This window comes from Theobroma cacao, chromosome 4 (assembly GCF_000208745.1).
Source record: "Theobroma cacao cultivar B97-61/B2 chromosome 4, Criollo_cocoa_genome_V2, whole genome shotgun sequence".
NCBI lineage: Eukaryota > Viridiplantae > Streptophyta > Magnoliopsida > Malvales > Malvaceae > Theobroma > Theobroma cacao.
Genome location: NC_030853.1, coordinates 18,925,912 through 18,998,000, shown reverse-complemented (window position 1 = coordinate 18,998,000; position 72,089 = coordinate 18,925,912). Strand labels below are relative to the sequence as shown.

Sequence of the window (72,089 nt, the reverse complement as noted above, 5' to 3'; positions counted from 1 at the left end):
CAAAATTGCCTATTGGCAAGTTTAGATGTTCTAGAAGGTGCACACGTCCTCCGTTGATGGTTTGCAAGGTGGATAACGAACTACGAGCGTGAGGTTAATTGGTGAGCTTATTTTCCCTAGGTTGCAAAGAAATAATGTAACCCTATTGAGACCTAAGGAAATAATGGAAGGATGAATCGCAAGTGGGGATTGCAATACCTATATAGAAAGGCCTGGCAAGTAAAGGAGTATGCGGAGAGTCTTGTTTTCGGTCCCCAAAAGGAGTCGTTCCAACTCTTCCCCTTATATTTCTTTATGTTAGAACGTGAAAATCCCCGATACTATCACAGTTCTTGCTATGGATGGGGAAAAAGGATTCAAATTTTTTTTCAGGTTATGGTTTGATATTGTCCATCATAATTGCCTTACCTTGCTTCAACGAACATGACACACAATAAGTGAGTCACGTAATGTCATGCCTGAAGCCCACAATACTATATCAAATAGTCATGTGATTCCATATTAGCTAGTCACCTGATTCCATATCAAATAGTCACGCGATTCCATATCAACTAGTCATGCGATTCCATATCAAATAATCATGTGATTCATACACACCATTCACACAATGCATATGTCATGCTATGACTATACCCCATTCATGCAATGCCATATCAACCTGTGATGCCCACGTAGTATCGACTAGTGTCGGCATTGCGTTAATGCCTATGTCACACAATTCATATCAACATGTCACACAGTCCATAAAGTCACGGGAGTTGGCATATGCAAACTTATGAACTTTGGCATCTAAATTGTGTAAAATAGTAACACAATTTAAGATATGAATAAGAAAAAAACAATGTTGTTATTGGACCCATCTACTTATCGCATCAATAAATACTGAACTATTCTTATTACCTTTCTTTTTGTTAAATGATACAAAAAAGAATAATTTGTAAATGATACAACAAAGAATAATTTGGAGATAATACACAACAATGTTACTTTACATATTAGCAAAAAGAATAAACAAATTAAAAAAAATTAACAAGTCAAGTTATTTGCAAAAATCTCTAGGGAAAAACTTTTTTGAAAGTTGTCTATGGAGTTTGCTTTCAACGTATGATTTTTCGAACCGATCAACCACTGCAATGAAGTGATAACCCAATCCCCACAACTGTGCAAATCTTGCTGTATCGGGGTTTTTACATTTAACTTATTCCTCATCCGTGTACAAGGTCGCTTTTGACGATGTGAGCTAACAAAGTACTTGGCCCTGTGGCATATAATGGGAAACATTGTTGTTAGTAGACCCATCTGCTTATCACACAAGTCGAACTTCATTGCATCTATCTGATTGTACGATAAGTCAACTAACATCATACTCCATTTTAGCAAGTTGATGTGCACTACCACTTAGTGGCTGTCGAAAAAGCATGGTACTAGATTTGAGTCAACCTCATGCCATAGCAAACCTTACGGAGGACTCCCACCCCTCGCATTTTCAAGCACATGTTTTGGCAAAACTGCCTCAGTAGGCTTGAATGTCTTATCAGTCGGGGGAGGTCGCATTTCTTTGCCCAAACTCAGCAAAATAAGTTGTTAATTAAGTTACATCCAATAGTTAGATGCCATGAACTAATACATGCCTTATACATTTTAATAATTACAACTCATTAAAATACACTTACTTAGAAGTAGTTGTCGACAATGCATATTCTCTACTTGTAGAGTTGTGGATGGTGCTTGCATGCCTACTTACATATGACGGCGATGCATGCATCAATGTGTTGGTTGTCCAACAACTCCCTTGGCATCTCCAATAGTGGAAAAAAATTAGGGTCCTCATACTTTTCAATGCCCAAAATGTTAACCTTACATATATATAATACCCACGTCAAAAGGTCTATGGAATTAATAATCTAGAACCGTTAACCCTAATATCATGTGTTGTTATCAATTTACCTAGCTTACTCGTTTTTCATGAAGAACTCATATCTATCTTTCAAATTATCTTTCTCTCTACGCTAGACTAATAACGGGTTAATGTATAGGCTTCAAAGATATTTGCTGGCTATGCTCACACATGTATCTTCGACTTGAGGTGGAGGTGGAGCCTCAAGAGAAGGTGTGATTTGACCATGCTAGAGGGCCTCTAGTGGAGTTAGGACACAAGCAGGACGCAAGGAAGTTGTAGTTGGACTACTCGTAAGATGAGGTACCTCTTCGACCTGAAGTGGAGGTAAAGCCTCAGGAAAACGGGTGCTCTGACCATGTTGGGGAGACTTTGGTGGAGTTGGGATAGGAGCAAGATGTGGGAAAGTTGTAGTTGGACTACTAGCAGGATGATCTTCAATCGGGGTAGTGGGAAGTGAGCTTGGAGTCGATCCAATTGCCTGATTTATGCCACTTGCCTTGTCAAGATCAACTTTAGTACCACTGCCTTCTTCGTTGCACGCACCATTCTCTTCACCTACGACCGACTCTATACAGTGAAACAAATCAAGCATACTAAAACAGTGTATACATCATACATGTTATAACTCACGCAATGAAAATAGATAGGTTAAGTCAAGAGTATGAGTACTTGGATCCAAAGAAAGTTGAAATATGAGCATTTGTTACCCTTTGTCATCCTAATAAGGATTAAAATCACTGTGTAGCTTTACGGTATTAAAAAGTTAGAGTACAGCATGAGTTTGCAAATCATTCATGTCAAAGTTCAAGTTCTTGATGGTTATAAGTTGTTGAATAATTTTCTTTTATTCATTGCACGGTTTTTATTTATTTTACTGAGTCAAGTTTGTTTTAGTTTCTAGGGAATTGGCTATTATTGTTCTACAGAACATGGTCATGTAGTCTAGTTTTTAGCAGTTGGTTTTTGAATGTTCAAGCTATTTTCTGTTAGATATAAGCCTATAAAAGGGCTGTAAGTTTTCTGAATAAAATGTGTAGCTTAAAATTAACCTTATCTTTTCTTTCTTTTATGCTTTAGCTTTTGTTTGTCTATTATAGCTATTAGTGGTATCAGAACAAGGTTGAAAAGAGTGAAACACATGAGGTTAGAGAGAAAAATAAATAGTAAGAGTGCTCAAATAAACCCAAAGTAAGCATTAGCTTTATTTTTTTTTTATTTTCTTCCCCTACAATCATGGCTTTAGATAACAATTTTGTGCAGGTGGCTATCCCATGTTTCGATGGTCACTATGAACACTAGAGCATGCTAATGCAGAACTTTCTACAATCTAAAGAGTATTGGCAGCTTGTTGAATTTGGAATTGGAGAACCTATAGAAGGCATAGTCTTGATGAATGCCTAGAAAATATAGTTGAAAGGGATAAAGTTAAAAATTTAAAAGCAAAAAATTACTTTTTCTAGGCAATTGATCGTCCCATCTTGGAAACAATTCTTAGTAAAAAAACTTCCAAGGATCTTTTAGATTCTATGAAGAAAAAATATTAAGGCTTTTTTAGAGTGAAATGTGCATAGCTTCATGTCTTGAGAAGGGATTTTGAGACTCTACAAATGAAGGATGTTATATCTGTCATCAACTATTATGCCAGAACTATGGAAATAAATAACAAAATGCGATTCCATGGTGTGAAGATGGAAGATGTCACCATTGTGGAGAAGATATTACGTTCTTTGACACCAAAGTTTGATTATGTCATCTGCTCAATTGAACAATCAAAAGATATAGATGTAGTCTCTCTTAATGAACTCAAAGCTGTTTCTTTGTCCACAAAAAGAAGATGAACCGAAGTTCAACTATAGAGGAATAAGCTTTAAAGGCTTTTACTTTTACTCATTTCTCAAATTCTAGAGGAAGGGTAAATGTAGAGGTAAAAAAAGGGGAGATCGAGTCAATAAAGATGGCAGTAGGCACTTCAAAGCCAATATTCAAGGCAAAGGTAGAGGACAGGATCAACATTTCAACAAACTCAAAGTAGAGTGATTTAGAAGTCATAAATTTAGTCATTATCGTTTTGAATGTTATACTAAGTTGCCTAATGACAAAGAAATGGGAGAAAAGTCAAATTTTACAGAAAAGAAGGAAGTTGAAACTTTGTTGATGACGGTTCAAGTTAACAAGGAATTTGAGTCAGATGTTTGCTATGTGGATACAAGTTGCAATAACCATATGAGTGGAAAAAAGTCTTATTTTTCTTATTTATATGAAGGTTTTCACTCTATTGTAAGTTTCGGTGATAGTTCTATTGTGAATGTTACTGGAAAAAGTGATATTAAGATAAGACCTAAGAATGTTTTTGTAGATACAATTTCTAATGTCCTCTATATTCCCAACTTGAAAAGCAATCTGTTAAGCGCTGGTCAATTGCAAGAAAAAAGTCATGTAATCATTATTCAGAAGGGTGTTTGTGAGATATATTACCATACTAGAAGAGTTATAGCTGTTGTTCAAATGAGTTCAAATAGGTTATTTCCATTGAAGATCGAAAGTGTTCGATTTTGCTTAATGGCTAAAGTGAAAGTCCTTTGATTGATGGTTGAAGTAAAGGGCCCTTCAAGATTGTGGCATTTTTGCTATGGCCATTTAAGTTTTGGAGGATAAAGACCCTCCAATAGAAAATTATGGTGACAAGTTTTCCTCAAATTATTATTCTTTCCTAAATTTGTGAAGAATATGTTGTTGGCAAAAAACATCGTGGTCAATTCCTTCAAGGAAAGTCATGGAGAGCAAAAACTATCCTGGAGCTAGTTCATTTTGACATTTATGGGCTGATAAATCCATCTTCTAATGGAGGTAAAAGATACTTAATTACTTTCATTGACGATTATACTTGAAAAACTTGGGTTTATTTTTCATAGGAAAAATTAGAATCCATAGTGCATTTAAAAGCTTCAAGGCACATGTTGAAAATGAAACAACAAAAAAACAATTAAAACCCTCCATACTGATCATGGTGGTGAATATTGCTCAAAAGAATTTAAAGATTTTTGTGATGATCATGGCATTCGAAGAGAGCTCACAATTGCCTATACATTGTAACAAAATGGTGTATCAATGAGAAAAAGTAGAATTTTCGTCAATATGGTGAGAAACTATTTGGCAAGAAGGATAATTCCAAAGAATTTTTGGCCAAAAGCAGTAAATTGGAGCATTCATGTCTTGAACATAAGTCATACTTTTGCTATTCAAAACATGACACTAGAAGAAACTTAGAGTAAGTAGAGGCCATCTGTAGATCACTTCAAAATTTTTGATTGCATCGCTTATGCACATGTCCCAAATGAAAAAAGAAAGAAACTTGATGATAAGGGTGAAATATGTGTCTTTTTGTTGAATAATGGTAAAAAATCTATTGAAGTGGAGTAATTGATCATGTAACGAGAAGTAACTGTATTTGAAAGCTTTAAGAAAGGTTCGTTATGTCCAAGACTGTCAAGCCCAGCTCTACAATATGTTTATTATGCCATTCTTACATAAGAATGCATGTTTGCTTACTTGAGTACCTCAGAAATCGTTAAAGGACGGTAACGTACCAAATGGTACAATTAAGTTGAATTAAGTCTCGAACTAGTCTAAATAGGGATTTTAAGATGAAATTGAGAATTTTAAAACTCCAGAATGAGTTAAAATGGTGATTCGGTATTCGAAGACTGATTTGGAGCTAAATTGGAATTTTCATGATCCAAGGGTAAAATGGTCATTTTGCCACCCGAGGTTAAGATGTGAGTGTTGGATGAAATTTTTGACTAAGATTGATCATTTGGAGTATAATTTGAGTTTGAGAAGTGAAAAATTTTAATTTCGACATTTTTTTGAGGATAAGGGCAAAATAGTCATTTGCCACCCTAGGGGTAAAATTGTAATTTTACACCACCTAACACTTGTCCAGCACATGAATTTCACCCATTATTATTATGGATAATTGAGAAATTTTAAATGGTGGAGAGAGATTGCTTAATGGGTAAGTATGACACATGGACCAATGGAATGGTGACACATGACAAAATTTTGCCCATTTAATATTTTCCTTTATAAAGCCAATTTGAACTCTTCCACATTCATTCTTATGGCTGGCCAAAGCAAGAACAAAAGAAGAAAAGAAAGAACAAAAACCCTAGAGTGAAAATTCAAGAGAAAATTAATGGATTTCAATAATCAAGCAATCAAAGGTAAAATTTCATGATTTTGACTTGTGATCTACCTTTCCCATACATTCTTTTGCATTTTCCATGGTTGAATCACATGATTTCATGATGGGTCTCTTGCTAGACGAACACTTAGAGAGAGATTTTGATGGTTTTTTTGGTTAGATTTTAAGATATTATAATGTTATTAGTTGATTGGTGATGTGTAGCATGAAAATCAAGCAAGAAAAATTCATGTTCTTCCATAACCCTCATTGGCCGAATTCTCCATGTGGAATATTGATGATGATTTTGATTTTATTTTAAGTGATTTGGTTAGGAAATGATGAATTACGGTGAGAAAATGAAATAGGAAAAATTATAGCATTAATGCACCAACCATGGCCGAAATCCCCAAGAGAAAATGTGAAGATGATTTTGCTAAATTTTATGCTATTTGACTTGTGTTTGATGGTTTGGAGAATTGGAAGAAAAATGGAGTTAATTGGAGTTGAATTGGAAATATTGGCCAATTAATCGAATGATAGATAGAATTAGGCCAATACCATTTTATTTAGGTACACAATTGAATTTGTGTTGAACACCGTGTTTAGACGATAATCCGAACAATTTGCATTCCATTTCATACATCCATATAGTTTTATAACGGTTTAGCACCAATGTTGTAAATTGCTTGATTGTGCATTATGTCTAAGTGGTGAGCTTTCTGGCAAAAGTAAAGAGATAGTACCCGAGGATCAAGAATCGGAGTACTCAAAACTCGATTTCCATTACAGTGAGCAACCTTATCATTATCTTGATTATCTAAAGTGAATTTTAATTCGTTTTTCTGATTTTATGGAAAATGAGTTTAAATGGTAAATCTTTATGTTTTATAAGCAAAATGTGATTAAATGAAATGATTTTATAAAATTGTTTTGAAATTGAATGATGGTTTTGAAAATGGAGTAATTGGAGACTAATTGCTGTGTTATAAATCATGGTTTGAATTGAATGGCTTATGATAATATTGGCATGAATGGTTGAATTGGTAAATGTGTTGAAAATGTATAAACTGTTGATTTGCCTTGAGAGGCTGTAAAATAAAATAATTGCCATGTTATGCTATTCCAATTTTTATTGTATGGTGGGTTTAGCTTGCTGCAGTGGGCGGGTTCTGTGGACCACCCTTTTTGAGAGGCACGAAATCCTGTTATATTCTTTCCTCGATTGGGGAGGCGTGTAGGGTAACTCCAGAGAACAACTTTAGAGTTCACTTCACGCTAAACCACCACGTGAGGGTGAACTCAGCCAACACTAAGGAACGACTATGTTTTCAAAATAAAAACATGATTTATGCGTACATGACTTTTTAACAGCCTTGGCGGACTCGGTTGGGATAGCCCCAACCCAAGGTATCCCTGATAACTGAGTATGAGAATGATTTTAGCACAAGCCAAGCTTTTCAGAAAATCATAAGCCTCGTTGTTTATTTGGGTGAAATGAATCTATTTTATCTTATTAAAATGAGTTCGAAATGCTGTGAATCATTTTTATGCTAATCTATTTTATCTGTCTCCATTTACTCGGCTTTAGATATTTTAGATGATATTTGTTTACTCATTGGGATTATATAATCTCACCACCCTCCTTTCCATCCCTTTCAGGCTCAGGATAGTCGGTAGATAGCTCATTTTGTTGACGGCTACAGTTGGACTTGCATCTTCAAAAACTGTAGGTTTACCGCTTTTGATACTTTTGGTCGTTCGTGGGTTCACGTGTCACTGTAAATTAAATCTTATACTTTGGTTATCTGTATTACAGTATGTATAAATTTATTTGACTTTTACGCTACAAAAATTATTTACCGGTAACTCTATAAATATTGTTTTATAACAAAATAAAATATTTTATTGAATATTTTTATTATATTCAAATAGGTATAGTTTCACTTTAAATGAATGTTTTAGACATCTAAACTTACTTTTGATTATGAAATATGTGTTTTCCACTCGCATACTACATTTTTAGCTAGTTTCGAGATTTTTGAAGAAAAATGACCANCAAAATGCCCCTGTGAGGAAAAATTTATTTTTTTATTGTTTTGATTTGAAAATAGTTTATAATCTCTCCAAACATGATACTTAACAACTGTTGCTCATAGGGGAGATGCGAAAAACTAATATTAAAGCCTTGTGAGGTTTCGGTTGACATTCCGGGCTATGAATGTCTATCAGAACTTTACGACGATTATCACGGGCTTGAGGAGAGTACCAGGTCGTGACAAAGACGGCGGCGTACCAACTTCACCAAATTCAAGTGTCAATACACGTGTCTCCTATCGTTTAAGTTTCTTTTTTGTTCTTTAATGTTAGTTGTAATCAAAATGCAGTTATGCTATGTCATTTTTTCTTTTAATAAGTTTTGTACTTTTCAAAATGCTAACACTTGCTTGCCATTTTGTTCTTCTTTGTTATCAGTTTGTTAGCTGTTGGAAAGCACAGTGCTCAATGCATAGCTTTTAATGCATCTCCAATGTTTTAAGAGTTTTTCATTTTTTTTGAGGCTACATGTATGCATTATATGGTTTAAATATAAAAAATACGATGGATGAGTAGTTAGCTTATTCTTTTTCCCAAATTTGATTTTTCAATTTCTCCTCTATTCTTGTTTATTCTCTCTTTTTTTTTCAAAAAATCCATTTCTGATATTTTTAAAAACTCAACATGGTATAAGAGCCCTTATTTTTAAAGGACCTGTGAATTGTTTTCTAGTTCTTAGTTTTCAAAATTATTGAGTGTGAGTAAGCTGAATATGGCTATTGTCGGCTTTAGTGTTTCAACCGCTTCGGTCTTTAATGGTGTCAATTATCAATTCTGGGCTATGAAAAATGAGGTTGTATTTGAAAGCCTTTGACCTTTGGATGTTGTTGAGACTAGGGAGATTCTAGTGTAGAGGCATGCCAACCCCATGTTGGCTCAAATTTAACAACTATCTGAAAAAGTAATAAAACGTTATAATGCTTTTATATGTCTGCAGTCAGCGGTGTCTGAGTCTATATTTGTAAAGATTATGAATTATGAAGATCCCAAAAAGGTTTGGGATAGCTTGAAGGGAGAATATCAAGGGAGTGATCGCACCAAGGTGATGCAAGCATTAAATCTTTCTAGACAATTTGAATTGTTGAGAATGAGAGAAGAAGAGAATATTCAAGAGTTTATTGATAAGTAGGTTAAACTTGTGACTTAACTTAGAATGTTGGGGGAAAAAGTATCTGAGAAAAAAATAGTGAATAAAATCTTAGTCAATATTTCAAAAACGTTTAAAGCCAAAATATCCTCTTTGGAAGATACATAAAATCTGACTAAGATCTTTGCAAATGAGTTGGTTAGTGCTTTGATTGCTCAAGAGCAAAGGAGGGCTCTCAAAGTTGAATATTTGATTGAAAATGCTTTGGTTGTTCAAACCAAAGGCTTAATCGTCAAAGGTGAGGGTTTAAAAAGCTCAGCTACAAAAGCAATAAAGCAGGTGATGGTAAGCAAGGAAAAATGAAGGATAAATGTCTTATATGTACTCATTGTCAGAAGACTAATCACATTCCTAAGTACTGTCTGAAATACCCCATACTTTGATATGGTGATAAATAAAGTTGATCGAATGCAAATTGAGGTCAATTAAAATATTTAGAAGTGATAAAAGACGAAAGGAGTAGTTTAGGATAAAATATTTCGCAAGTGAGAAACTAATAATAAAATAATAATAATTTCATCGGAGGAGAATTTGTGAGATAAAAGGCGATTTGGAAGTCAAGTGAGGTATAATAAGGTATTTTGGGTACCAAGGAGACAAGATAAAAGTTTTAGAATAAAATAATATTTTATTAATAAAATAATATTTTATTAATAAAATAATATTAAAATATTAATATTTAGTCGGATATCGAAATCAGTCAAGAAGAAGGATCATATGGTTGATCCAAGTGGGGGAGAAGATGACAAGCCCGACTCTACAGAAATATTTGTCATGAGATACATGTGGTGGATAGCATGTTTGCATGCTAAGAGAGTCTTGAAAAATTTACAAAAGTCGGTATTGTACCTAGAGGTACAACAAAGTTGATTTAAGCCTTGAACTAGATCAAATAGAGAATTCACGATGAAATTAAGAATTTTAAAGTCCCAAAATGGTTTAATATGGTGATTCGGAGCTCGAGGATCAATTTGGAGTCAAACCGAAATTTTCGCTATCTAGGGGCAAAATGGTCATTTGCCACTTGAGACAAAATGGGAATTTTAGAAAATATTTTTTTGGCCCCATTTGACTTATTGGAGTATAATTTGACTTATTGGAGTAAGATTTGAGGTTTAGAAGTGAAAAATTTTAATTTCGGTATAATTTTAAGTAAAAGGGTAAAATGGTAATTTTACCACCCCAGGGGCAAAATTGTAATTTTCCACCACCAGGACATTTTTCCAGCACATGGTCTTCCTTTATCCTCATTTTGACCATTGACTAATTGTGTGGTGGAGATAAAAAGGATTAAAATTTTAAAATTTTAAAAACGGACCAATGACATGATGCCACGTGTCATGCCTTTATTAATTTATTATTTCCCTTTTTAAAAGGCACAAAAATCAGCTCATCTTCCACCCCATGGCCGGCCAAACCAGCAGGAAGAGAGAGAAAACAAAAACAAAAACAAAACCCTAGAGAGAGAAAATTAAAGAAAAAGTGTGAATTTTCAAGAAAATTAAGTGAAAAAGGTGAGATTTTTTCTATTAAGCTTGAGTTTTCTTATTCCCAAGCATTTCTCTTTATTTTTCATGATTAAATTACATGTTTTCATGATGAATTCAATTCTGAAAAAATGGGTTAGGAGAGAGAAACTTGTTAGATTAATTTGATTTTAAGTTATATTAGTGTTTTAAGTTAGTTTAGCATATTTAGAAACAAAACAACAAGAAAAGAATTTATTTTCTCCCACAATCATTAATGGCTGAATTTATCATGTGTTGAGTGAGGATAAATTTGATTTTCATTTTAGGAGAATTGGTTAAGAAATGATGAATTATGAGCCTAGAAAAATAATAAAAATTTTCGAAGCAAAAATACGATTTTTACCCACTAGGGGTATTTTCGTAATTTGCTGTTGGGACTGATAATTTGCATCACACTGAGGGACATTAAGTTAATTTGGGTGCAATTGAGGTATAGAAACTGAAAAGAATTAAATTGGAGTTTAAACGAACCCGTTAGGAATTTAATCGGGTGATAAGACGAATTAGGCTAATACCGGATTTAGATAGTTACCAGTGCATTTTTGCATTCCATATCATGCATTGGTAGTCCAAATTAGTTTAATTTTGATTTAGTACCAACTTAGTGAAATTCTCGATTTTGTACTGTGTCAAGGTGGTGAGTCCTCCAATAAAGGCAAGGAAATTGCATCCGAGGACCAGTAGACAGAGTGCTTCGAAAGTCTGCATTCTAGACATTGTGAGTAAACTTATTATCGTCTTAATTATCTAGAGTAGTTTTATACAACTATGTGATTTTATGAAAAATGGGTTTAAATGGTAAATTGTTATGTTTTAAGGGAAATTGTGATTTTATAAAATGATTTTATAAATTTTCTGAAAAATCGAATATTGGTTTTGAAAATAGAGTAATTGGAGACTGCTAGTTTGTGTTGCAAATTTATGGTTTTGAATTGAATGGCTTATGACAATAAATGAGCATGAATGGCTAAACTGATTTTGGTGTTATAATTATTTATACTGTGTATTCAGCCTTGAGAGGCTAGGTTGCGATAAATTGCCATGACATGCTAGAATGAATTTTATTGATTGGTGGATTATATATTAATTATTTACTGCAGAGGGGGTTCCGTGGACCAGCCTATTAGAGGGGCACGGTAAACTCCATTATATTATTACCTCGAACGGAGAGGCGCGTAGGGTATCTCCTGGGGTATAGCTTAGGGTTCACTTCACGCCAAACCACCACGTGAAGGGGAACTCAGCCAACGCCAAGGAACGGCTGTATTTTTCTCAAACAAAAATATATTTTAAGTGTATACAAAATTTTAACAGCCTTGGCGGACTCGGTTAGATGCCCTGCGCAAGGTATCACCGAGTATGAGTTTTGGCACGAGCCAAAGTTTTAAGAAATTCATAAGCCAAGTTGATTACTCGATTTTTATGGATTGATTTTATTTGGTTGAAATGAGTTGAATGGTAATGAAATTACAGTATGATGATTTATTTTAATTGTCTCCATTTACTCGACTTTAGATAGTTTAGATGGTATCTGTTTACTCACTGGGATTTTATAATCTCACCACCCTCATTTCCTCACATTTCAGGCTCAGGAAATTTCGTAGTTAGCTGACTTGAACAAGGACCTTCATTTGGACTCGAATCGGTAAAAGCTGTAGGTTTCCAGCTTCCGATGCATTTTGGATAGATATGGGCCCACGTGTCACTGTAAAAGAAATTTTATGCTTTGGTTATTTGCTTTATAGTATATATGAATATAATTATCTTTTACGCTATAAGAATTATGTACCGATAGTTTTATGAAAATTATTTTACAAGAAAATAATTTATTTTATTGAATATTTTTATTATATTCAAATGGTCAAATTTTCACTTCAAATAAACGTTTTAGATACTTAATTTTTTTTAAATTATTAAATATATATATTTTCGGCTTACCTACTACATTTTTAGCAAGTTTCGAGGTTTTCGACAAAAATAACGAAAATGCCCCTGTGAGAAAAAATATATATATATTATGTTATGATTTGAAAATAATTTGTATTCTTTCGTATTTTGATTATTTGATAACTATTGCTCACCGGGGAAGTGCGAAAGCTGATACGAGAGCCTTGCGAGATTTCGATAGACATTCGGGGTGAAGAATGTTTGTCGAGGCTTCGCGACGGTTGTCACGGGCTCGATGGGGAGTTCCGGGTCGTGACACTGTCAGTACATGCCCCATGTTAAGTGTAGAGCTTGTGATCAACTTGGACATGTGGAAAAAGTTTGCAAATCCAAGAAAAAGGGTGAGGACAGCAAGGTTGCAATGGTTTAGAAGACTGAAAAAGATTAAGAATGTTATTCATAGCCAGATTAGGGGTTATTCAAAAAGAAGAAATATGTGGTTGCTAGATAGTGATTATTCTAACCATCTTACAACTAAAGAGGAGTTGTTTACAGATCTTGATAGAAGTTTCATAGCTTGAATCAAGATTGGATATGGAGTATATCGAAAGGTTCTAGGCAAAAAAAACTATCTATCAACACTGTATTAGGTATTAAAAATATTTTTGATGTGTTTTTAGTTCTTAAAGTTGATCAAAATTTACATAGTGTTAGTTAACTAGCTAAGAAAAATTATGCACTATTGTTCAAGGGTGAATTATGCACTATATTTGATCTTACTAGAGTTAAGATTTTTACTGTTGAATTGAAGAATAGGTGGTACCCTTTGAACTTAATGAATATTGAGCAGAAAGCTTTTATTAGTGAAGAAGATATGACTGAAGTGTGGCATGGAAGGCTTGGTCATATTAACTTCAAGTCATTGAATAAAATGTTTATTGATGAACTAGTTACAGGGATAATATGTCAAGCCTAGCTCTATTATATACTTGTCATGTCATTCATGTACTTGATAACACGTCTGCATACTTGGATACCTCAAAATATCGTTAAAAGTCGATATCGTACCTAGTGGTACAATTAAGTCGATTAAAACTTTGAACTAGTCCAAATAGAGACTTTAGAATGTATTTGAGAGTTATTGAACCTTAGAATGTCTTAAAATGGTGATTCGGAGTTCAAGGATTAATTTGGAATCCAATCAAAACTTTTTATAACGTTAGGGCAAAATGATCATTTTGCCACTCGAGGTCAAAAATTGGAATGTTGGACGAGATTTTTGACCAAGTTTGACTAATTGGAGCATAATTTGAATTTGAGAAGTGAAAAATTTCAATTTTGACATTTTTCTGAGCATAAGGGCTAACCAGTCATTCCACATGTCCACATGAAATTTTTAAAATTTTCCACCACCGTGACATTTGTCAAGCCCATGAATTTCACCTATTATCATTTTTATACTTTGGATAATTAAGGTATTATATGTGGTGGTAAGAAATGCTTAATAGTTAAGTTTTAACTCATGAACCATTCACACGTTGACACGTGTCAAGCTTTAATTCTTTTATAATTTTCTTTATAAAACAACATAAACCTCTCCCAATTCTTCTTTCATTGTTGTGCAAGCCAAAGAAAAAGGGGGAAAGAATAGAAACAACCATTGAAGAAGAAAATTCAAGAGAAATTCATCGATTATCGAAAAACGAAGCGATCTGAGGTAAGATTTCGCGATTTTAACTTAAGATTAACCTCTCCCATGCTTTCTTTTTCATTTTGTATGGTTGAAACCTAAACTTTCATAAAGGAAGTCATGTTGGCCAAACTAAGGAGGGGAAGTTTTGATGATGGGTTTTGTTAGATTTCAAGTTATCTAGGTGTTTTTAGTTGTTTTGTGATATTCGGTATGAAAAACAAGCAAGAAAACCACATGTCCTTCACTAAACCCTCCTTGGCCGAATTTAATAGGGGAAATATTGATGATGAATTTTGTTATATTTCATATTATTTATCTCATATTTGATGATTTATGGTGTCGGATATCAACAATGATTATCGAAAAGTATAGTTGCTTTAGTAAATGACTTGATCGACAACGAGAAAATCATGGTAAATGGACTTGGATTTGATTTCTAATGATATATACGAACTTATTGGTCTATGTTGACATTGATTAGCACGTTAGTTCGGAATCAGAATGAGTTTCGGATGTGATAATTTAAGTCACAATCAAGTTTATTGAGGTGCTTTAGGTGTATTTAAAGTACCGAAAGTGCAATGAATCTATTTAGAGTTGAATTGAATGTTTTGGCTAATTAAACAGTGTAAAGTGCGAGTTAGGTCGAATACCGTTTCAGTCCAATAACAACTGAACCTACGTAGAACATCATCTTTAAGTGATTATTCGAACATTCCTCATTCAATTTCACGGATTCATATAGAGCTTAGAATAGTTTTGTAACAGCTTGGCACAAATGTATTGAATTACTTGTTGCGTATTAGGTATAGGTGGTGAGCCCTCCGGTAAGAGTAAGGATATCGTATTCGAGGACCAAGAGTAAGAGTACTCCCGTTATTGTGAGCAATCAGAGTATCATCTTAACTATCTAAAGTAGTTTATACTCGTTTTTATGATTTTATAGAATAATGAACTTAAATTGTAAATTATTATGTTTTATAACTGATGTGTTGGTTAAATGAAATGAGATTCATAATTTGTTTTGAAATTGAATCCTAATTTTGGAAATTGAGTAAGTGGAGACTATATACTTGTGTTATATATATGTTTTGATTATTGTTAGTTATGCCAACCCTGCTTTGTAATAAATGTATCGGCATAACGGGATTTGTAATTGACATATGGTTTGAATTGATGGCTTATGACAATGTGATGGCATGAATGGTTGGATTTGTGTTTGTGTGGAATATATGAATTGTTTTGTTTTACCTTGACATGATGGGTAATATCATATTAGCCATGTCATACTGTCGAAATTTTTATTAATTTGGTGGGGTAATTGATTAGCTTACTGCAGTGGGCGGGTTTCAGTGGACTAGCCTATTAGAGGGGCATGATAAATCCCGTCATATTTTACCTTAGTATGAGAGGCGTGGTGGGTATCTCTTAAGATAGTTTAAAGTTCACTTCATGCCGAACCACCACGTAAGGGTGAAACTCAGCCAACGCCAAGGAATGGCTATGTTTTTAAAAGTAAAAGCATGTTTTAAGTGTATATGTTATTTTAACAACCTTGGCGGACTCGGTTGGATGCCCTGCGCAAGGTACCACCGAGCACAAGTTTTGGCACGAGCCAAGTTTTTAAGAGAGTCATAAGCCTTGTTGATTTTTTTTATGAAATGTAACTGTTTTGTATGGGTTGAAATGAGTTTTAATGTTATGAATCATATTATGATGAGATGTTTTAATTGTCTCCATTTACTCGGCTTTAGATGTTATAGATGATTTTTGCTTACTCACTGGGTTTATAAAAACTCACCACCCTTCTTTTCACCCATTTCAGGCTTAGGGCAGTCTGTAGACCGTCGATTTTGTCTAGGGTTTGTTTTTGGATTCGCACCCTTAGAAATCGTAGGTTTACAATCATGTTTATTTTTGTTATTTTGGAGCTCACATGTAATTGTAGAATATTTTTGTATACCTTGGCGCAATGTGCTATTATATATACGAATTTATTTTGTTATTACTTTTCATTAACTGTTTACGTAGAATTTTATAAATATTGTTTTATATGAAAATGGAATATTTTATTCAATATTTTTATTTAGTTTGATTAGCTATAATTTCACTTTAAATGGATGATTTAGATACCTAAATTTATTTTTAGATATGAAATGTATATTTTTCATTTATATATTATATTTTTTAGCAAGTTTCGAAATTTTTAGGTAAAATGGCCAAAATACCCCTGTGCGGTAGAAATTACTTTTTGATTGTCTTTGATTTGAAAATAGTCTATATTCCTTTAAAATATGATATTTAGTATTTGCTACTCACAAGGTAAGCAGAGAATTGATGCTAGAGCCTTGCAAAGTTTCGGTTGACATTTCGGGTAAAGTATGTCTATCGGGACATCGCGACGGTTGTCACGGGCTCGAAGAGAGTACCGGGTCATGACATAATAGAAATCAACAAAATTGAAAAACTGTGTCCAGTGTGTCAGTTTGGAAAGCAAAGCAAGAAGTCTTTTCCAAAGCATAGGAGTTGGAATGCTAAGCAGAAGCTTGGCTTGGTGCATACTGATTTGTATGGACATATGAGGACTCCTTCACTAAATCTTAGTAAGTATTATATTGTGTTTATTAATGATTTGACAAGGTTTAGTTGGGTATATTTTTTGAACAGAAGTCTAAGGCATTAGGTTGGTTCTTCAAGTTCAAAGCTTTTGTGGAAAATTTTTCTGAAAAAAAAAGATTAAGACCTTAAGAACTAATAATGGTTCTGAATATACTGCATTAGAGTTTGAAAAGTTGTTAGTTAAAGAAGGAATTAAGCATCAGCTTAATATACCCTTTAATGCTCATCAAAATGGAATCTCGGAGAGGAAAAATAGGATCTTAGTGGAGATGGTAAGGTGTCTACTGATTCAGTTAGCTATGCTTAAGAGTTTTTGGGCAGAGGTTGTGTTATCTTGAATTTGGTTTATATAAGGGCTTTGACAAAAAAAAAAAACAACTTTTGAAATGTGATATAGGCATAAACCAAGTGTTTCATGCTTGAAAACCTTTGGTGCTGTGTGCTATGCAAATATTCTTGTTGAAAAGAGAACAAAATTAGATCATAAGTCAGTTTCGGGGATCCTTATTGTTTATAATGATGTTTCTAAAAGGTATAGGATTTATGATGTAAAGTCAAAGAAAGTTTTCATTAGTAAGGATTGTAGCTTTGATGAAAGGTAGTTTTGGAACTGGAATAGTGACTTTGTTAAAGCTTGTGAGGATTTGTTTGCTGGAGCTAGTAAGCAGTTGCAATATGCTGATGAGGCTAAAATCAATTGACTTAGTAGATGAAATACTTGCAGTCATAGATACAAGGTCTTTGATTGACATTTATAATAGGTGTAATCTTGCTATGAAAAATCTTACAAGTTTTGTAGATACACAAGTTGATGAAAACAAGAGAGTTGCAATGGATGCAGAAATTTAGATGATTTTCAAGAATGGAACTTGAGAGTTAGTTGACAAACCGAGTAACTAAAAAGTGATTGTTGTTAAATGGATATATAAAACTAAGTTGAATCCTGATGGTTCAATAAACAAATATAAAGCCAGATTGGTTGTGAAAGGGTATGCTCAAACCTATGGTTTTGATTTCTTTGATACATCTGCTCCTGTTATGAGACATGACACCATCAAGTTGTTAATTACTCTAGCAACAAGGGAGGATTGGAGAATATTTCATTTAGATGTTAAGTCAACATTTTTAAATGGAATATTGAAAGAGGACATTTATATTGTACAACCTGAAAGGGAAGAAGTTCAGGGTTAGAACACAAAGTTTGTAAGCTTGTATAGGTTTTATATGGTCTCAAACAGGCTCTTAGAGCATGGTATAAGCAGATTGATGATCATTTCAGGAGTCAAGGGTTTAAAAGAAGCATCACTGAACCAACGTTGTATGTTAAAGGCTCATATGACTCAATTAACTTGATAATAGCTATCTATATGGATGATTTACTTATGACAGGACCAAATATTGAGTATTTGTAGAATTTCAAGTCTTAGATGATGACTGTATTCGAAATGACTAATTTAGGTTTGATTTGTTAATTTCTTAGAATGGAAGTACTACAAAGCTCTAGACAAATTATTTTCTATCAATCTAAGTATGTTAAAGACCTATTGAAAAAGTTTCATTTGGACTGCTGCAAACCTATACTTATTCGTTTGACAGTAGGAAGTAAAATCAGCAAGAATAATGGCTCAGCTGATACAGTTGGGCTTATTTTTAGAAGTACGATTGGTTTCTTATTGTATTTGTCAGCTACAAGGCCAGATTTTATGTTTGCTAAAAGTCTTCTGTCAAGGTATATGTAGACTCCTTCACTTTAGCATTTTAAAAACATAAAGAGAGTTCTCAGGTATGTTAGTAGGACAGTTGATTTTAGGCTCAAATATATGAAAAAGGATAACAATGAACTTCAAGGCTTTAGTGATAGTGACTAGGTAGGATTTGTTGACAATACAAAGAGTACTGGTGGCTTTTGTTTCCTATTCGGAAGTGTTGTTTTCTCATGGAATTTGAAAAAACAAGAAATTTTTGCTCAGTCTTCAGTTGAAGCTGAATACATTGCCATAGTTGCAACAACAAAAAATGTTCAATGGTTGAGAAAAATTCTAACAGATCTGGGTTTTGTACAAAGTAAAGGTACTGTTCTTCATGTGGATAATCAATCAACTATTGCTATAGCTCGAAATCCAGTTCATCACTGACGTACTAAACATATTAGAGTGAAATACCATGCATTGAGAGATATTGTCAAAGATTTAGGGATTAAGTTGAGGTATTGTCACATAGAAAGTCAACTGGTAGATATTTTTACTAAGGTGTTGAACAAAGAGAGGTTTGAAATGTTGAGATCTTGCTTAGAAGTTCATCAAATATTTGACGATGAAGGCGTGTTAAAAAATGGTCAAAAATCTATTCAAGTGGAGTAATTGATCATACGTCGGGAAGTAACTATATTTGAAAGCTTGAAAAAGGGTTCCTTATGTCCAAGACGGCGACGTATCAACTTTACCAAATTCAAGTGTTAATTTGCATGTGTCTCTTGTCGTTTTAGTTTCTTTGTTGGTTTTTATGCTAGTTGTAATCAAAACGCAGTTATGCTATGTCATTTTTCCTTTTATTGTTGTTTGCATTTTTCAAAACGATAATAGTTGCTTGTTGTTTTGTTGTTCTTTGTTATCAGTCTGTTAGCCGTTGGAAAGCACAGTGTTCAATGCAGAGCTCTAAGTGCATCTCTGACATTTTAAGAGTTTTTCATTTTGTTCAAGGCTACATCTACGCATTGTATGGTTTAAATACAAAAATACATCGGATGAGTAGTTGGCTTGTTCTTTTTCCCAAATTTGATTTTTTTAATTTTTCCTCTATTTTTATTTATTCTCTCTTTTTTCTAGAAAATCCTTCTTTGATATTTCTAAAACTCAACACTTTCTCGGTTTCAGTGAAGCATCCAAAGCATATTAATTGTTCAATCCATAAACAAAGAAGATTGTGACTAGTAAAGACGTTGTTTTTGACAAAGAAATCACTTGGGATTGGAATATACAGTAACCTACTCCAGTCATTTTTATAGTGACACTAAAGGAAAAAGACAACTAACTCCAGTAGCCTTTATGCCTAAAAATTCATCAAATACAACTCCAACAGCTATTGAAACTTCACCAACAGTAGCAGCTCACTCTCTTCATCATGTTCAAAAAAGGCTTGCATGGATGAAAGATTATGAGGTAATTAAAATTCATTGAATCAAAGATCCAATCACCTACTTTGCTTTATTTTAGATTGTGACCCTACAACTTTCGAAAGTGTTGTCAAATAAGCAAAATGGCAGAAGGCAATGGATAATGAAATTGAAGCCATTGAAAGAAACGATTCTTGGGAGTTATTTGATCTTTTAAAAAGGCATAAAACCATTGGTGTAAAATGGGTCTTCAAAACAAGACTAAAGGAAAATGGTGAAGTTGATAAGTATAAGGCATGATGTCTAAGGGATACAAGCAAGAATATGGGGTCGACTATGCAATCAGATTGATGATCGCGTTGGTAGCATAGAATTCTTGGCTTATCTTTCTGTTGATGTCAAATCCACGCTCTTACATGGAACCTTGGAGGAACAAGTATTTGTACAACAACCTATGGGCTTGGTATAGTCGTATTGAGGGTTTTTTTTTTTTGAAAGAAGGTTTTCGAAAATGTCCATATGAGCACACACTTATTGTTAAAATTGGAGATGAAGGGAAAATGCTCACTGTTTGCTTATATGTAGACAATTTTTTATTTACTAGAAATGATAGTGTCATGCTTAAAGAGTTCAAGAAGTCTATGATAGTTGAATTTGAAATGTCTGATTTTGGTATGATGCATTACTTCTCAGCATAGAAGTAAAGCAATTTGCTAATGGGATTTTGACTTCTTAAAAGAAGTATGTGCGAGAAATTTTGGACAGGCTTCAGATGTAGGATTGCAATCTTGTAAGCATGTTGTTTAATTTTCTACTCATGTTAGTATAAGTATCGAACATATAATATATTGGTAAGTAGAGTATTAATCCCATAGAAAATTGATCTAAAATTTCACTAATTACTAAAATTAACACAATTTAGTCTTACCTAAACAAGCAAAATCAAGTAACTAAATAAATTATAAATTAACTACATCTAATTCAAAACTGTAAACTAACGAAAGTCAAACAATAATAAAATTGGATAAAAATCAAATTAATCAAGCCTAAGATTACAATATCCCTTACACTTCATTTAAATCTTACTTATTTTCCTTAACTTATTCTAATGGGATGAATTGCTAACCTAGAGTCTTTAATTATTTATAAGGCTCTCACGATATTTTTATAAAAATATCTATTTTAATCAAAACACAATTTCTCTAAATGAATTGAAATTAAAGCAGATTCATTAAGTTTAGGCTCTAATACTGGCTACATACGGCATATATTTATATCTCTATCCTATACACAAATCAATTTATATATCCAAGTAAAAAAATATGATTATATGCTATTTCAATTTTTAGCCTACTTTAAACTCCCTTCCTCAAGTTATGTTTAGGTTTCTAGATCAATTTAATTAGTGGTCAGACAATTAAAAGCATTAAGAACAAATTAGAATAAACAATCTAATTCCACTGAAAAAATATTAAAAAATAGGTAAATAATATTATTTATTTTTTTATAAACTAAAGAAATATTAAAAATTAGGTAAATAATATTGACAGCCTTAATCTTCAATCTTCAGCCTCAACTTTTAACTTTTTAAATATCTCATAGGGTTGTTTTCTTACGGCTAACTTCTCTTTAAGCTCTCTTTAAATACCACTTAATTAACCTAATTTCCTTAAGTTTACCTAATTAGGTCTTAATATGGGCTTAGAATAATTATAAAACCCATAAAACCTTAATAAGCTCACAACCCTTTTCTTTTTCGCACTATCCTTTAGATTTTTGTTCTTGACGCCTCGGTACAGACCCTTGACGCCACGGTGCTAGCTTGGCTTTAAGCCTCATCTTGTTGACTGTTGTACTCCATCAACTTCTAATGTGTTTTTCTCCATCTTCAACACAGAACTAGGTAAAGTGATCTTCATAAAAGTTGTAGCAATTTCTTTTAGCTTTCCAATGGTTCAAGAATCACATCATTTAGGTATTTAGAGTAGATATTATACTCAAAATACCGCAACATATATGAATAGAGTCTTGGTTCTTTGATCAACTTTCTTCACCAATTTGAAGCCTTATTCCTAAAAATCCTACACAAGCATAAACACTAATAAATAATAAAAAACTAAAGTAAATAAATATAAAATAGCATAAAATAAAATAACTTAATAAAAGTAGACTAATTAGAAAAATAACTAAAAACAACTAAATCCAAATATAAACTTAAGAACTTAGCCAGCTTTTTAGAACAAAATGACACAAAAATAATTCTATAAAATAGAATTATCAAAGCACTCTAACTAAGTTTGGCTTAAAGCTAAACAAAGATCATGAAGGAAAACAGGTGGATAACACACTTTACAAGCAAATAATGGGCAGTTTAATGTATTTAACTGCAACAAGACCAGACATAATGCATTATGTGAGTCTAATAAGTAGATATATGGAGAATCCAACAGCTATGCATCTATTAGCTGCCAAGAGAATTTTTCGTTACTTGTAAGGAACTAGAGATTTTGGGCTATTCTACAAGAAGAGTGAAAGGTTAAATTTGCTCGGGTTTACTGACGATGATTATGCAAAAAGATCAAGATGATAAAAGAAGCACTTCGAGTTATGTTTTTATGTTGGGCACAAGGGTTGTTTTGTGGTCCTCCAAGAAGCAACCAATTGTGACCTTGTCAACTACAAAAGCTGAATTTGTAGCTACAACAGCTTGTGCTTGTCAAGCTATCTAGCTGAGGAGAATTCTTGAAAAGTTACATTTCAAGCAAGTAAGAGCTACAGTAGTTTTTTTGACAACTCAGTTATCAAACTATCCAAGAACCCTGTGCTATATGGAAGAAGCAAACATATTGATGTGAACTATTATTTTTTAAAAGATCTCAACAATGATGGATTAATTGATCTAAAGTATTACCGAAGCGAAGACAGTTAATTGACATATTTACTAAACCTCTCAACTTTTTTTCCTTCTAAAATTTGATAAGGTTATTAGGCATTTACACCTTGGGAATTCAAATTGAAGAATGAGCTGAAAGTAAAAACTAAAGCTTAAAAGTTTTCTGTTTAAGGGAAGGATTGTTGCATAATTTTCCTTTATTCACAGCATAATTTTATTTGTTTTATTGAGTCAAGTTTGTCTTAGTCTCTAGGGAATTGGTTATTATTGTTATGCAAAACATGGTCATGTAACCTAGTTTTTAACAGTTGGTTTTTGCACATTCAAGCTATATTCAAGCTATTTTTCGTTAGATATGAGCTTATAAAAAGGCTGTAAGTTTTTTAAATAAAGTGTGTAGCTTAAAATTAACCTTATCTTCTCTTTCTTTTATGCTTTGGCTTCTGTTTGTCTATTATAGCTATCATAAAATGTAGTAACTTATCTCCTTGAATGATATTTTATGTTTGTGAGCTCATTCCATTGATGGCAATTCTACATGGATTTACTTTCTTAGTTATCTAAAACTTGGGGAAAAGAATGCCATTAATCCTCTCATTTGGTTCACAACCATCATTCCCGAGAATTGTTCAAAAGATTCATAGGAAAATATTGCATCTTGACATTAGTATACAACTTGCATTCTTGGGAAAACTGCCAAAATTTACCATATTACTACTAGTCATTATTATGGTAAAAGTATAATGAGAATTTGGCAAGAATCTTGTAGCTTTTGTAGTAATCCAACAGCTTTATTACTAGATAATATTTGTTGTGAGGGATAATAAGAAAAAATCTTTACCTTGTCTTGGAATCAATAATGATACCTACTTTGCTTAAGAATGAGATTCTAGCAATATTGGTAGATTTTGTTTTTTGAGCACAAAATATGACTAAACAAAATATATAACTGCATAGAAACTTGGGCAAACGAAACTTTTCCCTAAACAAGAGTTGCAGAACTAGGGAGAATAAGAGACTGCATTTGTCTATTATGCAAAAGAATGCACTTTTTGTCTGTTTGATGTCCTTGACTTGAGTCGGTAGTTTAAGAATTTAAAATGTAAATGTTAAAGGTTGAGTAATTTCTGGAGAATACAGATGAACAGAGAGCAATGAATAGAAAAGAATTGGGAGAAAAATGAAGGACACATTTCATTAAGCATTAGCCGAGTATATAGAATCAATAATGAAAGATAAAACTTTTACAAGAACTAGCTATACAAACACCTGAGCTAGTATTCCTATATTCCAAGAGCATAGGGATCTATGATAGATACCGTAACACAATAACAGACACTAAGTAGCTAAGAGAAACAGCCTAATTTGAAAGAAAAAACAATGAAGTCTCTAATAATTGAGGAAGTAGGAAATTGCAACAGTAACAAAAGTAAAGTAAATAAGACCCTTGGCAAATATAACTTGAGACCAAAAATGACAGTAAACAAAGCCTCAAATGACATACTCTTCCCTCAGTGCAGAAACGACACCTTATTAATCTCCGTCTTCAGCCTTAGTGCCAAACTTAGCAAGCTGCAACACCATTTCTCAACACAACTCCTTGGTGCTCATCTTGCTAACACCCAGTCAAGTCCTCAAATATTCAAACTTCTCTTTCTTCAAACATTTAGTAAAAATATCAGCAATTTGATCATTAGTTCCATAATGAAGTACTAAGATCTCATCATCTCTAACTACTTCTCGAATGAAGTGGAATTTTACCTTGAAATGCTTTGTTCTACCATGGTGCACTAGATTTTTAGCAATAGAGATTGCAAATTGATTATCAATCATTAAGGGTATGCCTATCTGTTGCTTGAATCCTAAATCTCTAAGGATTTTTCTAATTTAAATTACTTGATTGGCAGCAGCTATAACTGAAATATATTCAGCTTCAGTAGAAGATTGAGCTACCACCTCTTGTTTCTTAGAGTTTCAGGACAAGGTAGCACTTCTAAATGAAAAGCAATATCCACCAATACTCTTGGCATCATCTAAACTTCCAGCCCAATCACTATCACAATGACCAACCACGGCACCACTCTTCTTTTTTTCAAATAGAAAATCATAGTTCATAGTCCCCTTTACGTATCTTAAAACCCTTTTACAGTAGAATAATGATTCTAAGAAGGTTTCTGCATAAATCTAGATAGTAAGCTTACTGGATACATCAAATCAGGTCTCGAAGCTGTTAAATACAATAAGCTGTCAATGATACTTCTATAATTTGAACTTGCAGCTTTTGGTGCCCCATCCTCTTTGCTCACTTTGCAATTTGAAGCAATTGGAGTCTCAACAGCTTTACAATTATCCATCTGAAATCTCTTCAATAGCTCATATGCATATTTGCTTTGATGAATGCAAATATAATATGAGTTTTGAATAAATTGTAACCTTAGAAAATATTGCATCTCTCCCAAATTAGTCATTTCAAACTCTTTCATTAATTGGAGCTTAAAATTAGTTAAAAAACTATCATTTGAACCAGTAAACAATAAATCATCGACATACAAGGAGATGATTACCTTGACAGAATCTGCATGACTGCATACATATAGAGTAGGCTCATTTTGACTCATTTGAAAACCTTCAATAATGAGAAATGAGTCAATTCTATCATACCAGGCTTTGGAGCCTGTTTCAGTCCATACAAGGGCTTCAACGGTTTATGGACCTTCTTTTCTGTCCTTGGTTTGATGAACCCCTCTAGTTGTTGAACATAAATATCCTCAGTGAGATATCCATTCCAAAAAGCAGATTTCACATCAAGATGGTATATTTTCCACCCTTCTCGAGCAATTAAGGCAATGGGCAGCCATGTAGTATCCTACCTTGCTATTGGAGCAAGTGTCTCCTAGTAGTCTATTCCATAAATCTGAGAGTAACCTTTTACTACTAGCCTTGCTTTTAGCTTGTTTACAAACCCATCAACATTTAGTCTAGTCTTGTATATCCATTTAACTCCAATGATATGTTGATCTAATGGTTTATCAACTAGTATCCAAGTTCCATTTTTGTCAATTTTTGCATCTCCTATTCCATAGCTTGCACCCATCTGACATCTCTAGTAGCTTCATTGTAACTTGTAGGTTCAATAATGGCAATATTACACCTTGCATATATATCATGCAAAGATCTTATGCCCCTGGCAGCAAGACTCTCATATTCAATATCTATTTCAATTTGTTCATCATCATGAATTAAATTTAAGTTTCCAGTATTTTCAACAACTGATTTTTCTCAATTTCACTTTGAATATTCATCAAACCTGGTATCCCTATTGACCAATATCTTCTTGGTTACCCTAATATAGAGCTTATACCTTTTTATAACTTCATTGTAACCAATATGAATTGTCACAGTACTTCTCTTATCTAGCTTTGTCTTTTTTTCATCTCAAGTTTTGACATAGCAAATACTGTAAAAAATCTTCAAGTGTGATACTAAATGCTTAAAGCTAAACCAACACTCAAAAGGAGTCTTACCTACAATAAATTTGGTTTTTGTTCTATTCAATATATTATTAGTTGCATTAACAGCTTTTGCCTAGAAAATCTTGGGTAGATCCTTCTAAAACATCAAACACCTTGCCCTCTCCATTAAAGTCCTATTTTTCCTCTCTGAAATTCCATTTTGCTGAGGGCTATAAGTAGCTGTCAACTGATGAGTAATACCAAGTTGAGACGGAAGTTTTTCAAATTCAGAAGTTGTGAACTCCTTGCCATTGTCACTTTTGAGTGTCTTCATGATAGTATTTCCTTGATTTTCAACCAAGCTTCTAAACTTAACAAAGTTCATCAGTGCATCTGATTTAACTTTTAAAAAATAAATCCAACAATATTTGGAAATTTCATCAATAAACACTAAATGATACTTATTTCCTCCAAGAAAGAGTGTTTTCATAGGTCCTCCCAAGTCATTATGAACCAATTGCAGCGTCTCAGTGGCCTTCCATTTCCTATTCATTGGAAATGACACTCTGCTCTGCTTCCCAAATTGACAAGTACCACACAAATACTCAAGCCTGGTTATCTTAGATAAACCTTCAACCATCTCTTGAATAGCCATTTCTTATAGGGACTTGTAGTGTACATACCCTAACCTTTTATTCCATAGTTCTAAGTCATCAACAACACTAATTTAGGCCTTTTATTCAATATGCTTCCAATCAATTAGATAGCATTTTGTTCCTCATCTCAACTATAAGCATTTCATCACCCTTAAGATCAAACATAGTGCAGTATTTGTCTTTGAATAAGAGAACATAGTGACTCACAGTAAGTTGTCCAACACTGAGAAGATTTTGGTTAGCCTCAGGGAAAAAAAAGACATTTGAAATATACTTGTTACCTGACTGTGTTTCAACAACAATAGTACCTATACTAAGTATCTTCAGAAATGTTCCATTACCAATCTCAACTCTGGATTTATAGCTCCTATCAAGTGGAGCAAATTGACTTTCATCACTAGTTAAGTGATTTGAGCAGGCAATATCAATCAACCACAAACTTTTCTTGATTGATTCACCTACTTCTCGATCCATAAATAAGACCTCATCAGATTCCTCAACCCACTTAGCCACTGCAGCTTTCTCATTAGCCTTAGAACCTTTGTTCTTACATACCTTTTCAACATGACCAAGTTGGTTACAGGCCTTACATTTTACATTAGGTCTATACCAACAAAATTTTGCAGAGTATGTGGTTTTCTTACGGTGAGGACAAGGTTGATACTTCTATTTTTGTTTTCTAGATTTACCATCAGCTATATCTTATCCTTGTTCTTCTTATTAGCTTCATTCTTCCTTGTGCTACTAGTACTAACCTTGAGATTTCTAGTTTAAACAACCAAGGCATTATTAACTACATTTTTCTACCTAAATGCCCTTTTTTGTTCAAGACCTTTTAGAGCATTTACCGACTCTTTCAAGGTGAGCTGTGCAATGTCCTTAGAATCTTCTAAAGCAATAACTTTAAACTCATTTTTTTTTGGAAGACTCACAAGCATTTTGTGTACCAATCTCTCTTCAGTCATTACCTTTCCCAACAGCCTCAGTTGATTTATTAAAACCATTATTTTTTCAAAAAACTCCTTAATGGTTTTATCACCCTCCATCCTAAGCATCTTAAATTGCCTAAATAAGTTTAAAGATTAAATCTATCTAATCCTCTCACTACCAAAAAACTCATCCTTTAAATGATCTCAAACATCATTTTGATGATCTAGATACATAATCTTAGCAAAAATTTCATCTAAAATAGTAGATTGTAAGCAGTATAGAGCTTTTTACCTTTTAACTTTGTCTTTTTCGAACTATCGAATTTAAGCTAGAATGGGATTAGCATGCCTTTGTGCTGATTCTTTTCCAATCTCCACTACATCCCAAAGGTAGTATGCTTTGAGATAAGACTTTATCTTCATAGACCATATGGCATAGTTCTCACCGATGAGGATTGGTGGAGCTGATGTATTAAACCTAATTATAGCCATAGAAAAAGAAGATATCACAGAAGGATGAACAGGTAGGAGAGGATAAATAAAAACGAGAAGGAAGCAATCCCTTAAGACCCTTTATACTACTCTGATACCATGTTTAAGGTTGACTAATATCTAGAGAATAAAGATGAACAGAGAGTAATGAACTAAAAAGAATTGGGAGAAAAATGAAGGACACATTTCATTAAGCATCAGCTGAGTATATAAAATCGGTGATGAAAGAGAAAACTTTTACAAGAACCAACTATACAGACACCTAAGCTGGTATTCTTATATTCCAAGAGCATAGGGATCTGTGATAGATACCTTGACACAATAACAAACACTAAGCAACCAAGAGAAACAGCCTAATTTGAAAGAAAAAAAGACAATGAAATCCCTAACAATTGGGGAAATAGTAAATTGCAACAGTAACCAAATAAAGTAAATAAGACACTTGGTAAATATAACTTGAGACCAAAAACGACAGTAAACAAAGCTTCAAACGACATACTCCTCCCTCAATGCAAAAACGGCACCTTATTGATCTCTGTCTTCTGCCTTAGTGCCAAACTCAGCAAGCTACAACACCATTTCTCAACAGTAAACTAAAACCAAATGCAACCATTGTAGTTCTTTTGATCTTATTTGAAGTATGAACAAAGGAGAAGGGAACTTATTTGCCTCCATTTCATCATCTGTTGCATTCTGAAGCCTCCAAATTATTATGGATAACCTTGTTTTCCTCCCTGAATACCTTTGAGGCAACAAGCCTGTAGTGACTTCTTTATGCTAATTATGTATTTGGAAGATGTAGAACAGAAGATAAATTATGGGACTTGATTTTTTTTTGCATTAATTGGAAACTCATTCGTAATGATCTTTAATCTTTTCAGATTGTAAGTTTCTGTTGGAACTCCTTCCTTGCGTTCTGCTAGAACGTGGTTTCTCGGTCTGATAAACAAAAGGGAGCTCTACTAGAACAAACGAGAAAAAGAAAAAGCAACACAAACAAGGGGGGAAAAAGGTAGTGCGGGAATGAACTTTAGGTATTTGTCTTTCAAGCAATAGGATTCGAAATCACAATTCCCCATCAATGTGAATTAGCATCTTACCGCCTGACTAGAACTGTGGTTGTACAAACTTGGGATATTTGTAGCTAAAGTGAACTCTTGTTTTTGCAATTGCATAAATCTTGATGGGAATCAAATTAATATACAATTGTATCTAGACATGATCATGAGGAGATGAAACTCGATGCTTGAAGATTTTATAACTTGACTCATGGTTTTAATAAAAATATCTGCAGATGTTGTAAGACGTGCAAAAACAAGTCTTTGAAGAATCTTCAAGAAAAGTTGAAAAAATCAGAGAGAAGAAACCATGTCTTGTTGTAGCAATAACGTGTTGTAGAGGAAGAGATGCAGTTTATGATGTAGGGCCAAAAAATACAAGGTGTGTTGTACCTGTGAAAACTAGGTGAGAAACTATGTGGAACAGTGCATGGTATTAATTGGAAATCCCATAGTTTTACTTTTTAGGGTAGTCCCTGTATTATGAACCAACCCCCACCCCACCACCTTTTCTTTCTGTGTCATGTCCTACTCTCCCCCCACCTGATACCACTTATGGCTCCTTGCAGTAAACCTGATGGTGTTAGTTCTCCCATATAATATTATAGTGCATAGAATTTTGCTTCCCCTGCATATATTTATCAAGCTTTTTTCTGGTATATTTTTATCGGTTACTGGAGCAACATTTTTCACGTATCTTGCTATATATGAGCTGTTAATATAGCTAGTAATTGGTAATAGGTGGAGAGAGACGGCATGAATATAAAAACCGACCTGAAAAACACCAATCAACATATTTCAATTCTTATATATTGAGACTTATAGGAAATATAATTTAAACTTGGAAGAGACTAAAACCAACAGGAAAGCTGGGCCGGGGGCGGGGGGCGGGGGGCCGGGGGTGGGGGGCGTGTAGCTAGAGATCAAAAAGACTATAATCGAGGATTTAAATGAAATTGCCCAAAACATGTTATTCTCATTTCCTTAATCTCATACATCTTAAAGCTAGGCACAGACCGGTTGACTTCCGCCTATCAGAAGAACCAAAAATGGAAAACGGATAAATAGGACCGTTGCCTCTGTCTTGGCCTAGCATTTAGATAAAATTTGTGATGAACAGGTTTAGGACTCAGTTTTCAGATAAACCATGTTCCAGGGCGATATCTTCCAGGTCTCTCAAAGTTGAGTAAGGGCTACTCAATTGCATGTCAGAGAGCATCTGACGAAGTTCAGAGGCTTCCTCTTTGAGCTGAGCATTTTCTTGAAGAACCTTGTCATGACTCTCCGAAACATGGTTCAGCTTATCTATAAGCTGGTGGTTCTCATTCCGGAGCCACACTACCTGTGACCAGAGCTCATCCAGGTGCCTTTGTTTGCGCATACGTGATCTACGTGCAGACTCTCTATTAGATATCATCCTCCTTTGCTTCCTCTCGTTGATGAGACTTAGTTGTTGCTCATCTGCTTCATCCGAAGTCGAGTTGCTGCTAAGACATGATGAATGGGGATTGATTTCCTGAAATTGAGGAGGGATATAGAAATTATACAGGGGATTTGAGAATCTGTTCAACTCAAATGTGGGTGTGTTGCTATGATTCATGCCAAAATGCGCTGAATATGGGGATGGATTGGAAGGAACTAGATAGTGGAGTCCTGAAACCTCACTCGGCTGCATGTCTTGGACCAGGGAAAAAAGGGACTAAATCTTGGAGGAGAAGATGAATTACCTAAGCTCTTGTTTGGAAGGGGAAAGGAAGCTCAAGGAGGGGAGGTTCTTATAGAGTGGGAAAAGGTTGAGATGGTCCCACTCTTGGCAAATAAGAGCAACAGTGTGAAAGTTACTTAAAGCTTAGACCTCTTGAATATCATGCAGATCATGTCTATATTTTTGCATAGATGAGTGCATACCAGATGCAAAATATACATAAATTTGTGCACTTATAGATGTGGTACCTAGGTCATGTTTACTCACATGCATGATTGCACGCGCGCATACATGAACAGGGAATGCAAATTGTGTTGTGGATAATCATTTTCAGATCGAATTCTGCTTACATCAGTGAGAGAGATAGAGTTTGTATTGTGGGGAGTATAATTATTTTAATGGGGGAAATGTTTTGGCTAAAGAAAGCAAAGGAGAAAAATGGGCATTCAAGAAAGTCAATCTTTAAAGTGGGGATGTGTTATTTCCAAGCAAAGTTCATTTAGAATTGGGCTTTTACTCAAAATGCTCTTGAGCCAATAGAGCCTTCTGACGTAAGGAATGGAGGGGGGAGGTTTGGCACGAGATGCCTTTTCTCCATGTCTCTAATTAGTAAAGATTGTTTATGGAGTTGATGACTCAACAACCACTTCAGTTAGACGCTTCACCCAAAATAATTCTAAATAAACAGTTTCTAACCCTAATTAGTGTCTGGTTTTCAGTAGCAGAGGCTTCTGGTTCATATAATCAATAGTGTGCAGTCACTGTTGCTCAACAAATTGGCGAAACAGAATTTCGACATCAATTCCTATTTTGGAAGAATAGCTGATGAACAATCTGGCTTTCAAATAGTTCTACTGTACTTGAATGTAATCTGATGTTTATTTAGTTTCTTTGCCATTTCTTGGCAGAAATGAAAAATTGTTGGGTCAATATTTGATTCTGTTGTGGATAATGAAAAGTTTCACTAAAATCAAGTGGACAAAGAGTTATATTATGAGATTTTTTTCATAGCGCTTGTTAAGATGGATTTCAAGTGCCAGCATCCATGGGATATCTACTGACAGCCATAATCTGCTGGTTCTTCCTTTTGAGCTTATATTAGATATGAAAAACACAGCAGAAACTAGGTGGGCAGATTAATATAGTGACTTCTTGTGGTCCAAGATGTTCTATGCACTTATTTAAAATAGGCCAACAGTATCTTCATTGCAACTTTTCTCTCGTTATTATTTATATTTAGTTGGTATGACATTTGCTGACTTTAACGAAAAATCCAAGTGCAAGTTGAGATCTGCAAGATTGTTTTTATTTTTTATTTTTTGCTCAAGACACATTTTTGAACAAGAAAAAAGGAGAGAGCAATTCTTCTTTTCCTTTGGCAAACAACTCTCTTTTTCCCTTTATTTTATTTTGTATAAAAGCATCATGTTATATTGGAAACTTCCTGCTAGCTTAAAATCCAGTTGAACTTAATCTCAACTTGATTGTGAGAATGTCCTATATAAGGCCACTTGATTTGAGCACATAGAAGTGATCCTGCTGAAATTTGTACCCTTATACAAAACTTGGGTCAATTCCTACTATCTCTTATTTTGAAAGGGTCATTCAAATTTTGTCAAAGTACTAGATATAAAGAGCTTGGATGTTTCCAATGAGATCAAAATACAACATAATTGAGATACATGCTGAGCAAACATTCTATGGGGCCTCTTCGCATAAGAATAAGAGCAGAATCAAGACATACAATGCGAGTAAACATTCTTCACATTTTCATATCATTTGAACCTTCATTGTAATAATCTTTGATATTATCTTGAACCTTCATTGTAATTATCTTTGATATTATCTTGTACATAATAGAAAATATCTACCTAAAGGTTTTCTTACTTGTATAGATTATCAAATACCCAAATCTTTGAGAGATAGCGAGGTTATAACTTAGTTTTCAAAAATTAATGTTAGAAGTTTTATCTAAACCTTTAAAAGATAGAGAGGTTTTACCTTAATCTTCATAAGGTATTTGTATTGTGTCAAAAATGGTATAAAGCAAAGACGGCGCAAAAGAGAAAGTTGAGAGAATATCTGACTGTTCTCATTGAATAATTTCCCTCATAGGGTACAATACTGAAATTATTAGTTTATATATGCACAGCATTTACAAAAGAAGACAAAAGAGAGAGAAAACATATTTAAGCCTTTAAACTAACTTGAATCAACTAACTTAACAGAAATTTAAAACAGCTTATTAGTGAAATGATGCGTTTCACACCTATATCTTGCCTTGGTGCTATGTTTAAGTGAAACAATGCGTTTAGAGCACCATGTGTCCTGCTATGGCTTCAATTCTGTCGAGTATTGATTTCTTTCTCTTCCCTTCCTACTTCACCTTCTTCTTCACTTAATTCTCAACCATTTATGAATTTGGACTTATTGATTCTTCATTTTTTATACTCCCCCTTAAAAGAAATGGTGGATATTGTTCACGTTCATCTTGCTTAGTAAGTTTTAGAATTGCTTTGGTTGCAATGCCTTAGTGAACATATATCCTATCTACAGATTTGTTGAAATATATAATGGTTTGATTTCTTTTGCTATCACTTTTTCACGAATGAAATCACAATCCATTTCAATATGCTTTGTCCTCTCATGAAGTACTAAATTTCTACTGATATATTTTGTTGATTGATTGTTTGTTTAAAGTTCCACAGCACCTTCATGATTGATTCCAAAATCTGATAGCAGATATTTTATGCACATGATTTTACAGCATGTTGCAACCATTGATCAATATTCTACTTCTGCAGAACTTCTTGCAACCATTACTTACTTCTTTGACTTCCAACTTATCAAAGAATCCCCAGTAAATATGATGTATCTCGTAATTGATCTTCTAGAATCAGGGCACCCTGCCCAATTATTGTCACAGTAGGCTTGATTCTCAAATTTGATTTGGACTTCATTTTAATACCTTGTCCAAGTAAGCCCTTTAAATACTTTAACACTCCATGAGCTGGTATCAAATGTTTAAGTGAAGGTTTCTCCATGACCTGAGATAGGACTTGGACTGCATATGAGATGTTAGGTCTACTAAAAGTTAAAAAAAGTAACTTACCAATGAGCTATCTGTAGTTTGTAAGTTCTGCTAGTTTATCTGCTTCTTGAGTTTTGTTCAACTTATGGTTATAATCCATAGGTGTAGCAACCGACTTAGCACCTAGTAATCCATACTCTTCCAAAAGCCTTGAGGTATACTTTCTCTAACATATAGAAATCTCATCAAGTGATCTTACAGTTTCAAATCCCAAGAAGAATTTAACATCACTAAGACCTTTTAACTTGATTATTTACTTAAAAACTCTTTAACTTCACTTGCTACCTTATTAGATGTGCTGCCAATCAAAATGTCATCTACATATAATAGTAATGCAATAAAGTCTCCATTGGTTGTTCTTTTAGTAAATAAAGAGTAGTCTACAGTTGATTGATGAAATCCATGCTACAGGATAGATGCTGAAAATTTGGCATTCCATTGTCTAAAAGCCTATTTCAATCCATATAGTGACTTATGTAGCATGCAAACTAAGTTGGAATCTCTAGGATTCTCCCCCTTGATAGAATAACCTTTTGGTAATTCCATGTACACATTCTCTTCTAGATCTCTATGCAAGAAAGCATTGTTCACATCCAATTGTGATAATGACCAATTATATACTACTACAAGTGCAAAAAATACCGTTATTGTGGTTTGTTTTGCAACTTGACTGAAGGTTTCTTAGTAGTCAAATCCAGCAACTTGATTATATCCTTTTGCTACCAACCTTGCCTTGTATCTTTCAACCTGTCCATTTGCCTTGAGCTTTACTTTGTAAACCCATTTGCATCCTATTACATGTGAGTTAGGAGGCCTATGTACTATGCTCCATGTATCATTATCTTCCAAAGCTTTAAGTTTAAGCCTCATTGCCTCTTTCCAATGTGAATGATTAATGGCTTCATGATAAGAACTTGGCTTATGTATTTGTGATACTGAAAAATTGAATGCTTCATGTGCAGGTGATAGGTACTATGATGACAAGTGTTTAGATATAGGATGAGTAGTAATAGCATTTGTGTGCTTGCAGGCAAGTCTGTGTAGTATGCATCAAGGTATTTTGGAACTTGCCTAAGCCTTGAACTTTTTCTAGTTTGAAAATATGTTTCCAAATCATTGATGTTTTGATCATTACTGTTTTCAATAAGGGGTTGCATATTGTCAATTATAGTAGACAGGCTAACTATATTAGGTGAATTTTCTAATAACTCATGAAAGCTTGATGTAATTGATGTTTGGGAAGAAGAACCAAGTTTAGATAAAGGTGTTTCAACTATAGGTTGATTTTGGAAGAGATAATTTGGCTGGTAAAAGTCAAAATTTTCTAAGTAACTAGCATGCACATCAGGTGTTTAATGAAATGCAGAAGGTTGTGTGCTATGCTTAGATGATTGGAATGGGAATACATTTTCATGAAAAACAATATTTCTTGATATAAGGAATTTATGTGCATCTAGATCATATACCTTATAACCCTTAGTGCCACTTGGATATCCTAAAAAGATACATTTGTTTGCCCTCTTTTCTAATTTCTTTCTATTTTGTGATAGTGTAGATATAAAACAAAGGGATCCAAAGACTCTGAAATAATCATCTAATGGTGGTTTTTGGTATAGTAATTCAAAGGGTGACTTATTCTTTAGTATCCTGCTTAGCACTTTATTGATAATATGTACTACTATGAGTACAACATCCCCCCAGAAGTGAAATGGAATACCTGATTAATGCAACAAGCCCTAGCAACAACAAGGATATGTTGATGCTTTCTCTCGACTACCCCACTCTATTGAGGTGTCTCAACACAAGATAATTGATGAACAATTTCAGTTTTTAGATAAAAATCACTTAACCTAAACTCCTGACCAATGTTAGACCTTAAATGTTTGTTGCCAGACTAAATTACCTTTGAACATATTTTTCAAAAGTTAGGACAATTGTTAAAACATCAAACTTGCTTATCTTTAGGAAAATCCAAGTAAAACGATTGTAATCATCTACAATTGTAAGAAAAAATCTATGTCTAGTTAATGTTGGTGTCTCATATGGACCCCAAATATTTATATGCATCAATTCAAATGCATTTACAGAACTTTGAATATGCACTGGAAAAAGATTTTTTTTTTTGTTTTGCTGAAGATCATACTTCACAAAGTAAATCATATGTGCACTTAATGTCAAGAAACTTTTGATTTATTACATTGATCCTTTCAGCATGTATGTCGCCTAGCGTAAAGTGCCATAGATCAAAAGATTTTTGTCCTATTTCAATAGATAAAACTTTTGGAGAATGTACAAGTTTTTCTAAACAGAAATTTGAATATTCTTGTTTATCTTGCGTCAGATTAAGTCTAGATATGGCTCTAGCAACCTTAATCACTGTCCATGAAGTTATGTCCTGAAGAACACTATGCTTGTTAGTGAAAATTGCACATCTTTCCTTATCATTGGTTAACTGATCTATTGAAATAAGGTTGAATTTGAAACTTGGGACACACGGAACATTATAAAGTGTCAATGATGAGTTCAGTTTGACTTTCCCTATATGAGAAACAGGTACTTTTCTATTGTTTGGTAGTTGAACAAAACAGTTTTCTACAGATTTGACACAAGTAAAGCTATTTAGGGAATAAGATAGTTGATTTGTAGCACCTGAGTCCATTATCAAATCATTTTGTTTAATCATGTTAGTATCCACATTTCTATACTTAGATGGCATATTATTGATAGTATTGAAAAAATGATGCCTTGAGATAATACCTGCAAAGGCTGAGTTGATCAATGAGTGTTTGGAAGGTTAGGTAATGGATGGACGGTTCTTACCATTTTTGCCATTTATATCATTCACATTCAAGAGTTCCATCAACTTGTTTACCGATTGTTGAAAGACAGATATTTGAGACATGAAACCAGATTCACCTAAATCCTCCTGTTGCTCAGCTTGAAGATTATCCTCCCCTACTTCATAGTTCCCTGTGACATTGTTTGTTGTTGTTGATTCCCTTTTCTTATAATTTCCCTTCCCTTTTTGTGAACTTAAAGCCCTTAAGAAATCCAATAATTCTATAACATTGATCTTTGATGTACCCTTTCTTACCACAGTGATGGCAAACAATGTCTTTCCTCCACTTCTTCTTACTGTCAACATTAACCATCATGGCTGAAGATTCAATGATTGGTTGAGTTTGAAACATAGGATTTCTTTGAGTCTCTTCCTTGAGAACAAGACTACAAACTTTATCCACTCCAGGAATGGGATCTATGAGTATGATTTGAGATCTAATGGCTAAAAAAGATTCATTCAAGCCATTAAGAAACTTGAAGACCATATCCTTCTGATATTGGTCAATATATCTCTTAAAATAGTTTGGATTGAAACTCCCATATTCACAATGGGGCAATGGCCTGTACCTTTTCAACTCTTCCCAAACTCTCTTCAATTCAACAAAGTATGTGTCAACTGTCCTAGTTCATTGAGTGATACTACCTAAAGTGTATTGAAGATTACATACTTTAGTATCATCAGGTTGAGTAAAATTTTGCTTAAGTGTTTTCCATATTTCATAAGCAAAGTCCATATAAAATATCGTTGATACTACAAGTTGTGTGATTGATCCAGCAACCATGCCACAATTAAGTTGTTGCAGTGTGTCCATAATGGAAAAAGGGGATCCGTGATTTCAAGCTTGAGTGTTGTTCTATTGATGAATCCTATTTTGTTTCTAATAGAGAGTGCAAGCATGAATGCTTTGCTCCAAGCCACATAGTTATTGGTAGTGAGCTTGAGGTTAACAAATATTGAACCTAGATGGTTAGTATGATGTAGGTAATAAGGTGACTAAGGGTCATCTATTGGTGGGATTAGGGTGACTTGTGTATTAGTTTATGTAGTGGTCTGTCTAGGGCTTGATTTAATAGAGTCAGCCATTGTTCAAAAGAACAGTGAAAGATGATGATGAAATCAAGGGAAAGATGAACAAAAGGTTTTTGAAATATTTTTTAGAAATACTTACTAGAAAATCAAAGAAGCAACAAATACTAACTGTCTTCTATGGTAGGCTAAATGTGGAGGTTCATTATGTCCTCAGATCTACCTGCTCTGATACCATGTCAAAAATGGTATAAAGCAGAGACAGTGCAACAGAGAAAGGTGAGAAAATATCTAACTATTCTCATTGAATAATTTCCTTTATAGGGTACAATATTGAAATTATTAGTTTATGTATGTTCAGCATTTACAGAAGAAGACAAAAAAAGAAAGAAAACATATTTAAGCCTTAAACTAACTTGAATAAACTAACTTAACAGAAATTTAAAACAGCTTATTAGTGAAACGATGCGTTTCACACTTATATCTAGCCTTGGTGTTGTGTTTAAGTGAAACGGTGCGTTTAGAGCACCTTGTGTCATGCTATGGCTTCAGTTCTGCTGAGTCTCAATTGCTTTCTCTTTGCTTCCTACTTCATCTTTTTCTTCACTTGATTCTCAACCATTTATGCATTCTGTGGACTTATTGATTCTTCATTTTTGATATATTGATTGAATTAAATAGTGACTTGAACTCCTTATCTAGTTAAGGGAGAAGACATATATACCATGAGGAAGGGTTGAACCTCTATAAATCGTGCTTGCAATTGATCTCTTTACCCTTTATTTATTATTTTTATTGCATCTACTCTCAGTTAAATATTTATTAAGTTGTCATCATCCTAATATTTGACATATTTTTTTGGAAGTTAATTTTGTGAAAAAAATTTTTAGAAATTCAGTTCATACTCTCTTGGATTATTTACTCTAATTGAGCTAACCATTTGCTAATCTGGTTTTGGGTCATGACAGGTTGTGCTGCTAAATTGAAGCTGTCTGTTATTGCTATTGAGCGACGGTTGCTGTTAAGCTTGGAGTTCCCAGCTTCTATGTCTTGCTAAGCTGTTGCTGAACTTATGCTAAGCTCTTGTGCATTGATAATTGATGCTTGGCTAAGTAAGGCTGTTGTTGTTGCTTTTGTTGATTTGTTGATATTGGTCTGAGTTTAATTTGCTTTGAGTAGAGCTTTGGTTGCACTATTGACAATCATTTACAAGATAATCCAAGTATTTACTATTTACAAGTAATCGAACAATTGAATTATTAGACAACTTTTATATTTTAAAACACATGAGAAATTGCCTTTGGTCTTTAACTACCAACTAAGCAAAGTTTGATGGTGGGAAGTTCTTTTAATATAATGGGGGATGTAAAATGTACTTTGAGATGCATTGGTCCACTTTATAAAAAGGCATTTCTAATGCTTCCACAACCAAAATCCCATCGAGGCAAATGCCTTCTCCCCTGCACTTTATTATGGTCAGGTTGGGTGGACTACATAGTCAACAATATCATTAGACAGATATAGACCCCTCTTTTTTTTCTTGTCTTGTGCTTGTTTATCTCCTTTTTAGTTCTTTCTATTAATTCCAGTTTAATTTTAATGTCAATTTTATAATAATTCCCTTGTTGGGATTGAGAGTATAAAGTTGCAATAAGTAGTTGAAGACATAGATAAGTATATGTCTTTTTGTCCATTGTACTTGTTTTAAGCACTGTACAGGTAGATGTTGAATTTAGCTTGTCAATGTTGCCCCCAATTAGACATCATAAGCTGAATTTGACTATAGCCATTTGATCTTCATTTCCTTGTTTGGTCTTATATAAAACAAAAGGAGAGATATTAAATTGAAGTACTTGTTTGGTGTTAGAAAATATTTTATACTTCTCATTTTCACTTTCATACAAAATATGATCAATAAAATAAGATAGATGTTAACTATATTTAGAGGAAAAAAAGGGAAATTAGAAAATTAGAGTTTTCAATTTTAATTACTTACCGTACTTCTTTTTATATCTATGGTGAAGGTGAAGAAAGAAATTAAGTTACAAAAGCAAGGTCAGAGTAGAGTTCGTTTGATAAAATTCATTAAAACATTCATTGAAAATAATTAAATAAATAAATTTAAAATTGAGTTGCATGTCAGCTGGCATATGATGGTAGAAATCCAAACTTTCCTTTTCTGGCAGGTTTGTTTTTGGGAGTAATAGGAGCAGGACTTTCTATCTTTTGATGTGTCTTAATATTCATGTAATCATTCCCTCCACCCCAATTTTATTTTTCTCTTTTTCTCAAATATTAATTAATTTTCTACTTGTGATTGAGGAAGTAGCTTGATGATAGTTTTAAGAAGTAATGAATCACATTATTTTCAATTTTTTTGATAAATATAAAATATAAGATAAAATACTTTCATTTTCTAAATTTTAGTCGAAATTTCAAATATTAATTTTCGAAATGGACACTTCATCTTAAAAAAAAATCTTTTATTGAGCACATAAATCCAGCTGTTAGTGTTTTCGTTAGCTTAATGAAGTGATAATATTGAAATGATAATTTTACCATTTATTAATTTTAAAAATTACTATCATATAATTTTTATTATTTTTTAATTAATTTTTTTATTAATTAAAAAAAGGAGCATTGATTGGTGCTTCTCAAGAGAGGGAAGCACTGTGCTCCCAAAGGGGAGGGAGCACCACATCGGTTCTCCTAAGGGAAGAGAGCACTAGATCCCCTCCCTTGGGCGCACCGATCTGGTGCTCCCCTCCTTTAGGGAGCACCCTTTTCTTGGAGAACTAGGGAGCATCAATCAGTGTTTTTTTTTTTAATATAATAATAATTTTTTAAATTAATAAAGAATAAAAAGTATTTATCTTTTTCATAACATCTATTAACAGTATTTATACTTTTTTAACAGAATGTCCATTGCTAAAATTAATAGATCCCGTTTAAAATTTTAATTAAAATTTAAAAGTGTGGAGGTATTTTACCCTAAAACATACCTTAATAAAAGAAATCTATTGACATATATTGATTGAAAAAGTTATCATTTAAATGATTTATTACCTATGATAGTCTTTTAAAATGTTTACTTCTTTAATTTTAGAGAACTGATGTTAATTAAGTTCCAGCCTATCTTCTTCGAATAAAAACATTTATATAAGAAGAGAAATCTTATATGATTAAATAAATGATGTATATATAAAATCTTATTCATAAACTATCTCTAATTAAATATTGTAATCTAATTAAGTAATAATATTATATTATAATTTTAATGAAATAATTTATACAATTATTAAGCAAAAACTATTATCATACTTTACTCTCTTTTTCAATTTTAACTCTTTTACACTACAAATCTTGTTAAGAAATTTGACTTTAAAATTTTTAAGTGCCCAAATATTTTTGGCTATACCATTGTCCCAAAATCAAATTTCACCAGTATCGAAGAGATAAAGGTGTTTGCTTTTATTCTCTAACCTCCAAGTTGATCATTGAATGTACCTTTCACACAACTCGAGTGATCAAAAGTTCAAAACCGAAAAAGAGAAGTCTTCAGTCTTATGATTTACAAGGACATCTCTCTCTCTCGTGTCTCTTATGTGAAAGCTATGATTTGAACTTCATCATACCCTCACCCAAGTTTACATATCTTATCTACCTCTCAAAATCACTCCCCATAACCCTTTGTATCATTCCCATAATGCCCTTGCATTTCAGGTTCCATCATAAAAATGACAAGGGCATTTCGGGGAGAAGAATGTCCCAACTAAGGGACATTTCCCTAGAAAAACGATTTGGGTTATGCACGGATGGGTACGTGATGTAACTGGTACAACAACTTTTAGTACCAAAGCGACCAAACAAGGGCGCCACAAACGAATTATAACAATAATGAATTATGCAAGGGTAGGCCAAAAAGAAAGAGAAAAAAGCTGGCGCATGATAGTGTCAATGTGGGCCCTTTGCTAACCAGCGCGCGTGGTTGCCTAGTGCACCTCCCTACCACCCTATTGCTCAGCCTGTCAACTCATGCAAAAGAAAACCCTATTTTCTCTCTCTCTTTTTTTTTTGGTTTTTAAATTCCTCCTTTTCTAAGAGTTTTCTTTTCCTTTATCTTTTTATTTTATTTTATTTTGTTTTTCTCTTTCTCTTTCTTTACCTTTCAAGGGCTTTTTCAGGTTCCCACACTTATCAAAGGGGAGGCTTACAAATTTGGGGTAGTGTCACTTCTACAATTTATGCACCCCACTAAGGCAACCTACGACAATATTTGTTGAATGGTGTAATATAGTGACAAATGACCGCATCAAGTTTTCTATCCATAATATCCAAATAATGACATGTGAAAATCATTAGAAATTATATTGTTCTAAGTACTTATCTATAAATAATATATAAATATTGAATACAAATGTCTACATTTATTTAATTTAAAGTAAAAGAATAATTCATTTCATACTCAATGTATTTGAGTGGATCAATAATTTTAAAAAGCACAAATAGACGTAGATAACTAAAATTATCATTTTTTAACATATTCTTTTTTTATATTACAAAAACGAGATCAAATCTTAATAAATCCAATCCTTTTATAAAAGTTAATAATTGTTCAGCTAAACTTGAAATTTTTTTATTTTTCGATACATAGTAATTAATTGTTGTTTTAATTTCTTATGACAGACATTGCCTATATATTAATTTTATTTTTTATAGAAACGAAATCAGAGACATGAATGGACATTCAATGCCTCTTCCTCCACTAAGCAAAGCCGCATTACCTTACAATTATTTTTCTTATACGACGACATGAGATTTCTAGAGATTGGTTGATAAAGGATAAGCCCATCATCAGCTAACACCTTCTTCATTATTTCTTCCTTTTTGCACTACTTTTTTCCTCTTGTCTAATTAACATTTTTTTTTTCTTGTTATGACCCATTAGCTAATTACATAGTGATTAATTAAATAACATTTTAATGATATTAATAAACTAAATTTGTCAATTGTCTTCTTTAGCTAATGCTTAATTAATTGGTGGGTGGTGCAAATTTGAGTAAGACTGACTTGCACGCATATAGTTAATTACATGCGCTTACGTACTTAGGTGAAGGTCTTTGTCCACTTACAATTGTGGATAAGAAAGGTGTTTGGTTTTTTTAAGAAAATGGGCAATTTTGCTTTGTTTTATTTATTTTAGGGTAAAACAAAACTTCATCATCAACACTGTCTTTTTTGTTATTGTCTTTTTTATTCTTATTATTAGTATTATTGTTGTAATGTCAATCTTATTATTAGTATTATTGTTGTAATGTCAATCTTTTTCGACAACCCCAAATACTATTTAATTGCTTATCTCACGAGCCATGATGCCGCACGAAATTAAGAGAGCTACTAATAACTTTGGGTTTTAACCAATAAATTAATGAGCTACTTTTTTTTAGGAAAAAAAAAAAAGAATTGGAAGTGCTTTATAACATGACATTTAAATAGTCATACCTGACCGCTTTTGTATGGATAAATGCAAAGAGTTTGCTTGATTTTTTTATATTAAAAAAATTTGTCAAATTGAGATATTCATGTGGTTTGAGAATTTTTTTCATTTCGGCAAGCCACTTAGATTCAAGAACTGACATGATTTTCCTACTAGTGACTCTAATGATTAGGATGTGGCCAAAACCGACCAAACTGCCGCATTTGGGTTTTCACCTACATGGTTGAAAAATAGTGAGAATTAATTAAAGAGGAGAAATGTGAAGAAAATAAAATAAACGTGAACCTAATGGATTAGGTTAAGAGCCTGATTGGCTAGCTATAGCGGTGATATTGTTCTAAATGGCGGGAAAGCTTTTTACAGCATTGATTGCTATTATATGGACTTCATCATGTAATTCATGAGATTTAGTTCTAACTAGCCAAACTTGATTTATAAATCTAATTCTACTGCATCTATCTCTGTTTTAGTTAACAAAGGTTTAATATCACAATTCACTATGAAGAGAGGTCTAAGGTAAGATGTCCACTTTCTTCTTTTTTGTCCCATATAGCTATAGAGTCCTTAAATGATCTTTGTTATAAAAGCAAACTCTATTGGAGTTTTGAAGGGTATTCCAATTAGCAGCGGCACCTTTTTCATTTTGCAGATGATAAGATTTTTTTTTTTTGGTAAATCTTACCTTTAACAGTTCATAACTCTAAACAGCGCGTTTGGTAGGGGGAATAGCTATGATATTCCCATGCCATTCCACGTCCTTTGTTTGGTTGTCAAACAAGGTGAGGAATAGGAATTCCTTAGACTTGTCATTGGGGTGGGAATGGCTAATACCCTTCCCCCCCTTGGTATTATCTATTCCGTGACCGGGGGAATAGGTTTGAAATATCATTTGACTAAAATACCCTCAATTGATTAAGAAAATCATGACTTTGTCCCATATAAAATCTAATTTTTTTTCTCTCTTTTTCTCCTTCCCCCGTCTTCCTCAACACTTTCAACCGCCCTTCCCTCGAAAAGCATCTCCTCTTTCAGCCAATCTTTGACCGTCTTCCTCTCCTCTCTCAGCCGGCCTTCCCCGTCTACATCTCCTCTCTCAACCGGTCTTCCCCCGTCTTCCCCTCCTCTCTCAACTGGTCTTTTTCCTCTCTCTCAGCCGCTATCTCAGCCGTGGGTCTTCCCCTTTCTCTCAACCGCTCTCACCCGTGGGTCTTCCCCTCTCTCTCAGCCATCCATAGTCTAGGTACTTGCTTCAAATTCTTCAGGTAACAAAATTTTAATTTAAAGGTTTTTATTGTTAGTAGATTTGATTTACTTGTGATTTTGTGTTGTGATTATTATGAATTTTGATTCTGAGTTTTTGGAATTTATGGAAAAAAATTGTGGTTTAAAATTTTTTTTGTTGATTAGGGATTTTAGTGGTAGAAAACAATTGAGAATTTTGGCCGGTTTGGGTAAAATTGGTTTAGTCTACTTATGATCCTAGTTTGATTATCTATATCTTGTTTCTTCTTTTACAAAAAAAAAAAACCGAATGCAATTATTTTTTTTTAGAACAAAACGAGTGTAATTATTTATTTTGTGGGACGGTGCCTGCTAGTTGCTAGTTGCAATGCAACTACTTGGAATCAAGTCTAGATTAAATGACATATCCATCGGTTGTTATCTTAAAATTTTCAGGCAATCTAATTATTAATTTTTTTTTCATTTTTGATTTATTGGATATATATATAATATATTGTCATTATTAAAATTCTCATATGGTGTTATTTTGTTATACCAAAGTTTGATCGAAAGAAATGCATCAATATATATTCTCTTTTCCTTATTGTTCTTTAAAGATTTTTTTTTATCCTTTTTCCTTGCCAGTTTGTTAGTAGAAGCATTTTACTGCTTCTATGTGTATATGTATGTTTAGATATCCGAGGAAGCTGAAATTTAAAAATCATATATTTCATCTAAGTTTAGATTTACTTGATTGCACTTAAGAATTCCTATTGTTAGACAAATTATCTCAATCAAAACATTAATTTCATACAAGTTTTCTCGCTTTCGTACCTTATGAAGTAGAGTAAATATATAATGGTATGTTGTTTATCCAATGAGTTAATTATTACTTCACACGGGTCTCCATATATAGTACGATATATAAATAGAAATGCTCAAATTAAGGTGATAGTTTATGATGGACGTCAGCAATTTGGGTTAAAAATACCAACTTGAGAACTTAATTATAGCAAGGGAAATTAAAGTATATATCGTACACAAGTTTTCTAATTCAACTATGGAATCCAGACATTTTTCATTTGATATAGTAGCAAGTTGTATGACATATATAGCCAAAAAATAGGTACGTTGTTGAAAAAATAAAAGGTATACGTAGTGCCAAACTGTTGTTAATTCTTTAATTTCTAGTAAACATTATAATAGTATGCTAATTATAAATAAGGTTCCATTATCAAGTGTCTATGGACACTTGGTTAAATTGCTATTTTAGAAAATAACTTTTTCATTAGATATACATAAATTTTTATCTTAAATATTCTTACCTTATATATACATTTCCAAAATGATTAGATTCATTATGTGATGATATCTTATAAAGTTAGTTTCACTTTTTTTTTTTAATATGTGTGTTGGATTTAGTTTGACTTTTTTTTTAATATTTGTGTTGGATTTTGCCAAAAGAATGTTGACAACTTAATAATAATAATATTATGATAATAGCAGGAGATAACGATAGCATATAGCATTAGGTAGTGGACCAAAAACCCTTTTGCTTTCTCCTAGTTTTAGAGCACAAATTTTATGGCTTAATAATGGTCACCAAGCAGAAATGTTAATAACCCTCTTTTTCCCTGTCTGTCTCTCTAACCCAGCTGCACCATTTTTCACAATTTTTTCATATGACTTACTTATGGGCTGAAATGTGATCTTGATGTCATTTTTTTTTTTGTTACCATATGGCTTTAATATTTTTCTTACATAATAAAATAGATTAGAATATTTATTTTTTGCAGTCATGGTTCGTTTGTATTTGAGAAGAGATGCTGAACAACGAAAAAGGCTACTAGCTATGTTTAAATTTTATATGGATATTTGTCGTGCTGTTAGTTCATTCTTGACCTTATTGTTTGCAGTGTCGACTTTATGTACTTATAGGCCAAGAGTAAGATCTTATGCATTAGATTTTGCTGCAAATCGAGAGTATGTGAGGCGACTTGTGTATGATAATGATATTTCATGTATTTCACAAATTAGGATGAATAGGGTTACTTTTTTAAAATTATGTGAAATGTTAGAAAGTATTGGAGGGTTGAAGTCAACAAGAACATGCTTGTAGATGAGTAAGTAGCAATATTCTTACATATTATTGCTCATCATGTTAAGAATCGAGTAATTAGTTTAAATTTTAGAAGGTCGGGTGAGTCAATTAGTCGGCACTTTCATAATGTTTTAAATGCAGTCCTGAAATTGCAAGAACATTTGTTTAGAAAACTTGAGCTCATTCCAACAAACTCAACAGACAATCGATGGAAGTGGTTTAAGGTAGATTATTGATCTTATAACTTTTTGTAACTATATATATACAAGACATTAATAGGTTTACTTATTAGTAATTCATTACATCCGATTTGTAGAATTGTTTAGGTGCTCTAGATGGGACATACATCAGAGTTAAGGTGCCAAGTGCAGATAAACCTAGTTATCGCACTCGTAAAGGGGATATTACAACAAATATGTTAGGTGTATGTACACTTGACATGTAATTTGTCTTTGTTCTTCCTAGTTGGGAAAGGTTTGTAGTTGATGGCAGAGTTCTTCTAGATGCACTAAGGAGAAGAAATGGACTTAAAGTGCCTCATGGTAAGCTTTCCTATGATAATGGGAAGGTATTGCAAATTATGTACTATATGATTATTCTACTTAAATAAGTAAATAACTTATTTAGTTTGTTTTATATAGGTTGTTACTATCTAGTTGATGTGGGGTATACAAATTGTGAGGGCTTTCTTGCACCTTTTAGGAGTCAATGATACCATTTGAATGAATGGCGTCAAGGCCATGAACCAAGCAGTCTTGAAGAATTTTTAATATGAAACATGTTGCTGCTCGCAATGTTATAGAGAGATGTTTTGGGTTATTGAAAATGAAGTGGGGTATCCTTGGGAGTCCATCATTTTATCCGATTAGGATACATAATCGGATTATTATAGCTTATTGTTTACTTCATAATTTTATTAGGAGGGAGATGAGTTTTGACCCTATTGAAGTGGATTTAGGGGAATATGTTGAAACCAACACAGCAGTTGATAAGGATTTTATAAGTATTATTGATCCTACTAATGTTTACGGTAATTTCAGAATGGAATTAGCAAATCAGATGTTCAATGAATGGGAAGCATCTAGGCAAAATGATGATTGACATTTGTTAGGCATATTGATACTGAAGGACTGTTGCTGGGTTTCTTTCCTTTGCCAGTTCAAGTTGTGCTTTTTTCTAATTTGTTCTTAATGTCTTATTGTTTTGTCAATTGTTGTTGTTAATTGTGTTGTTTATATTGTACATTTTATCATGTGAATAAAGTTTGACCAATTTTAATATATTATTGAATATATGTCTTTATCTTTTATTTTTTTTGCATTATAATAATATTTTTTATAATTAAATATTTGGTGTATGGTAGAAAACAATGTCCACATCTTCAACACTAGTTTCTCAAAGTTCAAAGGGAACCAAAAGAAAATGGAATTATCATGAAGATGTTGCACTTGTTACAACTTTGATTGATTTGCACAATATAGGAAAATACAATGCTGACATTGGGTTTAGAGGGGGTTATTTAATAGAACTTGAAAATATGCTTGCAACAAAATTACCAGATGCAAACTTGAAGGCGAAGCCCCACATAGAGTCTAGAATAAAGACTTTGAAAAAAGAATGGGCTATTATATATGATATGGTGCAAGGGACACATACTAGTGGATTTGGGTGAGATGATCAAAGGAACATGGTTGTTGCTGATGATCCTGTATGGGAATCCTACATACAGGTACATTTTTGGGTTTGGGTTATTTAATTATTTTCATATTAGTTTCTTACTAATAATATAACTAATAGTCTTTTTTTTTGTTATTAGAGTCACAAGGAGGCTGCCCCTTTTAGAAGAAAGAGTTTTCCCTTCTTCAATGAGCTGAGTATTATTTATGCAAGAGATCGTGCAACGGGAAAAGATGCACAAACTACAGCAGATATCTTTGAAGAAATGCAGGACTGTAATGATACAATCAATGAGGAAACTAAAGGTGAAAACCTAGCTGGATATAATTTTGAGGATGAGGATTTATCCAATATTCAACCTCAAACATTAGCTCCTAGAAGTGACACAACTTCAACAAGGAAGAAGAAAAGGCTAAATGAGTCGGGTGATCCCATCACATCCGAATCAATTATTGCTGCTGCAACGATATTGGGTGAAAACATAAAAGAGGCTGGAATTGAGTTTAGCAAAAATGTTAGGGCAGAGGTGAACATCTAACAAAAGGCTCAAGAGTTGGATGGGATTTTAAGTCAAGTAGAGGGATTAACAGCGAGGGAAAGGGTTCTAGCTTCAATTAAACTTCCAAAATCTCCAACTCTTATGTTTGTGTTTTTTAGTATTGATCTTGATCGAAGACTTGAATGGCTGAGGACATTTCTTGCTGATCGTTGAGTTTAGATGGATCTAAAACTTTTTGTAAAGGTAAGTTCCTGATATTGTAACTTTTTGGCACTTGTGCTTGATGTTGATACTAATTATGAGGTTCATTAACAAGTCTAAACCCTTTTGAGTTGACAGTTATGTTGGTGGTTGTATAAGGGTGATGTTATTGTAGCGACTTTATTCGTTTTATGCATGTTGTAAGTTAGTGTAATAGGATGAATATTCATCCATTACTTTCAAGGTTAGTGTATTTTTGTAAACTAGACGTGATTTGTAGATTATATGTACTAATATTTTCATTTAAAAGGCATTTAGTATTACAAGGCTTTTTTAATATTTATGGCATCTCCATGCTAAAATGCTTTAGTTATGCTTGTAAATTGTCAATTTCTTCCCAGATATGAAATGCTTATCTAAATTGAAAGACACGTTATTTCTCTCTTTGCCATTTATGTTTCCTCAACACCAAATGTTGGGTTCAAAGAAATGATTTTCTTCTTTTTTTAAAAGGTAATATGAATTTGTATTTAATCTATCAAAAGACGTAATTTACATTTTTTTTGGAAAAAAATTGAAGGCCATCATTCTATTTTCAAAAATATGATTTTACATTTCATATATCAAAAGACATAACTTATTTTTTTTTTTAGAAACAAATGGAAGACTATCTTTTTAATTTCAAAAATATGATTTTCTATTTAATATATCAAAAAACATGATTTTCTATTTCTACTAATATTTTCATTTTTTTCCTAAATATTTCTTCTCCAATATTTTTTCTAAACAATATTTTGAAAATGATTCATAATATATGAAGAATTGGCTAAAAAAAAAACATCTATACACAAATTTAATTGATTATGATGGATAAAATATAATATAATTATATTATATTTTTAAATAATTATCCATTTATAAAAATATGTGACTAAATTATAATTATTTTTAGTAATTGGGAGAAAATATAATTATGATGAATAATTGTCTTTTGGGATAAATGTGTATTTAAATGATAATAAGGATAATTTTATTTTTTTATGAAAATAAATGTTAATATGGTCAAGGGTATTTATGTCTTTCTATCACCTATTCCTTTATTATTCCAATCTTATTTCTACCAACCAAACACTGCAATAATTCATAATAGCAATTCCTGCTCTATTCCATTCACAATACCAAACAAAGTAATAACTATTCTATTCTATTCTCACTTTATTCTATTCCCACAGAATAGCAATTCTATTCCATTCCTGCCTATTCCGCGAACCAAATGTGCAGAAAAAGAATCGTAAAGGTTTTTCAAGCAATTTCTAACCTTAAAATTAACTTAGGAGTTGCTTAATTTATTCAAAAATTAACGGCAGACTATCAAAGGAGCACTTATGGAGTTCATTTATATCTTCTAAGAGACATAGAGCTTTGATCAAAAAGTTAACACATCTTTTCTTACTTTAATCCCTCCAAGGGACAATTCGTTGAGTTTGAATGACTATAAGCCTATAAACTTGGTAAGTAATTTCTACAAAATCATAACCAAGACACTTGTGGATAGGTTGAAAGGGGTGGTCGAGGAGGTGATTAAGAAGAGAGAATTTGAATTTATCAACGGAAGACAGATTCTTAATTATGCCTTAATTTCAAATGAAGTTATATACCACAAGAGGAATAATAGAAGGGAGGGTTTTTATTGAAGGTCAACTTTGAGAAGGCATATGATATTATCGATTAAGGTCTTTTGGAGTTAGTAATGACAAAAATGAGATTTGAGTCCAAATGGAGAAAATGGATAATGAGATATATCACGACTTCATTTGTAGTTCTAGTAAATGGAATAACCACCAAACAGTTCAAGATGAAACAATGACTTAGACAAGGATGTACGTTATCACCTTTCTTTTTCAATTGAGTGGCAGAAGTTTCTAGCGTTCTTACCAGTAAAGCAGTGGATATTGGCCTAAGCAAAGGCATTAACATTGGAAGCAATGTTCACATGTCTCACATTTTCAATATGCAAATGATACAATCAGTTTTAGTAGACTTGAGCTTAGTAGTTTACTTAACATTAAAAAAATACGGCAATGTTTCAAAGTGATGTCTGGGTTGAAGATCAATTTCCTCAAAAGTAATCTTTTCGGAGTAGCAATAAAGGTTCGGATTGTGAATGATTAGGCTACTAGAATATTGTGCCGGGTGGGGAAACTATCTTTAACTTATCTTGGCTTACCTTTAAAGGCTAAGTAGAGTTCTAGAGCCATATGGCAACTAGTGATGGACATATGCAAGGCAAAATTATCAAGGTGGAAAGCAAACATGTTGTCAGTAAGAGGCTGGGGTCATGTTGATTAAACGGTTTTTGCCAATCTCCCCATTTATTACTTGCAATCCTTCAAATGCCGCGAAAGGTGAAAAAAGAGTTAGATAAGATTCAGTGAAGATTCTTTTTGGCTGTGTCAGAGGAAAGAAAAAGACTATCTTGGGTTGGTTGGAACTCAGTTTGCAAACATAAACTTAAATATGGGTTTGGCATAGTTGACCTACAAGTCCAAAATAGAGCATTACTACATAAGTGGATTTGGAGGTATAATGAGGAAAATGAGGGTTTGTGGAGGGTTGTTATACAAGAAAGAAATGGTGGAAACCCCTTAGAGCTGATCCCGTGTGTGAGTGAGAGTAAAATGACCTCAAAAATGTTGAAAAAATCCTTTTCGCTTTATCCCATAGTAACAATTATTTTAATATTTTATCTGCTGGTATGGGAGTGGCGGTGGGCAACTATTGTAACATTTTATTTTGGTAGGATAAATGGATTAAGGGTGTCATGTTGAGAGATGCCTATCCTCGGAATTTTGCACTAGCCACAAATAAATTCAGGACAATTAAGGAGTTTGGTCATTGGGAAAATGGTGAATAGAGATGGAGATTCCACTTAGAATGAGTACCTTTGACTGGGAAAACTAGCAATGGCAAGGACTTCTTCAAGTTATTAGAGGCATGTTTGTGGGGGATGAGTTGTGTGATAAACTTGTGTGGAAAGAATTGGTTGACAAGTCTTATATAATCAAGTATTTCTATGAGGCTATTGTTGTTAGTAGTGAGGTGAAAAAAAACTTATGGAGAGAGGTGTGGACTAGTCAACCCCTTCCAAAGGTTGAGACTTTTAGTTGGTAATATATTAAAAGGCGGATTGCGGTTAAACATGAGTTAGTAAACAAATGACTCATCAATAAGAATGTTGCATGTGTCTTAGGCCTTAAGGAGACTAAAACTATTGAACCTTTTATATTTTTAGTGAGAGGAAACATGGAAGGTATGGCCTGTGTGGTGCAAGTCGTGAGGAGTTTGTTAGGTGAGTCTAGAAGAACCTGCTAACTTCTTTTTTGCTTGGAATTTTGTCCACACAGATTAAGGGAGTAATGAGGTATGGAAAATGGTTTTTTTTTTCTATATTATGGTCCATATGGCTTTTAGAAATGATGTGATCTTCAATGGAAGGACTTGAGACAGTACACAAATCCTTGAGATTGTCAAAACAAAGGTGGCTTGGTGGGTGAAAACAAAGTGGAATGAAGGGTACAACTAATTTGAAGATATTTTCAAATTTCCTCAACTAGTCAATACTGTTATTAACAAATGAAAAGCTAAGAAAACGGTGAAATGGAGCAAGCCAAAGTTTGGGTAACTTAAATTTAATGTTGATGGAACTGTATGAGAAAATTTAGAAGAATTCGGAACTTGAAGGGTTTTGAGAAATGATCAAGGAAGAGTTCTCGTCATTTTTTTCTCAAAAAATGTAGGCATGAGAGATGTTAACCAAGCTGAACTCTTGGCTAACAAAGAAGACATTTTGATATTTGTGGCATCCAAGTGGGCATCATTCCACAATTTGCTCATAGAAAATGATTCAGTCATTACCATCAAGTGGCCCAAATGCCCTATAATGGCATCTTAAAGATTGAGGACACATGTTCTACACATTTTTTGCCTAACCAATAAGATTAAAGAATGGCAAATTCAACACACATAGAGTAGCTAACAGCTTTGTTGACCTACTTGCAAATGAGGGGTGCAGATGGATCAAGATTTTCTATTGTTTCATAATGTGTAATGCTCTCTAAGTGAAATTTCATGGAAAGGTGAAGGGGTAGTGAAGTGGTAAGGGTCCCATTATTGTACTAGTTTGAATGATTGGTCTTGAATGGTTGATTATACGGCTTAGTACTTATTCTACTTCTTTAGATTTCTTAAGACGTTGGTGTTGGTTCTTTAGAGCTTTTTGATAAATAATTTTTACTTACTGCCTTTTTGCTTTAGATTCTGTTGAAGATAAATATTTTTCTTTTGCTCAATCAAAATAAGATTTCTGTTAATCATCCGAATTGGATACAGTTTTGATGAAAACTAGAAAGTTTGAAGGAACAAGTCTAAGGACCTACCTGAATAGAACAAATTCTTGATACGTGACTAACATTACATAATCAACGCTCAACACCATACCCGGTGAATTTCTTGATGTTTTCTCATTTCTAGTACGTTTTAGGTGTATGATGTTTGCTTTTTGCTGCATTGGGCTTTGGTCTGTGAGTGGCTGTTAATTTGTGAAGTTTACAACTATCATTAAAAGCTTTTTTTCTCTTTGACTCCTTGGGTCTCTTTTCAGCTTCTCATTTTTAAAAGTGGCTTGAGATATGCAATTTTTTGAGCAAACAACCACTCCATTATCTCTTTATGAATGAAAGATATTTCAAATTGCATTGAGAGTTTTAAGTAGATCTATTGGTTTGTCCTTCAAGCATATATTCGAAGAGAAATTCATTAGTAGACATGTTAGCAAAAGAAGTGATTTCACACACTAAAAGCTTTTGTGCTACTCTATAATGCTTTCTTTAATCCTTTTTTTTTTTGTGTTTACATATGTGTTCTAGTTAGCTTTGTTTAAGAAACTCCTTTTTTATGAAAAGCAAATTTATTAGCCTTAATACCGGCATGCCATTGGTAGTCTTTAGCTTATCTGTTAGAAACTCCCTATGGCATAATGAATTGATTTAGGCAAGATACCTGTACAATTGTAAAAAAAAAAAAAAAAGCCACTCAAAATGAAATTGGTGCATTGTCACTATAAAAAAAAAAACAAATTGTCCACATGCTTAAAATAAAAAATGGGAAAAACAAGCAAAACACTTGTTAGTCCCAAAGAGCGTGCTAGAGGGGGAATGAATAGCATTTTTGGAATGACACAAAAATTCTTTTCAAGTAAAGAGCTGATTAAGGGAATTTGAAAATGGAATTTTAAAGCCTGCTGGAAGAATAATTTAAGTGTTAAGAGTAAGAAGAAAATAAAAGAAAGTAGATAAAACACAATGATTTATAGTAGTTCAGTCTCTTTGACCTACATCTACTACCTTGATCTCCCAAAAATTTTCAAACCAATTCACTAAAATCAGTGGAATTCCTAAGCTTCCACCAAGCTTTTACAATGATTTTTTACAAGTTTAGCCACAACCTTTAACAATGGTTTTTCCCGAGATCAACCAAAAGCCAAAACTAATTTTTCTTAAGCTAAGTTAAAACCTACAACAACCCCTTATAGTGCCTTGTACACTCTAAGTAATCAAGAAATGAAGAAAAGATGAAGTACAATTGATCACCTCACTGATCTAAGATGTGTAAAGTTAAGCTCAAACACTTTTTCTAAGGATGGGAGTGAAATACACGTGTAAATAGAAAGATTTTGGTCTTCTAAGCTCAAAATCACTTTAAATGGCTTCTCACTATCATTTTTTACTGTTGGAAAGACTTTAAATACTTAAAAAATCACTTCTGGCCGTTGAAGATAGAAATTAACCATTTTTTGCTGTTATTTTGTCTTTTGTGCTTAAATTCAAATGTGCAGATAATGCTTCATTAACTGTTAAAGGCAGGCTTTAACCGATTAAGTCTTCTCTGACTTGCACACTGCTTCTTTGTGTTAACCAATTAACGACAGCTTTAACTAATTAATAACTTTGTATTTTCAAGCACTATTTTTGGCCAACCTCTATTCAACAGATTAATACTCCCTTTAACTAATTGAAGCTTCTCTCCATTCATCCTTAACTAATTAAAATGAGCTTCAACCAATTAAGAATTATTCAACTTTCAGTCTTTTGGTTTGGTGCCTTGGACAGTCATCAATATTTTGAATTTGAATTTTGACACTTCTTGACACTTTAACTTTGACCAGTGACCAATTAACTCTTTTAATCGATTAAAAAGCTTTTGTTTTGCATCCAACACCCGCTTAACTGATTAAACCTTGTGTTAACCAGGTAAGACATTTCTTTCTATTCTTAGTGTAGCACCCGTAATTGCTTTAATTGATTAAGTATTTGTGTTAATCGGTTAAGACTAATTTGTCTTCATTAAAGCTCTTTCTTCTTTGCTTGTTTAACCAACTAACCCATCTTGCAATTGAACAAGCATCTTGACTTGCTTTCAAATACCAAATATATTAATGAATTTAAGTTTTCTCCTACACACTTAAATAATATAATTAGACACCAATGAATAGGAATGTTTTGTTATCATCAAAAACACATAGCGTCAACATTCTCTCTTTTATTTTTGTTAATGACAAAACACTCATAGATCAAGAGTGTAATGTCTATGTTCAATATGAATGCTTTAAATCTTTATGCATAATGAGTTGCTCCCTCTTAGTTAAGGCATCTAGTTTTCTTTAAAGATTTACAATAAAATATTTATAACATCTACAGTAACTAAACAAGATATACAATATCCACAGTAGCTAAGCAAGATATATTGAATATCCATAATAACTAGCACATAATATCCAACAAAACTATAACTAAGCATCATACACAAAAATTAAATATGAAGACCTATCAAACTCTATTTAACTTAGTGTTCCTTCTCTCCTTTTCTGTCATCATTAAAAAAGATATTCAAAACTCCTCCTTAATGAGTGCATCTAGATTTTTCTTTAATCTTTAAATCAAACTTTAATGAATGGGAATCATAAGCACTCATACACCTAAGTCATACAAGCTTATAAATATAGTTCAATAACTTCAAGAGTCAAACTTATAACCATGTAAGAACAAATGTATGGGAGTTAAATCATTTTAAGAACTTGCCAAGGATAACTCAAATAATGTTCAAGCAAATTTAATCATTTTGTCATAATCAAAACTATAATAATTTTAAAGCTAACAGCACCATCAACCAATACAAAGATAGCTTCTTACTTGTAAGCATCCTAAACCTACACCTATACAAAAGTTTCAAAGACCAAGATCAAATCTTTGTTAAAGTCCATTGATAGCTACTTTGCATCTTGACACCAACTGATCAAAGGCACAATGTCTTGGATGCTCCTAGATTCAGGTGAGTTCCTCAATTTGCATGGTGGATAAAGTTCCCATTACTTTGAACCTTAGCGACTGTACCAAACTCCAATTCTGACTCATCATCACACCGCCAACTCCATTGCCATACCATGTTGAAAAGCCTTTCTTGTCCACTGAAGCAAAATGATCCTTTCTCTTTCATCGCTTAAGTCCTCGTACAACCTAAAACTGTTATTACTCAATACCAACAAAAGAATCCATAAAAGAAAACATCCCACTATCATTCTTGAGTTGTTCAAAGAGCCTTTTAGCAAAAGTCTCCATCCTTTATTGACATATCTCCAAGAAAACCAATAGACCATCACAACCAATCTTGGACAACCCATGTCTAATGTAGAGCTTCACTGTTACTCTTTAGCAAGAACTTTTTCAAATGACACTTCTCTTACTTTGACCCTACTTTCATCTCACTTCTGTCCCTGTCAACTTCACAAGCCACCCCCATCATTCATGATTCCTCTACCCCTTTTTATTCATGTTTCCCTTGTTAATCTCTTCCCTTCACTGACACCATAGGCAAACTGACATTGAAGGAAGTGGTGTCACATGATACCACTCATTTCTAAAAAGTTTTATTTGTTATATTATTAGTCTAGGGGTTTGTGTACTGAATATGTAGTTAATATATTAATGAACTCACTAATTTTTTTACAATTTTATAAGAAATGGGGTCAAAAACTCTAAGTAAAAGTGATTTATCAAAAAATAATTTAAGTACTAACAAAAAATTTTCTCTCTATAATTTAAGATCTTATTTAAAAAGTCAAAACCTAAACTACTCTCTTTGTCTAAAAATTCAAGTCCTTTCTCTTTTTGGTCCTTGATTGTGTTTTTCACTCTCTCAAAACAACTCATCTAGGTTTCAATTGTAAGTAATTTTCAATATAAATTAAGTTATTAAATATTGTATGTTTATATATTTTTTTGATTAATTTGATAGTTTGGAATCTTAAATATAATCTAGCTAAAATAGCATTGCATGTCAAATAATATCTTGAAATTATGAGTTTTTTTCTTTTTTTTTGATTTATTTGTAGATATATTATTTTATTATTTGATTTTTTATTTAATTTTATGTAATTTGTGGATGTTTATATTTAGTTTTAATCGATGAATAGAAAATGGTCATATTGTTAGTTGTTGAACTTGATAATTTGCTATTTAAGATCATATTTTATTTAATTCTAATATCTTAGTTTATACTAATGAGTAGTAATTTTTAACAAGTTTTTATACTTTTAGATAAATAAGTTATGTAAAGATATTTTAAAAGAAAAGAAATTGTCTCAAAGATTCAGAAATTTTAATGAGTAGATGAATGATTGTTTGATGGCATACATTGAAAAAGATGTATTCGATAGTGTTTACACTGATGCTAAATGTACTGTTTTCAAAATATGAAAAATCATCATGAACAATTATAATCATCTTAACTATTTTTTCTTTGAAATATTAAATAAATGTGCTAAATTTACATTTTCTTTAATTTAATGTTAAAACTTCTAATTTATGAATTTTAACATCTTTATTTTTTTTAATTATTATTATTATTATTTTTATGAGATCACTTAAAAAAATTTCTGAGTCCGGTCTTGACTAACACCCTCCCTGCACTCTTGGAGCCACCCCAACTAGGCCCCGAAACACACAGTAAAGGCTCCTACCTCAATCAGCAAGCTTCTCAATTCCCATAAAGCCGATCCAATCCTCCTTCCGATCCCCTCCCCATCCCTTACTCCAAAAGCTTATTGCTCCTACAACCCCCCGATTATTAATCATGTAGCACAAAAAGTTAATTGTATGCCTTAGAGAATTTTCAAAAAGGTTTATTTTTTATCGATTCTACAATAAATAACATTGTCCATGACAACAAGTTGGGACTTTGATTACACCTCTTTATATAACATATCCTTTTACTTGGTGCAATCTTAAAAGTTTCTTGACACCTAGTATTCCATCTTTGGAAATTGCTTGTACGTAACTTTTTTTTGAGAAGAAAAATCAGGTGCATATTGTTTGCTTCTTTGATTGAAGTTTCTACCACCTACACCTGGTCTGTATCGCTGTTTTTGGCTAACAAAAGCCATGTTTTGACTAAGTGAATAGGACTGTCACTTGAGTTCTCTGTTTTCATTGTTTCATGCCCTTGTAAGAGAGGTATGACTTTTCGAAATGACGAAGAGAGAGGCTTTAGCATGGTTGTGACAAATGCCTCATACTCCTGTCCTAATCTCCTAAGTAATTGAAAAACCTTTGTTTGGTCTGCTACAAATATTAGTAATATATTCAATAAGTGAGAGGTTACCTTTTCTTATTGTTTGAAGGTTTTGAAGTAAATAAAATTCCCTTTCTTGGGAGATTGTCTTGTTCAAAGGCATGGACTAATGCTTTCTAGACACCTGCTAATGTTTCAAGTGTCGAAGGGGAGCTATGCATATATAAAACTAAATTAAACTAAGAAACTGACATTAAAAATATATTGGGTGGGTTTGAATTAGATGCTGATAAATTGAATTCAGCAAGGATGCACTCACTGTATATATAGTAATTTTTTTTTAGTCCTGCATCAAAGCAATGACGGAACAAATAAATGCCTATATAAGTGTGTGGACGACGAACCTCTACTTGGTGGAATATAATTAAGAATTAAGATCTTCCTACATAGAGATGGGGCTTTTCTTTTCTAGAGTAAAAGGTGCCCTTCTTCCAAAACCCAAGATCAAACCCATTCTCCATATTTCTAAAAAGAATCCTTCTTTCTTTGTGTATTTTTTGCTAGCCTCTCACAAATTAAGAGAGTTTTGTTCAATTCATTAATAAAGAAGCTCAAATTGTTAGAACCGAACTGAAGATCAAGGTCATATTAGGTTTATGTAACTAATTAGTTAAGAGCTCGAACATTTTATTTTCGGATAAGAGGATTACAAACTTGTTTAACAAAAAATAATTATTAATAACATTATTATCTCACTTACAATTACCTATATCTTTAGTGCTTTTATGTATAAAGAAGCATTGTTTTATGTTAGCATACAAGTTTTTATCATGGTTTGAGTTCAAACTCACGAAGACCTCGTATCATTAAACGAATCAAATCATCATGGTTTGAGTTCAAACTCAAAATATGGTTGTGGTACTGCCATGTCGATGGTATGTGTTTCATCATTTATCTTATGAAACTTTACCAAATTATCAAATCCAATCATGTGAGTCGCCTGTTTACCATCATTGGAGAATGCTATGACGTGCGCCCTTTAATGTACATAACCTTTGTTCCAACCGCAAGTTTAGATTTTACTGCCCAATGTGCTCCAAGAAAGTAATTTTGTTGTCATTCTCCAATATAATTTTGTGATCTCTTCTTGCCATCAAATCGCAATATTGTCCACAATCCAATGTTTTTTGACCAAAGTTTCTTTTCATGCTATAAGTGAATTAAGTTCTTCCTTAAATCCAAAGAATGATAGGTAGTGATACCCCACACGAGAGGGAGAATTAAACTTGTCTAATCAAGCTTTTAAGAAGTGAAGATGCTTTTTTCTCTTTTCTTCTTTTTTTTTTTTCACGAAAACCTTTTCGACAAGTATCTAATAAATATTTAAATTTAAATATATACACTTATTAAACTTGGAGTTCAAATTAAAATTTTTAATTAAACTAAAATTAAAGGACATTTAACTTTTATCTTTGGGGTCAGACAATATTTTGATCTCCAAGATTAATCCCTTTTAGCTTTTTTTTTTTTTTTTGTATATTCAATACAAGGATTTATGTCCAAGGTGCCTACCTTGAGCTAGCTTTCCTTCTCATTTTCATTTTCTGTTCTTTTCTTTTGCTTTTTACCATTTACTATAATTTGGGAGAAAAAGAAAGCTGAATTTGGAATCTCTTTTTCGATAAAAAGTTAATATACAATCAATAGTAGTGTCTCGATCATTTCTTTTTTGATAAACTGGGACACGAGAGCGTTGAATTTGGAATATCCTTTTCAATGAGAAATGTGACAACCAATTAAGTAACGTATGAGAAAAAAATTGGGAGTTAGCTCATAGGAATTGCATTCCTATTATCTCTTATGAACGCTCTTACAGAATCCATCATACTGTTCAGGAGGGTTTTTTTTTGTTTTTTGTTTTTGGGAAAAGCATTAAGGATATCAAAGATCCCAAACTATGATAGATTATTAGGCAAGCATAAGGGCTACCCTGTCAATCGTTAAAAAATCTCGTCACTTGAGCTTACTGAAATGATAAGGATGGGTACCAGAGATCAATTAAAATTGTCATATCCACTTCTCTGGAATTATGTTGATAAGATGATTTATTTCTCAAGAGCTAGAATCCTACTCAAATCATGTAAATCCCCTAACTCTTTGGGCCAGATAAAAACAAAACTCGAAAAGCTCCACCTTCACCAGGCCATATTGAGGCAACAAGTCCTAGACAAACACAAAAGTTGCCCTAGTTTTTGGCCAGGCAAAATTGAGTGGCTAGCGAGGACAAGTTGGAACCGAAAGGGAACAAAGAATGCTAAACATATCTACAAATGCGGAGTCAAGCAAACAAAAACCAAATGGATAGCACACCAGCACCAGCAGCAGTGCCAACATAAGCTTACCATAGTCTGTCAAAGCTAACATGATTGAGGAAATAATTCGCAGTCCCCACCTTGTTAAAAAAAAATATCCTGGCCTGAATCAGAGAGAAGGGACTTATTACAAATCTTGAACCAAAACCACTCCCCAAGGGCCACACAGCCATTTGCAAGGGGGAGGGGGGGGGGGGGGGGGGTTCTAGAGGAAAATGAGTGCTTTCTTTGATTGCCCTCTGAGCACACCATGAGACCCCATGGGAGAGACTCAATCCCATTACTGATAATGACTTGTTTGTTCCTTTGCACGTTAGCTTTTTGTTGTGTTTTGCCAGTGATGTAACTCCAATAGTAACAACTAACAACTTAAAGCAAATGGAGAAAAAAGAAGTGAGTGGATTACATAAGTATGACTTGCTTTGACTATGTATGATTATTCAATAACTCCTTTTGAGCAAATCTAACAGGCTAGATATTTTTTTTTTCCACTAATGTCATCAATAATTGTCTACATATATATATACACAACACAAGCCTCGTACGTCTGAGTTTAGTTCTCTCCATTACTCTCCTAATACACGTACATTTGACAAATTGAATAGTGATTAAAGATAAACCACCCTTGCTACATAGTCATTAGAAATTGAACTTAGCAGAACTTAATGAAGATGAGCTGCAAACAATTTCTTTGATTATTTCAAACAATTAGCTCGTTAACAGATCAAAATTTCAAAAAAAAGGGTAGAGTGCTCAGCAGCAGTCACTTTAAGGAAAGCAGAAATGTTCCCTAGTCCAACTTCAGGGGCGAAAAGAATTGCAGCAGGGGATTTTGAGATCAGTCCACAGAAACAACAAAATTTTGATATAATGCAGACAGTCAAAAAAGTAGTCACCGTGTAAAGACAAATGAATTTTTCAGTGCTGCTTGAAAACAAATAAGTGCTAACCTCAGCAACTGTACGGGAAAAAACACTGATTTATCTACAACTTGCACGTTCTTTGAACATGTCCGTCATAAAGTAAGCCGACCGGAGAGGCACCTCTTATTGGGATTACTTGCTCAAATTCTTCTACGTTTATAAGTACAAGGTTAGTTGATTTCAATGCTTAATTAAGTTTATACGATAAGTGAACAAGATTGCCTCTAAAAAAAGATTTTGTTTAATTTACTGCGAGGAATCCCACCTAGGTGTTTGTACTGGTTTCAAGTAATACTACCAGTTAAGCTTAAAGACTTAAGGTGACCCTGTTTTCACGTTTACTTTGATTTCCTCGATGTAAATGTCAGTATCCTATGAACAATCGTATTGAGATGTTGATAGGGCTAAGTGATCATGTACAAAAGTGCGAAGAATTAATTAAATGTATCTGGCATGAAAAAGCAAACAAGAGAAGGAAATGTGGTGCTCTTTGATGCTTTTTCCCATGTTAACCAAGAATCCCTATTGGATGAAAACTTGACTATTAGTTTGGAAAACAAATGGAGCCACTAAAAAGTTTTCAACGTCATTACCTAAAAACCGACAGTGCATCAACCAATTTTCAGTGACTTTATGAATATGATATAAAATATATGGTGTTAAAAACTGATTATAGCAGAAGACAAATTGTTCATCTTGCTGCAATGATAATTTCTTTTTCATTTCGAATTTGTTGGACGGATTAGATTTTTTGATATGAATAAACAAGCAAACACGTCCGGAAGGTTACCGAATCCTATGCCTTTGCTAGGTGCACATCATCTAAACTAAAATGCAAATGATATATTTAATTTAATAACTTTCTTCCCTTCTCTTTTATTTAACTTATTTCACAAAAGAAGGAATCATCAACCTAAAAGGTGATTTACCACGCGCATTCAGTGGGTGGGAGGGGGGGAAAGGTGGCTGAATTACATTACCAAAAAAAGTTTAATATTAAAGCTTGATATCTGTTTAGGTAGGAAGAAAATGTGAAACATTAATAAAATAACAAAGATTATTACATCAAGGAATTCGATTTTTGAATGGATGAGATGGAACACCTCCAATGAATTCTGCCTGCTCTAATTGCTTGTATTAAACTAATGTTAGAAAAGATGCAGCCGCAGAAAGGAAATTCAAAAAAAAAAAAGAAAAAGATTTCTTTGTTCTTCTGTCGGGTAAGAAGCTACTAAGTAAATGTGACACGATGATTATCCAGAGAAATCAGTAATGGAATTTTAAAAATTTCCATTTCGGCCTACTTGGCATATTGTTAACCACTAGTTTTGTACAATGACAGATATCTAAACCGAAACAGGGATTCAAGAGAAGTCGGCTCCATTGACAATAAAGTTCACCAACATTTCAGTGAATTTGGGCTGTTCTAATCAAATTAAATACTTCCCTAACTTTATCTGAATTTAATACAAATACAACAGCTGTTACAACTTAGAAGGAAATAACCTTCTAATTATAAAGCAAACTCATGAAAAATAGAATGTTTTTGGAGTCTTGACTGCTGTTCCCCTTGGGCCAACATGGGCATGCCCCCCCTCTCACGATAACAAGCATTCGCCTCCGAAGTAAGCCAGCCCACTCGGCTGCATGGAGGAAAGAGCATTTTTTCTTTTTCTTGTTCTCACCTTCTACAATGGATCAGGAGATAGCCTTCTTGTTCTCACCTTATATCATTTTGAGTATGGCCTCCGGCCAACTTAGCATGTATTACTACCATTTTCTCTTTTTTGTCTTTTATTTTTTTTTTTTGGGCTTTGGATTTATTTTTCAGATTTTGCATCCTCAAAATGATGTAAATTGGCAGAAAGGTAAGGTAGAGTAATTAGATTGCCTTTGGGAGTTCAAATATAGATTTAAATTTGAATCTTAAATCGTTAAGTTTCAAATATTCTGAGTTGGAATTCATGAATTTGATATTTTATGTTTGAATTATGAATTTGGAATTGGAGATCTTAAACTTTTAAGAAGGGTGGGCGTTACAATTGGCTTTGTGAATTCCACAAATTCCTTTGAAATCCTAAATTTGGAGTTAAGAATGCCTAGGATTTCATCAAATGCCAACCATTCGTATCATTGGAAATCCAAGAAAAGGAAGAAGGAGAACACAATCACCCTGTTTTTGTTGTTATGCATGATCTCTATCTACCAACCTTTCCATCTCAATTATCTAGTGAATGAAGATATTTGAAGATTCTGCTCAAGACCTTTGTGACTACATGAAAGACAATACTACTAACCTTGACTCCAAAAAGGTTCAATCAAAACCACAAAACAGCATATGATTTCTACAAAAATTCTTATGTTTTTGCACATGTGAAACTAGAAATTCAATCACCCGAGATAACCTGCAGAGAAATTTATATAAATCTTTTTTTTTTTCTGCCTTACATATTCAGAATGGAAATTTATATAAATCTTCTTACAGAAACTTTTACATATAAAGGATACCTCCGCCATCATAACAACTAAGCTTCATTTAAATAAACATCTAAAAAAAATGTAAATAGTAGTACTAATCTAACCGCTGCCACCACCAGCAGCAGCGGCAGCTGAACCACCCTGACTCCTCTCATCCGCCTCACCATCTGTAGGTAACTCGCACCGACAAAGCGGACAAGTAGCCCTTATTCTCAACCATGGGATAATGCAATCCCCATGGTAATAATGCAAGCAAGGCAACCCTTTCACTATCTCCCCTTCTTCAAATTCCTCAATACAAACTATACAGCAAAACCCATCATTTTCTATTCCAATCTTAACCTCCACAAGCCTTTCCACTACACTACTTGCAGCCGGACAACTTCCATTGACCACAACCTCGTTTTCTCGAAAATCGCTAGACGACTCGTTGTCGTTTCTAAGATAAATATTAGATAGATAATTCACATAGTCGGGCTCAGGATCAAAATTTTCAACATTCCCCAAATTGAAAAGCAAGTCTATTTCCATTTCCATTTCCATGCTCAACTGGTGAAGATACGGAGACAGATGAATACCTGACTGATTTCGACCAGACTTGAATTGTTCTGGTGGTTGGGTACTTCTGAGTCCAAATCAAAACCTTGGGCTTCTTCACAATCTGGATGACACTAACAACTTGAAGTTCATGCACCTGGGAATTCTCTCCTTCACGTAGCTGACAGATTTTGAATCGAAACCGGTTCCCGACCCGGATCTCCACAAGTGGTCTGCTGGCTGTTATTAGTCATTTTGAAAGACCCTGCTGTCTATATCAGACATAGACTCAAAACCTAACTGGGGGCACGGGTTTTAGACCGTTGGACTCGGAGCAATTGGGTGTTCGCGTTTGGGTTGGTTCTGGGTGCGTTGTTGAAGGTTGTCAGTGCTTGAAAATTGAGCCATAACCACTAGTTCTTTAAAGGGGAAAGAGGATTTTTGAAATTGTAAAAATGTATGGTTTGTTAGGAAATATGTGGATATTTATTGTATTTAATGATATTCAATGTATTTTTTTATATTTAATGTCTTTATTTATGTTAATATATTTTTATTTTCTGATTACATTTGGTGTATGTATATTCTTATCTATTAAGTTCTTTCTCCTTAATTTTATAAATTCATTCCTCATCCACCTATGTGTGTCTATAAATAGAGGCATTGTAGTTAATGGCAGATATAATAAAACAAAAAATAAAATAAAAGATCTTCTTCCATTCTTATTATTTCTCTTTAAAAGTTATATTTCACAACACGTTATTAGCATGAGGCTCTAACCAACTAAGAAGGTAATTTTTTTTAATTCTTCAATCATTTAGATTTTAATTTTGTATACCGTCCAATTGGCCTAAAGTCGACAACGAAACTTGAGCCTCCTTCCGTCTCCTAAAGCAACGGTTGGCCCCCAAGACACTTGAAGTTGTTAATACAAGTGCAAATGGGAATCACTAAGAAAAGTGAAGATGTTTGTTTGCTTAATAGTGCAACGACACATGCCATACTTCGTGGCAAACACTTTTTCTTAAGTGTAACATTGCACAAGGCAAATGTCCATACAATATCAAGTCTCGTTGAGATTATTAATGGCTCCAAAAATGTGACAATTGTTTTGCCAAATGGCACCATCTTGCATATCGAGGATGCATTGCTAAGTAATAGATCGAAGAGGAATATACTTAGCTTCAAAGATGTACACTATAATAGATACCATTTTGAGACAATTCATAAGCAAAAATAAGGAATGTCTCTACAACACTTTTTATAAGATAGGCTAGAAACCATCCATGAGAAGCTAGAAGTTTACTATAGGATTGTATTGTGTCTCTATTAGAGCTGTTGAATCCTGCACTACCATGTCTTGGAGATTGGTAAATCTCGATGAATTTGGATTTTGGCATGATTGTCTAAGTTACTCGAGAGTTACGATGATGCGTAAGATAATCCAAAATACTAGAGGACACCCTTTAAAGGATAAAAAGGTTTTACTATCCAAAGATTATACTTGTAAAACCTGTTCACAAAGAAAGCTCATTACCAAACCTTCTATGACAAAGGTAAATCTTGAATCCGCTTTATTCTTGCAAAGAATCCAATGTGATATCTGTGGACCAATATAATTAGCAAGTGGTTCGTTTCGATATTTCATGGTGTTAGTGGATGCATCTTGAAGATGGTCCCATGTTTGCCTGTTATCTAAGCTCAACGTCACCTTTGCACGTTTACTTGTGTAGAGTGTAAAGCTTCAGACACATTTCCCTGATTATCCAATCTAGAGCATAACGATGGATAATGCTGGTGAATTTACATCAAAGAGCTTTGATGCGTATTATGCTTTTTCTAGGAATCGAGGTTGAGCACCCGGTTCGACATATTCATACTCAAAATGGATTAACAGAATCTTTGATTAAGTGCATCCAAATTATAGCTTGCACTCTATTATTAAGAACAAAGCTCAACTATTTAACATGAAATCATGTTGTTTTGCATGCGGCAACAATAATTAGACTGCATCCCATTGCTAGTCTCCTATACAGTTGGTTCTAGGCTATGAACCAGACAGTTCACATTTAAGCACCTTTGGTTGCACTGTGCAGGTGCTTGAAGCACCGCCAAAAAGGACTATAGTAGGTCTTCGGTATCTTTTGGGCATTTACATTAGCTTTGATTCACCATCCATTATTAGGTTCTTGGAACCAACGACGGGTGATCTTTTTAACACCAGATTCGCGGATTGTCATTTTGATGAAACAGTATTTCCACCGATTAGGATACTTAAGGTTTCCATAGTTAAGAAGCATAAACCAATTGAGATTTTCTCCTGGAATGAGAAAAATCTATCCCATTAAGACCCAATAACTTCTAAATGTGAAAATGAGATGCAACATATAATCCATTAAAATGTAATTGCCAATAGATTTCCTGACGCATTTAATGATGCAACTAAGGTTACAAAGTTTTATATTCCAACTATGAATATTCCAGCTAGGATTGTTGTTCTTGAAGAACAGGCTGAAATGGATCCAAAAGTATCACACTTGAAGCGTGAAAGACTAATAAGATCGAAAAGACACTGTTTCTCAAAAATGAAGGGGGAAGAATAGGAAACCACTTCAGAAGAGCCTAGTGTTGAACTTGCTCCAAAAAAACATATTGCCCTTAAAGAGGCATGAATCTGTGAAAAGACCACTGACCTTGAGAATATTGAGATTTTCATTACATATTGTAATGAAATTTGGGATTGAAATGAGATAATCATCGATGATGCTTTTGCACTCTCAGTTGCTCATGAGATTATAAACGATGATTATGAACCGCAATCTATTATCAAATATCATCAAAGGCATGATTGGCCCAACTAGGAGGAAGCAATCTCGGCTAAATTAGCTTCTCAAGCTAAATGAAAGGTTTTTGGGCCTATAGCTTGAACCCCCAATAATGTAAAGCCCGTTAGATACAAGTGGGTCTTTGTTAAAAATAAAATGAGAAAAATGAGGTCTTGAGGTATAAAACTCAACTTGTTGCCCAAGGCTTCTCTCAGAGACCTAGGATTGATTATGATGAAACATATTCACCTATGATGGATATAATTACCTTTCATTTCCTTATTAGCCTAACAGTTTCTGGAAAACTAAAAATGCGTCTTATGGATGTTGTGACGGCATATTTATATGATTCATTAGACTCTGATATTTATAAGAAAATTCTTGAGGGATTCAAAATGCCGAAAGCATACACCCCTGTAACTTATTCTCAATAAAGTTGCAAAGATCTTTATATGGGTTAAAGCAATCCTGTCGTATGTGGTATCAGTATTTAAGTAAGTACCTAATCGAGGAAGGGTAAAAAATGATCTTATCTGCCCATGCATGTTTGTTAAGAAATCTGAAACCAGATTTGCTATTATAGCAGTTGATGTCGATGATATAAATTTGATTGAAACTTTAGAAGAGTTCTCTAAAACTGCTGAATATTTAAAAAGGGAGTTTAAAGTTAAAGATTTGGGTAAAACCAAACTTTGTCTTGATTTAGAGCTTGAGCACAAGCATATGGAATACTTGTCCATCAGTCAGCATATATTGAGAGATTGCTTAGACCTTTTAATATAGACAAGGCTCACCCATTGAGCACCCTTATGGTTGTAAGGTCTCTTGATCCCTAAAAGAACCCGTTTCATCCTAAAGAACTTGATGAGGAGCTACTTGGTCATGAAGTACCATATCTCAATGCAATTAGGGCCTTGATGTACTTGGCACAATGTACGAGATCGATTATCACTTTTGCAGTAAATTTGTTGGCACATTTTAGTTCTAAGCCAACCCAGAAACACTAGAATGGAATAAAACATATCTTTCGTTATCTCCGAGGAACCATAGATTTGGGATTATATTATTCCAAGGATTCCACTAACTTTGCTCTAGTTGGATACGTTGATGCAAGATATAAATCCGATCTGCACAAGGCTCGCTCTCAAACTTGTTATTTATTTTGCTATAACGGCACCATCATTTCTTGACGCTTTACTAAGCAAACACTGGTAGCTACTTCCTTCAACCACTCTAAGATTATTGCTCTATATGAAGCAGGAAGAGAGTGTAATTTTTTTTAGATCCATTATAACACATATTCAAAATCTTGTTGTTTAACACCAGTTACAAATTCTCCCATTATAATTTATGAAGATAATGCTGCTTGTGTTACACAAGTCAAGGGATGAGGGATGATATATTAAAGGTGATAAGACTAAACATATTTGATCAAAATTTTTCTACACTCACGAACTCCAGGAAAGTCGACAAATTAACATTAAACAAATTCGATCCACCAATAATCTTGCCGATCTTTTTTACCAAATCATTACCGACGTCAACATTTGAGATATTAGTATATGGCATTGAAATGCAGAAGGTTAACAAAATGAAAGATTAATTTGCACCAGAAGTGTCAATATGGCTTAATTAAGGGGGAACAATTATGGACCATGCACTGTATTTTTTTTTTCCTTTGGACTGGTTTTGTCCCAATGGGTTTTTCTAGCTTAAGGTTTTTAATGAGGCAGTAAATGAACATTCAAGGGGGAGTGTTATGAAATATGTAAATATCCATTGTATTTCATAATACCCAATGTATCTCCCCATATCCAATGTACATATTTATGTTGGTACATCCCGATCTCCTGGGTATATTTAGTGTATCCAATGTACCTATTTATGTTGGTACATCCCTATCTCCTAGTATATATACATTCATATCTACTAAGTTCATCCTCCATATTTATGTAAATTCATTCCTCCTCCCTCTACGTGGGCTTATAAATAGAGGCATTGTAGTTGATGGTAGATATACTAAAATAAGAAATGAAATAAAAGATCTTCTTACATTCTTACTACTTCTGTCTAATATTCTCTTTCAAAGTTATATATCACAACATGGTTTTAATTCTTTTTATTATTTTTTAGTGGATTTACCTATTTTATATAGATGGGGTTCTCATAATGTTAGATTTGGTTTTGCAATGTTCCACTTGATCCCAAAAGTTGTATCTCTCCTTTTCTAAATTTATATTCGTTAAGGTTCAAGTGATCAGGCCCAAGGTTCGAAGGTCGAAAGGACATGCGTCCCACTGTCTTTTATTCACGCTCTTTACTCATTATGATTTCATAGACATAATTAAACTTAATAATTTTGTATACAAATAATAACACAACACTATGAATAACATTTAGAAATTTTGTCATTAAACTTGTCAAATTCGCTTAACTCATTTAAAACATGTTTAATTAATTGTATTATGATAAAACTCATGACTCGCTTATTATTTATTTAATTACTTGTGTAAATGTGTCTATCCGATAAATTTATGTTCAATTATGATCCTTTTAAACTTCTATATAAATACGTTTTTTATTATAATTAACGATGATGGTGGTGGATTTTATTATACTTGATGAATATTATTATTTCGTTATAATTGTTTTTATAATTTTTAGTTTTAAATTTACAAAATTATAAATTATATTTTAGTTGTAATTATATACATTTTAATTTAATCATATTAATCATGTTTAATATATTAATTTTGTTTAAAATTTTAATCATGTTACTTATGTTAGGTGTGTCGTGTGTATTATATTTTAACAGACATCTTCGTATTGGTCAAGGAATACATATTGTAATTCAATGCATGCTTCATTGCATAACAATATGTGATAGAGGTTTTCTTTCATGTTAGTACAAAAATAAAGAGTTATTAAATACTAATTGGATGAAGCTTATGGAGCATAAAACACCTTGTAAAGGAATTGTAAAGTTGAAATAATTATAAAATCTTTATGCACCAAAGTCATGTTCCAAAAATAGTTCGTGGTCATTGTATTGTCAAGACAGGGCATTGACAATATTCAAAGACTAGAACAAATTAAGCCTCCTTACTTAGGAAGTAAGCAATCGATTTCATATATTGAAATATATAAGATACTTAAAGATAACATATGGGTGCTTGTTAGAGAACAAGTTCACTGAACATAACTCGCTATGAGAACTCCATTTACTAGTTCACTCAAGTGTCTATGGAATATGTTCTCATGTGATAGTCGTACAACTAATACTCGGACTTGAGACACCAGGTCATCTTGTATGGGAAGTGGCATAATTTGATTTCACCTTTATAGGTTTGGAGGCAACTAAATGTCTAAATAAGGTGCTTTTAGGTATGGTATGAAGCATGCGAAAATGAATGAGTACTTAAGAGAGGATTCATTACATGAAGCATGCGAAAGTGAATGAGTACTTAAAAGAGGATTCATTACCCCAAATGATAAGAGAGGACATATCTCATTTGTTTTTAATTTGAGGTTAATTTGTATAAAGTCTTTGGCTAAAGCATGATGAGTTTGAGGAAAGTTGGTTTCATAAATTTATAAGTTTAATCATGAATCACAAGAACTAATATGAAATGTCATAAGTAGACAATGAACCATACTTAATAACATATCCAGAATTTGTACTTGATGTATTGTCACGACCCGGCACTCCCTTCGAGCCCGTGACAACCGCCGCGAAGTCTCGATAAATATTCATTACCCGGTATGTCAACCGAAACCTTGCAAGACTCTTGCATCAGTTTTCCACTTCCCCTATGAGCAATAG

At 33.3% G+C, this 72,089-nt stretch overlaps 2 protein-coding genes and 1 pseudogene across 2 annotated transcripts; 1 reads left to right on the top strand and 2 right to left on the bottom strand.

Annotated features, from left to right (window-relative positions):
- LOC18601810 (basic leucine zipper 43) lies at positions 30,569-31,530 on the bottom strand. The gene has a single exon (XM_007032878.2). It carries the CDS (start codon positions 31,320-31,322, stop codon positions 30,777-30,779), a length of 546 nt encoding a protein of 181 aa, XP_007032940.1. The 5' UTR covers positions 31,323-31,530; the 3' UTR covers positions 30,569-30,776.
- Positions 48,500-49,519, top strand: LOC108661592 (annotated as a pseudogene).
- LOC18601808 (E3 ubiquitin-protein ligase RING1-like) lies at positions 64,813-65,893 on the bottom strand. Its single transcript, XM_007032876.2, has one exon. The coding sequence runs from the start codon at positions 65,445-65,447 to the stop codon at positions 65,004-65,006; it is 444 nt and encodes a 147-aa protein (XP_007032938.2). The 5' UTR covers positions 65,448-65,893; the 3' UTR covers positions 64,813-65,003.

Excerpts from the sequence above, each read along its gene's own strand:
- LOC18601810 (XM_007032878.2), bottom strand. The coding sequence starts at position 31,322 with ATGCAGCCGAGTGAGGTTTCAGGACTCCACTATCTAGTTCCTTCCAAT.
- LOC18601808 (XM_007032876.2), bottom strand. The coding sequence starts at position 65,447 with ATGGAAATGGAAATGGAAATAGACTTGCTTTTCAATTTGGGGAATGTT.